General features: G+C 44.9%; 1 protein-coding gene across 1 annotated transcript; it reads right to left on the reverse strand.

Annotated features, from left to right (window-relative positions):
- Positions 1–7249: 7249 nt before the first annotated feature.
- LOC147603176 (autophagy-related protein 2-like) lies at positions 7250–56779 on the reverse strand. The gene is made up of 13 exons (XM_086797391.1): positions 56345–56779; positions 54667–55748; positions 14358–14506; positions 14015–14268; positions 10631–13897; positions 10420–10532; positions 10091–10307; positions 9861–9974; positions 9660–9767; positions 9384–9519; positions 8214–8407; positions 7946–8142; positions 7250–7859 (listed from the first exon to the last, which is right to left on the reverse strand). Exons 1-13 carry the CDS (start codon positions 56510–56512, stop codon positions 7799–7801), a joined length of 6060 nt encoding a protein of 2019 aa, XP_086653517.1. The 5' UTR covers positions 56513–56779; the 3' UTR covers positions 7250–7798.
- Between the last annotated feature and the right edge of the window lie 15310 nt (positions 56780–72089).

Here is a 72089-nt window from a genome sequence, read left to right on the forward strand (position 1 = left end):
CTTTGGCCCTTTAAAACTTGACATTCATCCAATTTGAGGACAAATATAGCCTTTCCATCCGTCTCCTCTAATGTCATATCATAAAACTGAATCATAGCTCGTTGAAGCGCCTCCACCTCGACGTAAACATTGTTAAACTTGTTGTAAGCAAAATCTTTTGAATTTGACATTGGCATGCTACCATCCACCCATCTGTTAGCCACCTAGCAAGTCGGCAATATTGTTGCTTTGCTGACTTCCTTGCCATAACTATACTGTATGGTGTTGGAAGTATAGATCGTGTCATTCCTTTGCCTCGTAGACGTGCTGTGATGCAAGTATACAAAGCCCTGTATCCCTTATCACTGATACCCGCTGTGTCACACACAGTGAGCATGTCAACGGGACTGACAATCTGCTCGAATTCCTTGAGAAAATACTTTTGAATCCTGTCACGCAACGCACCATTTACTGGATTGGTTATCATATTGATTACTTTCTGCTCTGGAATAATGTGCTCAAGGATAGACTCCTCAGTATTGGAACAACCTAATATTGCTTTAGCACATTCCGTGGACATCACATAGTACAGAGTCAATGACATAACTATATGAAAAAAGAATGTAATGCTAGTTTTGAAGCTGTGATTACCTTGTTTGACGCACACGCCGCTTGCAAGCCCCCCCATCTTTGGAAAGAAGACTCAGAGGCTTGCGCTTTCGCTGCCTTGCATTATATCCCACGGGGAGGTGACTGAAGTGATCGACACGTCGGCGAAGGTTCCGAGTTGAGTTTTGAAGATGGAGATAGTTCTCTATAACTCGATCCCTACTTTCCACACCTTCATCAAGCTTCATCTTCTGCTCTGCATCCTCCTTCTCTAGATCCTTGACTCGAGCCAGCATATGTTCCTTTGTGGCCATGAAAGTTGACGCACATTCTTCCTTTTCCGCCTTGCATAATTCTAGAAGCTTCCTGAGGTGATTTTGATTTGAGAGCTCCTGCAAGTACAAAGAATAGAGCCTCTGATAGTACCCTAAGAAACCATTATAACCATCACCCAAGAAGCGTACGACCTGCGTGATATTACGAAAAGGGGGAGGTGCACCAGTCTGTGGATCAAGGGGATAAATGCTTCCATCAGTCCAAAGATCAATGGCTTTTGCACCTTGAAGTCGTAGCACCTCAGCAGGAATACATCCCTTCGTTCGATTACTTCGCATTGTGGCATACTCCTTGTCTAAGTCCACGTGCAAGCGAAACTTTGATTGCTTGTTGTTGGTGATGTCCCGTAGAGCCATTGTACCTAGCAAATGGAGATGGAGGAGATGTAGATGGATACAGAGATGGAAATGTGGATGGTGATGGAGATGATGGAGATGGAGGAGATGAAGATGGAGATGGTGTGGAGGTGGAGGTGGAGGAGATGCAGATGGATACAGAGATGGAAATGGAGGCCTTGAGGAGATAGATATGGAGAGCTTGCTAGTGATGGAGATGGAGAGCTTCAGCTTGCAAGGATGTGTAGATCTGTACCTTCACAGGAGGGGATGGTGAGCTCTTCCATGAGAGCTGGTGGAGAGGATGATGGAGTAGGAGGTCCAGATCTGCAGGCCATGGCTCCTAGAGAGAGAAAAAGAAGCCCTTACCCAAGTAAAACACCCTAAACTCGTTTTAGAGAGAGAGTGTAGAGAGAGAGTGGGATCTGCAGCACTTCCAAAAAGGGAGGGAACAAAGTGACAAAAATTTTCAAACATTCTTTGTGAAAGGTACTTCACTACAAGACAAAAAGGCAGTTAGGTCCATATTCCTTCCCAAGGACAGAAGATCTAATGATTAGATCACCTTTTGGCCTATTTTCTTTTTTGTAGAAAAGGAAAAATGCATTTTCAGGCCTAGGCCACTAGCTTGGTCAAAGCTTGATTAGCATTTTAAGCATTTCACTAAGTGTCCAAATAAAAGGGCCCAAGAAGACCCCAAACAAGTCCTAATGAGGGGGCTTGGGAACTCTTTTCCCTGGTACCCGGGACAAAACCTAACCAAATTCTTAAATGGATCCCATCACTACAGTGGTTGGGCGGTTGGCTAACCCACGGGACTAGGCTGGACTAATGGATCCCTAAAATGAGACTCAATTCTGTTATGGTACGATAGATGAAGTAAATCCCGGATAGAAATTATTCTATGGAAAAGAATCAATGGCTATGCCTCTCAATGAGGAAAAAAAGCATTGGTCTCTGCGATCCAAGTGCAAGTCTTTTCCTTGATCTGACCATGGGACTTACGGGTTCGGTCGGATCAGTTTAGTTAGTTAAGGCTCTTGACTACGTTAGAGTAAAAATATCCTAGAGGAATCGTCCGTGCTTTTCGAGCAGGGGGAAGTTTTTCTAGGTTCCGTTTTGGAAGAACCGAGGGATTAGTCTCTTGTCTGGATATCCGTGGTGGGCGAGGCCTGGAGTGAGGGACCCTGCCCCGGGATAATACTGCGCTCTTTATGGCAAAGTGTCTCTTTAAGGATGTTTTTACTAGGTTTGGCTGTCCAAGTGGAGTTGGTCAGTGATCGGGGCGGTCATTTTATTAATAAAATCATCAAACGTATGATGGGGTTTTACTTTGTGCTACATCGCAAATCGTCCCCGTATTACCCTCAGGCCAATGGGCAGGCGAAATCTTCCAATAAGCAATCCGCATTCTGACTAAAGTGGTAAGTCTTCATCGGAGAGATTGGGATGTGAAGCTGCCAACGGCACTTTGGGCTTACCGCACAGCGTTTAAAGTGGCAACTAGGTTGACACCATTCAAACTTGCTTTTGGCATGGAGGCCTTCACACCGGTCGAATTTGTGGTACCTACTTGCAGTTACAGACAGATTGCTGCCAAAGGATTCATTGGCATATAGAATGGAGGTCATCTAGGAATTAGATGAAGAGAGGATGAAAAGCTTTTATTGGGCGCAAAAAATTCAAAGTCGCAGAAAGTGGCAAGTGGATCGGCATTTGAAGAAGGAATTTTTCCAAAGAGGGCAATTAGTGCTGGTGTTTTCTTTGCGCATGTTCAAAAAACCCACAAAACTGAAGGTGCGGTGGACCGGGCCGTTTTGGGTGTATGCTTCTGCGGTCCCACTTCCTATTTCCTCTCAGATCTTCATGGGGAAGTTCTTTCCTCCGGTCAATGGGTTTCGGATGCGTCATTACTTTTCGGCGGTCCCTATTCAATGCCCTTTTTCGGTTTCTGAGGAGAATACACTTTTGTTCATGATGGTTTCAGTCATTCCACATCAAGGGCGGCTTTTGTCAATTTATTTTTCTTGGTTTTTTCCAGGTGTCATACCTTCGTGCATCGAAAAGTGGTCGTTGTTTTGCATGCACAAACTCCCTCTTTTTTGTGGAAAAGCATTCTATTTTCGCTCTTACTTTTTTGCTTGCCTTTTGCTCTTTTCCTCGCGCTCGTCTTCTGCAGCAACCATGACTGCTTCTCTTGCGCAGTTTTTGCCGGTCATGCCGATCGTGCATCTCAAGCGACCGGTTATTGATGCATGGTTCACCAACAAGCGCATCCGCGTTTACTCCAACTTCCATTGGGAGCGTGGTGCAGGTACACCCGCAGTCATTGCCCTTGCTACGACAATTGGCTGTTGGTGATATGGTGGCGCAACGATGGAGCTCACAGTAGATTATATTCAGTAGAAGCTGCACTTGCCGGCCGACAGAGCTATTGCTCTGCCAGCAAAACGGTGGCAGTCCTCGCGCAGCCGAGATGGAGGCAGAGTTTGGTCCTAAAATCAGTGGAGAGAGTATAAACGTTCAAGATGCACTGATTTGGCAGCCAAAGAGTGCTACAGATGGTTTTTAGAAGCCATTTGGCTGCAGACCAAGACTTATACAATGTCAGTCAAGGTGAAGCAATTGATCAAAACTTTTGAGTTCGAGCCTATTTCTTGGGCACGTGTTCTAAAGGACCAAATTCGATTTGAGGCCGAGCGGGTCTGTTCTTCTCAGGTGCAAAAAGGGCAAGTCGTACATTCAAAGGTGGGTCAAATATTGCAGATCTTGTTCCCTCTACCCGCCAATTTTTTGGTTTCTCTTCGGCCTACATGTCATTTTTCGGCTCCACTATCTACCAGTGCTTCAGTCACAGTTATTGTTTTCGATGGAGTACCGGTGGGCCAGTAGCAGCTCTAGAGGCCGAAAGCGCTCGCATGCAGAAGTGGCCAGTGATACTGATTGGGGCGAAGTCACTGTTTCTGTTACTGTGCGACTGTACCTGTGACTGTGCCGGTGGGTACCCGTGTGCGCCCTTCGGTCGCAATCACAGGGGGTTTCCGCTCTACACCGGTGGTGCCAGCAGATTCAAGAGCGGTCACTGGTGAGCATGGCATCGGTCACTGTGCCGGCTATTAATCTTTCAGTACCGACGACGCCTGCGGCAATTGAACAGCTCAGCGCCGGCGGTTTCAGTTTTCGAGCTGGGTACCGCAGTCTTGACTGATGCGGTAGTGACCACAGTTCTTTCGTTTCCCTAGGAAACCCCGCAGTACGAGGTCCAACCCGCACACTTGGAAAGTGTTGTGCGGTTGCTTCAACATACCGCAGACTTCTGCCGCCACGCTCCTCAAGCTAGCACCCAAGCTACTCGCATCTCGACTCTTGAAGCACAGGTGGCGCGACTACAATCTCAAAATGATCATTTATTGCATGAAGCCAATAGGATTCCTGGTCTTCAGAACAGAATTTCTGCGCTGGAGCGGCGGTTGCAGGAGGCTGAAAGCAGTGAGGAGGCTGAAAGCAGTGAGGAGACTACAAGAGATAATGATGAAGTTTTCTGCAAAGCTGTTAATGATGAGCTGGCCAAGCACTGTGCTAATGAGGCCTTAGCTAATTACTTACAGAGCAGCACCCAGGGGATGTCCTGATCAATATGGAAGATTTAGAATCTTTAGCTTTAACGCTTAGTTTTGAAGTAGCTCGTCAATGGGAAGAACAAATTGTTCTGTGTGGAAAGCCAGCGTTTCCCAACAACAGCCATCTCAAGTTTCCAACGCAAGTACTGTGTCTGTGCCCCTTGCACAGAATGATAGCTCCTATGGAAGAAGGCTCTGCTTCGCAGTCTATTCTTCCGGCTGCTGCTTGGTCGGATGTTGATATTGCCAAGCTGGTCCGGGAACGTGACGATGCAGTCCGTGCTTTGGCAGAGCAAACTGCTAAGAGGCGCAAGGCTTCTTCGATGGTGAATAGGCAGAAAGAGCAAATTCAGCGTTTATGTTTCTGGCTGGAGCAAATGGGGCATTCATTTGCCCTAGCACTACTCCCTCAACTCCCATATTGGACTGAAGCTGATTCTTATCTTAGTCAACATTATGAGCGACGTACCTTTTGCTCAGCTTCAAGCCCCTCCTGCTGAAAGGGTCATTCTCAGAGAACCTACACCTGAAGAGCGAAGGGCAGGCCAGAATGACTATGTGCAACAATGGATTCCTCGCACGCAGTGGCCTGCAACCAGGCCAGTAGTCACAGAAAGATACACGGACCTAGTACGGGAAATTGATGAATTACATAGAGCCAAAGTTCCACAGTCTACGGGAGAGCAAGCTGCAGTTGCTGGGGAGAATGCAACAGAACCAGTAGAAACTTTGGATTCCGATGATGAAGCTTAAGAGGGATGATAATGCGGTTGGATGGTTAAGGCACTTGACTTCTATCAAGGGTAATTTTTTGGGTTCGCACAAGTCCACCCTGCGTGCCAAGTGTTGCGACATTTACCGCACACCGCAACCACATTTTTGTAACCACACCGGATAAACTGTTATGCGCAATAGTCAATAGGGATTCCAAACGATGTCATTAGCAGATGTATCTATTCGGATCACAGATACTATTCCTATATATGGATGTAACTGTATGTACGAATCAATAGAGTTCTTCAATCAATGAAATCTGTTGCAATGTTCTGCGTAATTTTCCATACTTGTCTTCAATCTGTGATGCTGTAATTTAATCGTTTATCTTTCTGTAAGATAAGTATGCTGTGCAAGAAGGTAACCAGTCCTGTAATCGCTTACTGTCTGGCATGAAGTAAATGCGATTACATGGGGCACAATTGCTTGGGCCATTAAGGCCGAGATCGTCATGCTGTCTCAAGTGAAAGGTGGGGGACTAGCCCTTCACGTCTGTCACCTTTGTATTTCCATTGTGCTAGTTCCACCTCCGCCTACTAATCGATGGACCCCATGTTCTTGCCAGAGATGGGAGGTCTGTAGAGCTCGATGCAACGAAGCCATTTAAGGCCACCCTCACCCTGCCAACGGAGTCTATCTGTAGCATCTAGCTCAATACCATTCATACCCTCCGTGGTCAATGGGAGCAGCTTCAGGGCATCTCAGACCACAAGAGCAAGCGTCAAGACGCTTTCCTCAAGATCTGGCGGCACGATCCCTTTCTTATAGATAGTTGTGGCGAGCCCACTTGGCATTATAGACTACCTACATGGTTATTTCCCCCTCCCCACGTATGAGATAGCCTTCTCCTCCTAGTGCACGGCCAACCAGAGGAGAGGTGCATCCTCCCCTTTGTTCACATTAACTTGTGTCTCCTTTTGTAGACGGATTTGTATTTTAGATGCTCCCTTGGTAACTAATAGAAGGATCTTTTTCCCAAAAAAAAAAAGAAAAGATGCCACCATGATAGAACTTGGAACAATACCTATTTTAAATAAATTACAACAATGTCAAGTCGCTTGTGTCTTGCATCATGCAGGTTCTAATGTCAGAGTTTTGACTTGCAGATGGAAGGACGTCAATGTTGCCTGAAGGCGGTTTGCTGAGGGAAGATACCACCTTGCTGCTTGGTTGATGTGAAGGGTTGCTGAAATGGAATGTGTTCTCAGGAAAATGAGATGACAAGCTCTTGTTGCATAGGAGATGAGCATTTCTTTCAGCTCAAATTTTAGTTTTGAAGGAAAGCTTGGGCAGAGTTTGAATATGGCTAGCTGGGCCAAAACTCAGGTGAAATCATCATAAAGCCCTTGGCAACCACATGGCCTGAACGGTGTCAACCTCATTTAATGCCAAATTTGTATGGGGAGACGTGCAAGTCACCAACTCACTATCAAACTCAATTGAAGGGATTTGATAGTTTCTGATACTCCAAGGTTGTTATCCAAGTAGAATGTGACCTAGCTGGAACTAACGTCCACATGTAACTTAAACTATTTTGCAGCCTTCCACTCGTCTTTTTGACAAAGGTTTCAACTTAGCCCGTTTCTTATAAACATATTAAAACAACCATATGTTCACATTATAAATCCAATAAATATTTGATTTGAATCAACTCCTTTGATACATTACATGTGTACAAGTAAAACATTCCTCAAGGAATGGTAATGACAGGGAAGAATTTCCCTGATGAATAAAACATAGCCGAGAACACCTTTGTAGGGTCATGCTTTTCAAGTTGCATAGACCCAAACAAAATGACCCTCTTAATTTCTAGTAAAATACACAACTAAAGAATGGAGCCAGACACATAGCACTGGCTTGATTTAACTAGACGCAACGACAACACCACCCAGTATGAACACGAGCATGTCTTACACTACAAGGAGATTGTACAGTCACGTGCCCTGCCTCATTGGGGGAGATACTGTACACTGTACACCCCTACAAAGGTTGGCTCGGCCCAGTAATGTCCCTATCTTTAAGAGGACAAACTTTCTTGCTTTTGTGTTCCAGGACCACATGAAGTTGCAAGTCTGGCACATATCTTTAGATACATCAACTCTCGCCAGCAAACCAACACGATATCCACCATATCACATTTGGATCTCACTCAGGTGGTGGACCTGAATGCTTCTCTTCAGACTCCCTTCTGTGCTCTGGGTCAAGGCTGCAACCAAAAAAAAAAACAAGCTCACAACCAAGGCTAACCATTATGCTTACACGACAAGAAAACACAACTCTCGAGAAAAGTACCTGTTGCGCACCCCAAGAAGAGCACGGTGTACGGCCCCGGCAGCAGCTGCCGCGGGTGTAACAGCTGCCGCAGGGGCAGCTCGCAGAGCACTTGCAACAGCTGAGCTTGTACCTGCTCCTCTCTGATATACCTTCAGTGGGTTACCTATCAAAGACGATGCTGTCCTCTCCAGTCCTCGAGAAAGACTTTCACATGCCTGTAATGTCTCCTTGTTAGAGCTCTGAAAGATTAAGTGGCAACTTTATCAAGGAAAATGCATCATAATACCTGCTGCAGGCCTTCACGCATGTCTCCTGGTTGACCAACTTTAACTGGCATTTCCACCCTCTCTAGAGAACTTGATAAACCCACAGACCCAAGAGCTGATTCCGTATGGAGTAGGATCTCATGAGCCCCGGCTGCCAATTGCACTCCAAGTCCTACAGCTTCAAGTGAGATGCTTCGCAAGAATGCTATAGCACCTGTATGCCAAACACAGAGCAAACTTTGAGATTGGCCTCTTTAGCCATGCATGAACGCTCAAGCGTGTGATATACCATGTCAATTATTGACTCCCATGTCACCTTGAGATTACATGCCAAGACAAGTGCACCAGACAAAGCAAGCACGTTTGCCAAAACCTTGGCTCTTGCATAGAGGTACAAACCGATTGTTCAGAAGACTGCAAGGGACAGGCGTCTTCATGGAAGTCCACCCCTCTGCAGGAGCTGAGAAAAAAGATGAGACTGGCACCCGGTCTGAATGGCCAGCTCCTAAAACCGGGGGTGGATGATGGTGGACAGGCAGTTTACTAGATGGGATGCCCCACACCTCCTTCCTAAAAGCCTTGTAGTCAGCCTCTCACGACAAGAGAACTGCTGTAGGCTACTTCTAAGATCTAAGAAATGTATCCTGAAACAAGTGTAGAGCAAAAATCCTTGTCAATGAAGCATTTCTCCAGCATTGGTATTTGACTATATAGGAAAAGAAAGATGGATCCAAGTAACCCTATTACACCTCCTTTTAAAGGAAGAAATTGTAAGAGTGATAGAACCAATGCTGCAGTACGCAATCCGCACAATCGCCATCCAACGAGGATCCCATCATAAGATATGTGGGGCGGGGTGATGGTATGGCGGATTGGATTCAGAAAGGACATGCAAAGCATGCCCTTCAGGTTACGGGAGACTGACCAGCATGCTTTTTTGAAATTTCCTACTATCCACAAACACTTCTCTCACATCCTCTAGGGACGTGTTGACATCCATATTGAAAAAGTGTTACATCACCAAGAAATACTCACAGGACATGAGAACTACATATAGCTGGACACTAAAGTTTTCTTTCATTTATGATTTTGTATATACATGTACTTGCATAATTGGATCTTATAGGCCATATTTGCTTCATAAGACGACGATAAGATCTATCTCAGACTCAAATTAAACCCCTTCATACCTTTCCGCATTCCACGAAGCAAGCGGCGGCGATCTCTTTTATAGTGTTCAGCTGGAAGAACAATAAGTTTAGCTGCTCCAGATCCGACAGCAAATAAAGGGCGGATAGGGCCCAATCCTTTGAGGAGTTTATGGATCTGCAAAATGAGAATAAAACTCCTGTCAGAGAGAGACATTTTATGGTACAAGTCGACATTGGCCTGCTTCTGTAACACAATGGCTTAAAAAAGCTGTAGTCCCCTTAACCAAAATGCTCTAGAAGGGAGACTTATAATACCTGGTTACGGGATACATCTTCCAGCCACTCTCCCACCACTACTCCAGAAAGAGCCCCCCATCCATGTACTCCTGCAGCACGGACATGCTTCAACTGAAGCTCTATGCCCTGCATGGATCGAAAGAACGATTCTTCTTAGCATCATAACCTTTCAAAACTGAAAATAAAGCACTTATATTCTCTTAAATATGCTCACACAACCTTCCATGAAACCAGATTGAACAGTTCCGCATAGTTCCCAGCCCGAAGTGCTCCAATGTCTACACGCCGGGGAACGTAGTCGACTCTGATACTAAAGGGTTGCAGCTCACACATCTGAGAGAACAAAGTCCCACTTGAGAATCTTCTCATCTAGAGTTATACTTAGCACATATACATCTAAAGTAACCACCATTCGAATGAAATGAAACAGATGACTGCCAATACTTTACCTGGAAGAAAGGAAGTAAAACTTCTTCGTTCACATCAGCCGCCTTGGTATCAAAGATAGAACCTTCCAAACCAGCTAAATGTGGAGAAAAGATCTCCTCATAACCTAAATGTAACTGCTGAGATGAGGAGGTGGCAGAAGATGGGAAGAAATTCATAAGAAAATCGAGATGTCGCTGGTCAAGGTGCAAGAGTATAGGCAACAAGTGCACAGACAACCTGGATGATATAAAAGATTAAAATCATGTAGCAGAGGGTGCATAAGAGGGTATGCTAGAGTATGCTATTGTAAAATAGTAGTACAAGCCTGTAAGGTTGCACAGAATCATACCGATACTCTTCCAAAGGTACCACAGGATCTGGCCTCACAGATTCAAGCTCTAACTTCAATGCTTTTGCAGATGACTCTCGTGGGCGGGATTTGGACCGGTGGTAACCCAGCACCTTCACAGACAAATCCAAAGCTCAATTAAACCCACTCAATACACGTGGAAAACATTGAAGCATAAGAAGTCTGAAGGATATAGGACCCCATGGCATACCTTTTTCCACGGTGCATCCTTACTGCAGTCATAAACACGGACATCCCGAATGCTTATAGCCAATCTCGATGCATAAAGTCCAGTTTCTGGGAATGTGTCGTGTTGAAGCTCCACTCCATTAAAAATCACTTCCAAACACACCCCTGCTTGTCTTCCACCATGAGTTTGGCTTGCATAAGATAACCCCACAGAGTCTTTTGTTGGAGTAACTAGCCAATCAGAACCACCATACAATCTCCATCGGAGATTCAAATCTTGAAGGACGACTCTACCCACGGATTGTGGATATTTGAGTGACAAACCAAGCCTCTTATTATTCGAGGTATGAAACAGACTGCCTCTTTTTTTATTGGACCCTGATCTGTTACTCACCACTGGGACATGGTTCTCCACAACTTTGAAACTATGGCCTTCATACCAACCTCCACTGCCCTCAACTGTGCTCAGCATGTCAAAACCATCGGTAGAGTGTTGAGAGTACTGCAATAATCCTTCGCTGTCCTTACAGCTAGAGCTTTGAGAAGAATTTGGGGATGACTTCTTTGTGACATAATAATCCTCAATGAACGACGGCACTTCATTGTTTTGTGAAACAGGCGTCCACAAATCTTTGGGTTCCCCCCCATCCCGAGAGAAATGATCCAGAGAGCTGTAAAGGCTCTCATCTGCTGCATCATCACTACTCAAGTCGGACCCCCCAATCATCTCAAGGCTTTCGCTCCTTTTGACCTCCAAGTCCACGCAATCGCATGCGCAACTGTCTGTGTGCAGAGAGCAACCTCTGACAAATGTAAAGGCATCCTCTAGAATGCCTTCTAGAATCACTGAATTTTCACTATTTACCAGATTCGAGTGTGATACATTAAAATCTGTGCTGCCGCTGACCGACTGAACTCCAAAGCACTCCCTGGCACGGCAAGCACCTGCCTCATGCTCACTTTTTTTGTCCATGGGAGGATTCTCAACCTCAGGTGCAAATAATTGCTGTAACTGGGCAATAAGCCTACCTAATGCAGCAGTTGTGTCATGGCATGTGTCAAGTCGTAGCTGATTATTTGCACATTCAACCTCCCACTGAAGCCCCTCTTCACCATTGATGCGAACAACAGCTTCCATGACTGCTTCTCCAGCCACTTTTACGTACCCAGCATGATAAAGAGACTCTGGTGTGTAATCCAAAACCCTGTGCCTCCTCAAGGTGGTATCAACTAGTAGAAGTGCAACATCTCTAAGCCAGATTTCATAATCTTTGTTGGTGGTATTCGATATTGCATTACTTGAAATTCGTACAGCCGCTGCGGCTACGGCACATGCCACAGTAGCAAACTGTTCTATGTCACTTGGTTGAGCTTCTGCCATGCTCCTTGCTCTAAGATTTGCTGGAGATACAGCCTCTTTGCCAGGCTCATAGCATAAAGCCACATCATGCAAATCTAGTGAAAACATGACATAGTTGTCAGCAGACAGAGCGTCGTCTTCTGCTTCAGAAGTACCAACTTGAATCACCACGAGACTTGTTTCAGCTGCTGACGGGCTCGATCTCTTTTCATGGATAGCTTGATCAGTGTGTCCTTTATCTGCATGTTGACTAAAGAAAGTGATCAATCCTGGCAACCAATCCAACCGGCCTCCATGTGCCATAAACGTGCAACCCCGAATAGTAACAGTTATTAGCATGTCTTCTGCATGATCTCCATCAGGCCATGATATAACTGACAATTCTATGCCAGCAGAGTTTGTAGCCAAGGCATTTCCACCTCTTCCATCACCCCGTCCAAGAGCATCATCTCTGCAAGTCAAGAGCTGCAATTCTCCACAGCTTCCATCTACAAGCAAGCCCCCGACATGGCCATTTTCATGGCGCAACCAGAAATAGCTCGCACTCTTCATCATCCCTAGATTCACAACATGCAGTATCTGAAATCTAGTGATGGAAATCATGTAGCTGCTCCAAGGACTGTTACCTTTCCTCTCAGGTGGTGGGCCTGCATTGGGCTCAATTACTCTAGGGTGAGCGATAATCTCTACCTTCCCAACATCCAATAATATTGATGTTTGACTACTGTTCTTGTGCTGTGTATTCGAGATAGAGCTTCCAGAATCCAGTGTCTGGAATGTTGAAGCCTCGATGAGTGAGCTCAAAAGCCCAAGTACAATAGTATGCTGGGAGCCAGAAAGCTCAACTTTTACACAAGGGATAGTCACATGAACATAGGTAGATGAGCACGCTAGGATATCTTCCCTTATTTTGCAATTGTTCTCATCCATCATTTCAGTAGCAGTCGCTGCTGCAAACTCAGAGTTCATCTTCCTGCCACCCATCCCGCCTTTCTGCTGTTCTGTCACTCCATTCCATGTTCGTTCAGCAAGCCAGATCCCTCCAGCTGATTTGGTTCTAAGCAAGATCTCTACAGTAGCCACTTCTCCACTACATAGTGAGATATTGAGTACCTTCTGCGCACTGAAACCTAGAGCCACATGCTTTCTAGTGCCTTCCACATTTACTGAAGGAGAAACAAGGTAAAGAAAGCTGTCTCCCAAACCAAAGGTGAAAGAACCAACACAAGGTGGATCATCCTTTGTTTGCACCATACCCGGCAGGTTCACACTGACCAATGACCTCTTTAAATTTTCTGCAGGGGCAGATAGATCAAGGCACAGCAAGTGGTCTTTTGACAACCTTGACCCTGGGGCAGGGGGCAAGCAGGCCAAGAGTCGTAAACTTGGAACATACATATCAGCATGTACGTTGCTTCTGCTTGACAAAGAAGCTCTGGTAGAACAGCCTATATCCATAGATTGACTTGTCTTGAGATCAGTCCTTGGATGACCAAACATGTCGGCCAGTTTGTGCAGTTTGCATATTACAGAAGCATCAAACCACACAATTAGGGGTTGAAAATGTAAGTCAATGTGTGTAAGGCCCTGTGACTTGCCGCCCTTGTTGTCGCTAGTGAAAGATGGAAAGTCATGCCTGCCATCCACCTGCCCAGCTGCAAGATGACCCTGATGTGACAACCTCAAAAAACATTTCTTTGTTACAGCACTTCTTGTTACCGACTCCATGCCTTCACAGAGGGAAACAGGAAATCTGGGCAAAGACTGCTCTACCAAGGCCTGCAAAGGTTGAGGAGAAGAGCCGATTGTCTCTAGAATAATGTCCCCATTCTGCTCATGTGAGAGATCAACATCTTGCTGTTGGAACTGAACCTCACACGCTTCAAACTGCTTTACTATTAGTTGCCACTCCAAGCACCTTTGAGAGACCTTCAAATACAGACAACCAAGATTCGCATCACTCATGCACAGCAAATCCAACATGTACCAACTGAGAAAATCCCAAGCTTGAACATCACAAGAAGCCCATGCAATGCAGAACCTTACCTGTAGACAGAGATTAATATCAGAAAAGGTCGCCTCAATGTGATCATCCCTCGAGTAATCAGAGTGTACAGTAACAGATTCAGACAGCCAAGACATTAGGGATTTCTGGTCCTTGGTACCAGGGCCGGATGCAGCTCCCATGTCCTTTCTAAGCACAACATTCATCTTCTTCTGTGGTGTGTCTGCTTCTTTGATAATAATGGATACCCCAGCCATCTTGACCTTGAAATCATACTCAACCTGCCTTGTCAACTCTATTACATACCACAAAAACATTTAATCACAACAGACAGCACATTGATTAAGTAAGACAAACCTAGGGCAAGAGATAAAAAGTGTGTACCCTGTGATATTAGAACTGATCCGGATGCAAGGCTGGATGCTGCTGTTATGGCACTGAAGGCTGAGCATGTCCACGTCCACAGCCCACTTCCACTCAGACTTGCCTGGCTGCTTCTTGTTCCATCAAAACAATCAAAAAACTCTTCGGTGCTGCAAAGCCACAAAATAAAGCCAAACAAGATACCATGAGAGACGTGGAAAACCCACCATAATATGTTCACATGAGCCACTAGAAGTTAGTGTAACATTTGCTACACTTGTCAAGTTAATTATATTCTATCCTAGGTAACTTGTAAGTGTGAAGCAAGCTTCCAACACATGATAAATAACTTATACTTTATCCTGAAAAAACTTAACAATGAGAAGCTAACTTTTAACATATACCAATTTACACCAGTGCAAACTCCTCACCCTTGGCTTTTTTTTCATGCTTCCGTCCTTGTTGCCATGGATTTACTAATTTGCCATGGATTTACTAATTTGTGTGTGTGTGTGTGTGTGTGTGTGTGTGTGTGTGTGTGTGTGTGTTTTGTTTTGCAAGATTATTTCTTCTTCTTCTATGACCATTCTAGCTATGGTTCTAGGAAGAATTATGTCGCTAGACTTATGAACGTGTATTCATAAGTGTGAAGGTAATGGCATTGCCTTTGTTTCCTTTGCCTTCCCCAGCTCTATTATGGTCTGATTTGCTCTTGTTGGTTTGCTTGTGTTGTGTGTATGTGCAGGTCAAGTTCTTTACACAATCACCTTCACTTTCACGTATGGACCGTAAACCCTTGCTCCTTGTATTGTTTTTTCTCTTTTTTTTCTTGCATACAAGAGACCGCGAGATGGGAAGGTGGGTAGATAGAAATGCAGATACTCGATGCATGGCTAGACTTGACTATGCCTTGCCACGGCCATGCATCGCCATAGCCAAGCCTAAGCCCTTGGGCTTGGCTATGGCGATGCATGGGCGATGCATGGCCGTGGCGAGGCATAGCCAAGCCCAGGTCACAGCAAAGTAAACCAAGGACTTAGGCTTGGCTATGCCTCGCCACGGCCATGCATCGCGGCTTGGGCTTGGCTATGGCGATGCATGGCCGTGGCGAGGCATAGCCAAGCCTAAGTCCTTGGTTTACTTTGCTGTGACCTGGGCTTGGCTATGCCTCGCCACGGCCATGCTATGGCGATGCATGGCCGTGGCGAGGCATAGCCAAGCCCAGGCCGCAGCAAAGCAAGGGCCCGGCCTTGGCTATGGCAATGCATGGCCGTGGCTATGCCTTGCCATGGCCATGCATCGCCATAGCCAAGCCTAAGCCGCGAATGCTTCAAAGCATCAGGATCTCGTGCCTCAACATCGACATCGACATCGACTCCGACTTGGGTTTCTACAACGGCATATTTGTTTACATTTGTATTCATTGACGTATTAATCCTGGCTTGCGAGCCCATGGATTGTTCCTAAATAAATTCCCGAAAGGAGGCGGGGCATGCTCCCCGCTCAGTGTGTGTATCTTGTGCAAAGTTCCCTAAACCCTTCTCTGTCTCCCTCTCTCTATCTTTTCACAGCCCGCCCCACTGGACTCACAGTGGTATCAGAGCAGGATTTCTCTCGAGGAATCCTTCTTGGGGTGACAGAGCCATGTCGAGAGTAGAGGGCAACCAAGGCCTAATGAAGGAAACACCCATGACGCTAATCCAAGATTTCAGGCTGGCAACCAGGGTCGTCGATCCATTACTCATGAGACCGCGGCCATGTCGTCTCAAAAGAGTACCATGATTTTCAGCACTTCGAGCGTTTGCTCAAAGATAAAGAATTCCTTGCTTGGAGAGACAAGAGGGAACATGACAAAAGAAGGGCTCACATGTTTGAAGAGTTCATCAAGGATAGAGCCACCAAAGCCGAAGGAGTAGAAGCCGCCAAAGGTTATCTTCGTGCCAAAGGAGTTAACATTGCGCAAGGATCTAGAGCCACCAGGTCTGTTTCTCATGGAGGAGACAGGGGAGCTATTCCTGGCCTGCTCTCTCGGATGCAGCCTCTTCGGGACAAGTAAGAGAAAGAACGACAAAGGAGCCTACAACAACCAGCAAAGTGAACTTCAAGATGAGAGAGAAGAGTGTCAAGTTCGATGCTTTCTATGGTAAGAGGGATACACAAAAAGCTTTATCCATTGTTAAGCAATTTGGTGCCGCTTTTGGAGGAGAGGACTTCTTTGAAAAGTCTAAACTTCGTATGGTTCGCATGCACTTGAAGGATGACGCCTTGAATTAGTGGTTAAAGGTGGTACAAAAAGGAACCGAGCCGAAGACATGGACCAACTTCAAGGTTATGTTCAACAAGAAGTTTCTACCCACAAAATTTGAAGCGGAAGAATGGGATGAGGTAAATCAAAAAGTTGGTGAGAATGTGGCAGCTTATCTTAACAACTTTTTAGCTGTTTCATTAAAGTTTACTTCTTATAATCCTATTCCACCACTAATGGAAATGCGTAAGTTTGTGAATGGAGTGTATATTATGGGTGGTCCGAAATCTTTGGAGGAAGCCCAAGACAAAGCTTTGCAAGCCGAGGCTTTGCACATGCCTTCGATGGTGGGCAAGACGAAGAATGACAACCAAGATCCATCTCAACAGAAGAGATTTAAAGTGGGATCTCAATCCAGAACTGAGCCGCAAGAGAAGAAAGATAGGAGTGGGGACAAACCTCCACTCTTTTGAAAGAAATTGTCCCACAAGCAACTTGAAGAATATGTCAAGCAAGGGAAGTGTGAAACCGGCCTGACGGGCGGTGAAACAAACACTCGCACATAAAACACTTCAACGCCATTGAGGACCTAGAAAAGGAAAACAAACAGGGGGAGCTAGAGTGCTCCTGCAAACAGTACACAGACACCGATTGGCCCCAAATCACAGTGGCACCCCTTGCGGTATTTCTTTAATTGATTATAAGAGCTTTGATTACAATAATCCTGGAAACTCAGCCGTCACAGTAGAACCCCTGAAGCCTGCAAAGAACCTGCATCATGGCTTCTTGTCCACTCGGCATCCACAAACAAGTCCAGCCATTGTTCACATCGAAAGACTCTCACATTGAGTCCTGCATACAGAAGCTTTCTCCCATGATCAGGACTGCCACAACCATCCATAGCCTCTCACACTATGAACAGCATCACACCCTGACACATCCAGTGCTTCTCCATCACAACACAGACTCCCAAACTCTCTCAAAAGAGAACTCGTATCACAGCACAGCATACCATACAGTCGACACACCTGTACCAACCTTCTCTACCTTCCAAGGGTACTATCCATCTCCGTCATGGATTCCCTCTCCCCTACCCAATCAGTAGCAAGGCTGTACCAAACATGTGTCCATTCCTGTACCTTCTGCCTCCATGTGACCTATCTCCTGGAGAAACCCAAAAACATGTTTCTTCGAGAAATCTACGACCTGTTTCCACATGAAACCCTTAGGCCTGTTTCCCTTTGAAACTCCTGTCCTGTTTCCATACAGAACCATTCATGACACCATTCAACAACAGTACCAACAACGGCATACATCAAGTTACCTGTTCCCTCATGAAACATCTGGCAACATAGTGATGCCCATAACTGTAGGTCCCTCTGTTCCTTTCTAGCAGGAAGAAAACAATCTGCTCCATGAGCACGCAGCCATGCGAGCTTGCATCACTCCCATGCTAAGAAACATAACCAAGTGACCTGTACTTGCAGCCAGAAACCCAAGTACATAGCTGAATTTGCAGCCAAACAAAAACAGCCCATAAACTTTCCCAAAACAGTCCCCAGCGGGCCTGTATACTCAGCCACACAGCAGCCAACCAATCCTGCACCGGCCAAAGAAAGAGAGAGAGAAGTAGGCTTGTGTCTCTGCCCGTCTTGTCCAGCAGCCGCCTACAGTTTCCCTTGTGCGTGGAGAAAAGCATGCACTGTTCTGTCCAGCGCTGCCTGCAGATCTGTTTCCACGAGCCAAAAAGCACACGCATGGCAACCAGTTGTACCTGTTCGTACACCTGTACCTACAGTCGTACAGCTTCCACGTGGATTGTACCTGCAGCTATCGATTGTGCCTGCCTGCGCCGCCTGAATCTGCAAAACTGCCAGCCGTCTGCACTCTGGTCGTCAGCGCCACCCTGCATCCACAGCCGTCACCTGCTCTGTACGGCCTGCAGTCTTTAGGTCTGTACGGCCAGTGCTGTACGGCCTAGGCGCAGCCAATCACCTGCAGCAACCAGTCGACCAAGCTCTCCTCTCCTCCACGCATGAAACTTGCACGCCCCCCCAAAAAGCAAGAGAGAGACGTGGGCCTCCAAAAGTGGAGTAGTCTCTATAAATTGCCTAGGGGCCTCCCAAGGCTTAAAACCTTTATAACATTAATTTTTGACCACCAAAGGTTATTAAACCTTTTTAAATCAAAATCTCTTTGCCCCCTTCACACTTGGGGTTGTCCACACATGGGCTTACTTTTTGACTCCAACCTGATGCCATTCACACTGTCCACCATGTCCCCGTGCACACCTGCATGCTGTCCAGAGAAAAACACAAGGTCGTGACATACCCCCCTCTTGAAAAATGGCAAGCGTCCTCGATTGCACTCAATGGCACAGTAAAGCATCTTATAAGCAAAAACACCCCATATGGCAAAAACAATGGCCCTCCAATGCATCTGGGTGATAATACAATCATCCTGCACAATAAGCCACACTCTCACGCCAAAGTGACAAACACCTCTTGCTTGTTCCTTGAGAACCTACAGCAAAAGTCTAAAACCAAATGGAAACACGTTAACTGTGTTAGCCAAAAACAAAACCATGCATCATTCTACATATGGCACACATATGTATGACACATATATGCATTCGCAAACAATATGCTCCTCAAAATGCTCTACCTACTCCAAAGTAACAGTCTAAGGGCTGCTCGCAAGCCTTACGCCCATGGGCATCCCGCAGGACCCACGACTGATGGTACAACATGAGCATATGCAAGCACTCAATGCATCCAAACACTACATCCACTAAGTACTTTCCCACATATGTTTCATGGCCATCCCGCAGGAGTCACACCCAGGTGGTGCATCCATGAACATAATAAAGCACTTGATGTATCATACCAACATACATGCATCACACGACACAATGCAGAGTATTTCCCAATGTATTCTCAATGGTACCACGATCCAATGGCACCAGAACACAAAAATACCTCTACCTCAAAAAGTGAATGCATACATGCACAAACAGAGTTCGATCCAGATATCCATGAACCAAACCAACTCTAGGACTGCTCGCAAGACTTATGCCCTCCATAGAGTTATCCATAGTTGCAATTATAGTTCAAGGTGCGGCCGACTATGAACCATACCCAACTTTACCATCTCATGTGAGTAGTACACAATATCATAGAAGTCCCATAAGCAGATGTACTGTCAGCCTCAGTACCTTCGGGTGAATACAAAGATGTCACCAAGCGACTCCTAGATGACAACTGAGCCTGTCTGTAACAAGGGAGCGAAGGTGCTACCCCCCTCTTGAGCATCAGGCAATGCTCCAGACCTATGCTCTGCTGAACCTGAATGAGCCATAACAAGAGTCAACTCCAACTCAAAGGCATCAAGATAAAGCTGCAAATCCTGAGGTAAATCTGCTAAGTCACCCTCCTCCATCCACTTCGCATCCATCAGTGAACCTCCTCCATCCACTTCGCATCCATCAATGAACAGCTCTTGAACTTCACAGGATAGCGACGGGAAACTTTACCCTGTACCGTTCTTTCCTTATGTGCCAGTATATGCTCAAGAATAAGAACCTCGTCAAGTTCCTCCACTTCCATCTGAGCCTCATCTGATACATCCTCAGGCACCCAAAACCTGCTTGCACTCCACCCAAGTGTTAAGCACAAGTCCTCGATGAAGCATAGTAGATCACCACTGCTAAACATAGAAAGAAACTGTCTTCCGAACCCATGAAGCCTCCGTGAAGATACCACCAGTGACAAACTGTCGAAAGCCATAGCCTTCAACGCATCTCCTGCACCATAACACTTCAACTGCTTCTTGTTCCTCCTCGACTACTTCTTGTCCTTGGTGTCTTTTCTCCTCAGCTTCATCTTCAGCTCTTGCTCTTCACCTCATATAGGCAAAGACACACAATCCTGCACTGTCTCCTACACTTCCTTTTCACTTTCCTCATGTTGAAGCTTTGATGTGATAACCACGGGCTCACCTTGAGAAAGTCGACGATGTCCCGGTAAACGGAACCTTGAAACCGGCCTGACGGGCGGTGAAACAAACACTCGCACATAAAACACTTCAACGCCATTGAGGACCTAGAAAAGGAAAACAAACAGGGGGAGCTAGAGTGGTCCTGCAAACAATACACAGACACCGATTGGCCCCAAATCGCAGTGGCCCCCCTTGCGGTATTTCTTTAATTGATTATAAGAGCTTTGATGACATGGACGGGAGCCAGATTGGTGCCACCCGTGTGTTAGCAGGATGGTGTCGTATGGACGGGAGCCAGACCCGTGCCACCCGTGTATGACCTGGACTGTGTTCGACCCATGGGATTGTCACGCCATGGAAGAGCCAGTATTCGTGCCGTGTTTTGCCTATGGGACTGTCACACCATAGGGAGACTCGTGCCTGGAACTGTGTCTTACCTATGGGACTGTCACTCCATAGGAAGACCAGGTTTTTATGTTTTTATGTCGTGCCAGTTTGGTGCCGACAGATATTTTGTACTTGTTTCATGAACGGGAGATATGTCCATGTTACTATTTTGCACATGCACACATATTTCGCATGTTTGAAACTGTTTTCGCATGACATGTATTTGTGTGTTTGCCTGCTTGACATGTTACTTACTGAGCGGGGACGCCTGCCAGTGAGTCGTGAAGTCTGCTCTGTATTCTGACGAGTTTTGGTGCATGTGAACAGGTGGTAAGTATGTCGCACATATTGTTTTAACGTTTCATATTTTAACCTTTTATTTTATAAGGTTAGGTGTTCACATTCACTTAAATGTGGGCACCCCCTTTGGGCACCCACTTAGGGGCCAAGGTGGGGAGCCCCACTTAAGTGAGTGTGGGGGTGGGCATGGTCACCTACCCAAACTCCCCACCCACATGCAAGCGTGGAGTAAACTCCACTTTAATTTTATTAAAAAAGGGGCTCCCTCCTTCAAGCGTCATCATCATTGCTTCCACTTTTTTTTTACGTGAGATCAACCGGGCGATCACCTTCTTGCGTGGAGGAACCGGCGATCATCTCTTCGCTGCTGCCTCCTCCATACAGGCTGCGCATGCTGCTGTACGGCTGCTTCTCCCTCCCCTACCAGGCGGCTGATGTACTGCTGCGCCTAACCCTTCCAGGCGACTCTGAAGTGCTGCAACTGCTCCCACAGGCGGCTGAATTCCAGCAGGCTGCGCTGTCCTCACCTCTGCGCTGAAGTTACCTGCAGACTACCCATCCTCTACCGGCTGTCACCTCCGATAGGTTGAGCTGCTGTACAGGCCAGAGGCGGCTACCATAAATAGCTGTACGGCTGCTCATAACTGCAGCATGCTGCTGCTGTTTTTCCCTTCCTACAGGCGGCTACTTCCCCAGGCGACAGTACCTGCAGGTTGCCCATCCACTACCGGCTGCACCTCTCCAAGCTACGCATGCCCCTACAGGCGGCTATGGCTGTGCGCTTGTGTTCCAGCCAGTAGAACACTACCCTCAGGCGACTTTGCTTGAGCTCCTCCACACTGCAGCCAAGCATCTTCTCCCTTGCAAGTGGATGCTTCTTCTCTCACAGCAGGCGGCTGTGTCTTTTGCGGTGATACTTGTCTTGGTGGTTCACCACGAGGCAATTGTTTCTTCAACAAGGGTGGCTTCATCATACCACGAGTATTGGTTTCCTATCAACCATCTACAAGTAAGTGAATTTCAGATTTAAGTAAAGTATTTTATGTTTAAATCTGATAAGGGATTCATCCCGCTCGGCCAACACCCGTTCGGTGCCGGGTTGTCCAAGCTCTATTGGAGAACCTCGGTCCAAAGGTGCTGAGATCGGGAGAGCCAGGCGTTAGTACGAGAGCGCCTGTTTGTGCGTGGTCTCGGAACACCAGTGAGGCGCTCTCCGCGGAGTCCAGTGAAAGCACAGGACCGTAGAGATTGGACCACACTAGTGGTCGTATTGCCACAAGCTTCTACATCGAAATTCGACTTCGAGCCTATTTGTTTGGTACTGTTTTCATATGTACATGGACATTATCTGGTTCTTGGAACCCATGGAGCATTGTATTCATTAAATACTCCCAATAAATATATCATATATTGAGGGGGGGGTCGGCCCGTTCCGGCCCCAGTGCTGGTGTCCATCTTTCCATTTCATTTCATTTCAATTTCAAGTTGTTTTAAGTTGTCCATTTCAAATTTGTGGTTTTAAAGTTGTGCTATTAAGCGTGTGGGTGTCGAATGGAGTCTTTCCCACTTGACGGGATCGGTTTCAAGGACTGCCACAACCATCCATAGCCTCTCACACTATGAACAGCATCACACCCTGACACATCCAGTGCTTCTGCATCACAACACAGACTCCCAAACTCTCTCAAAAGAGAACTCGTATCACAGCACAACATACCATACAGTCGACACACCTGTACCAACCTTCTCTACCTTCCAAGGGTACTATCCATCTCTGTCATGGATTCCCTCTCCCCTGCCCAATCAGTAGCAAGGCTGTACCAAACATGTGTCCATTCCTGTACCTTCTGCTTGCATGTGACCTATCTCCTGGAGAAACCCAAAAACATGTTTCTTCGAGAAATCTACGACCTGTTTCCACATGAAACCCTTAGGCCTGTTTCCCTTTGAAACTCCTGTCCTGTTTCCATACAGAACCATTCATGACACCATTCAACAACAGTGCCAACAACGGCACACATCAAGTTACCTGTTCCCTCATGAAACATTTGGCAACATAGTGATGCCCATAACTGTAGGTCCCTCTGTTCCTTTCTAGCAGGAAGAAAACAATCTGCTCCATGAGCATGCAGCCATGCGAGCTTGCATCACTCCCATGCTAAGAAACATAACCAAGTGACCTATACTTGCAGCCAGAAACCCAAGTACATAGCTGAATTTGCAGCCAAACAAAAACAGCCCATAAACTTTCCCAAAACAGTCCCCAACGGGCCTGTATACTCAGCCACACAGCAGCCAACCAATCCTGCACTGGCCAAAGAAAGAGAGAGAGAAGCTTGTGTCTCTGCCCGTCTTGTCCAGCAGCCGCCTACAGTTTCCCTTGTGCGTGGAGAAAAGCATGCACTGTTCTGTCCAGCGCTGCCTGCACATCTGTTTCCACGAGCCAAAAAGCACACGCATGGCAACCAGCTGTACTTGTCCGTACACCTGTACCTGCAATCGTACAGCTCCCACGTGGATTGTACCTGCAGCTATCGATTGTGCCTGCCTACGCCGCCTGAATCTGCAAAACTGCCAGCCGTCTGCACTCTGGTCGTCAGCGCCACACTTGCATCCACAGCCGTCACCTGCTCTGTACAGCCTGCAGTCTTTAGGTCTGTACAGCCAGTGCTGTACGGCCTGTCTGATGGGGCAGATCTAGGCGCAGCCAATCACCTGCAGCAACCAGTCGACCAAGCTCTCCTCTCCTCCACGCATGAAACTTGCACGTCCCCCCAAAAAGCAAGAGAGAGACGTGGGCCTCCAAAAGTGGAGTAGTCTCTATAAATTGCCTAGGGGCCTCCCAAGGCTTAAAACCTTTATAACATTAATTTTTGACCACCAAAGGTTATAAAACCTTTTTAAATCAAAATCTCTTTGCCCCCTTCACACTTGGGGTTGTCCACACATGGGCTTACTTTTTGACTCCAACCTCATGCCATTCACACTGTCCACCATGTCCCCGTGCACACCTGCATGCTGTCCAGAGAAAAACACAAGGTCGTGACAAAGTGTTTCCAATGTGGAAAGAAGGGACACATGGCTATAAAATGTCACGACAAGCAAAAGCAAGAAGCCAAACCACCTCAAACCAATGCATTACCAGAGAAACTTCAACATCAGGATGATACGCCTGTCAAAACCCCAAAGGATCTCCTCGTAGAACGTTCTTGATACGAGACTCGAAACCTGCAAACAAACCAAACAAACAAGAAGGGGGTGGAGGCCTGACTCACCTCCCAAACATGACAGCCGTGAGCAAGCCCACAGTCTTGGCTGTCCCCACCGAGCCATGAGCTGAGCTAACTAGGTTGACGTCCCATACCACCACGAAGCTACCCTCGTGGGCCTCGAGATTGCTGCCGGCCTCGGTTGTGTAAAGCAGGTGCGCGTCTGCACTAGATCCAAGCTCCAGACCATAGAACTCTCACAAATCACGCGAGACTCTATATGACTAATGACTAACCTTGGCCACCCTTTTATAGGCTCTTGGCCGGTCATCGAGCGTCGACACTTGGACGCCCGCCCGTCAATACTTGGGTGCCCGCCCGTTAGTCTATCTGTTAGATATCCGTAACGCCGCTACGGGCGTTACCACAGGAGGGGACGGCCTCTGGCTCACCACCCAGCCATAGAGGAAGAATGAGGATTGCCCCTCATCCCCCAGGCTATATAGTGTGTGGCCTGCCGTCCACACTAGCCTGGCCGCCCATGACTCCGCATGGGCGTCCTCTCCCACTGAACCCCGGACATGGCCATCCGGTCTGCCGTCGATCACAGGCATTACAGCCTACGTGACATTACCCCCCCCTTAAGAAGAGTTTCGTCCTCGAAAACAAACTGGGGAAACCTTTTGGAAATTGCACTACAGCGTTCCCAGGTAGCTACCTCCTCATCCCTATCTCTCCATTTAACAAGTACCTCCTGGTACACTTTATGTCCGGTTTGTCTGTCACGATACTGTAGAATCTTTTCAGGTTCATGTGGTATCTTTGGTGGCTCTATCAAGTCCACCAAAATCTCTGGAGAAACTGCGTTCTCTAACCCGTGAACTGATTTCTTCAGTTTACTGACATGGAAGACAGGATGGACTTGAGAACTCTCCGGTAACTCAAGTTCATATGCTACGTCCCCAATCTTCTTAAGGATTTTAAAAGGACCACAATATCTTGGAGAAAGTTTATCACACTTTCCCGTTTTCATGGTTTCTGATTGCGCAGGAACCTTGAGGAATACAAAGTCACCTTCTGCAAAGGTCACCTTTCTTCGTCCTTTATCCGCATAAGTTTTAGCGCGATCCTGAGCGTTACGAATGCTCTCTCATGCGGCTCTGAGCATATCATTCATATCTTCAAGGAAATCCTTGACAGATTGAATCTTCTCCTTTTCTAGGCCTACAGCCATCGGAGATCTCGGCTGGAATCCATACATTAACATGAATGGTGTAAATCCAGTCGCTGAGTGTTTGGAGCTGTTATAGGCAAACTCCAATAAGGGCAAGTACTCTTCCCAATTAGATTTCTTCTTACTAACATAAGAACGCAACATATCCTCTAGAATTTGGTTAACTCTTTCAATTTGACCATTAGACTCCGGATGATCTGCCGTACTCATACTCAGAGTAGTATCCAACTTTTTGAAGATTTCCCTCCAAAAATGACTGTTGAACTTTCTATCTCTATCCGACATTATATCTGCGGGCAGGCCATATAGCTTGTAGAGATGTTCAATAAAGAGTTTTGCCAACTCTGGCGTTTTTACAGTTTTCTTCGTGGCAATAAACTTTGCCATTTTAGTTAACCTGTCCACTACCACCCACACCGAGTCATTCCCTCGACTCGTCTTGGGTAAACCGGTAATGAAATCCATGGAAATGCTTTCCCATTTCCCTTGAGGAATCTCCAGCGGATGGAGTAGTCCTCCAACCTTAAGACGTTCAAATTCCTATCTCTTATGCCATACTATATTTGCGGGCAGACCATATAGTATGTGGAGATGTTTGATAAAGATTCTTGCACCACTATGGGTGTCTGGAGTTACATCCAATCACTTACAACTCTTTGTTGCTATTACCAGACACATCCCTTCAAGTATTGTCTGGGCTCACACAACTATTCGAGTTTATGTGATATTTGAGGATATCCCTCCTTTCCCTCAAGAAAGGTTTTTGTCCTCAAAAACTCTACTCTCAAGCGGACTACGCGCTAGTGTCATAGGTCCAAGAACAAATCTAGACCGTGTTTAATATCATATATGATATTCTTGAGTCCTTCCAAGAAACTTTTAAACATCTTGCAACGAAGATGTGGTATAGTGTCTACGCACATATGGTGGTACTATTGATAAACTGCTTTGCAACAGATCAGTGGTTTCACACTTGTAACAAAGTGCTTCATTGTTGCATATTATTACCCTTCATAAGCAGTTACACACTTATGAATCATTTGGGTGGGTTGTACCATCTATCAAGAAAATTCCAAACTACTAATAACCACATTATCAATCCACAGATAATGACTGAGCTTACTGCGAAGCCATAGGTTGCTAGATAATTGATGGTAATTACACAAGCCCAATGTCTCATTACATCATACATTCAATATAAATGCAAACATCACAGTACTTCGTGATGATGAACTTAGGAATATCATCCTATCCCTGTTTGGTGTTGGTATGAAGTATAACTATGAGAACATTATTTGCTGCCTCCTCATTATAGCGGCAAAGCTACCTACCCATCACAGGTGGCAATCTCTACCAAGCTATAACCAATGACAAGCAAATAAACGAGTACTCTTGTAAGAACTTCATAACCATATCTCACACCAAACTCATAATCACTACGGATTAAATGCCAGGGCTTGCAAAATTGAATGTTATCTGATAGGTAGAGGGGATCATCAAACTACGGATGACCTCGACAACTCACTAGGACTAGTGATGTGTAACTTTTAAGTTACTCCACTCTCCTTGCTTATTCCATACCATCGAACAAATCGGTCCCTCGATTTGAGCAACGTCAACATTTTATGAGTACCTCGATACTCATGGATTGTGGTTCAGTAATTTAAAATGTTGATCTAGAGTATCTTTCACTCGAGGATCTTAATTTTATTAGCAGCTATGTATTAGTAGTGAGTAACTACGTACCCACTATCATCACACTAGTAGCTCCATACTAGTCTGTGAGTAACTCCGTACCCAATGGCGTACCTCCCCCGAGTGGGAGTACCATATACAACCATCTATAACAAGATGCTTAAGTCACTTGCTGCTAAGAAGTGACTACACAAATTGACATACTAGTCTGTGAGTAACTCCGTACCCAATGGCGTACCTCCCCCGAGTGGGAGTACCATATACAACCATCTATAACAAGATGCTTAAGTCACTTGCTGCTACGAAGTGACTACACAAATTGACCCCTCCATTGCACATTGCAGTACAATTTCTGGTATTACAACACGAATTTTTGGACGTCCTTATCATAGAGGTCAACTTAAAAACTAGTGCATAGGTCTTGTGGAGTCTCGGCTGACCTAACCACACCACTGGTGACTTCCTACAAAAAATGTGGCGCCGAAGTCACCACCTATGTACTTTAACTCCGTAAAGTACATGGTCTTCATCTATCATCTATGGAAAGTTGTAAAACATTCCTGCGATGGATTTTTATCACCCTAAAATTATTGTGCACTATTTTAGTGTGAAGAGCTTTTTTCCTGGGTACCATGGTTCACCCCAAGCTCATCTGTTGCTAAATTCTCCGATTTAACAAAAGATATGTCTGCCTCCGAACACTCCAGTTCAGCCCCAGACTTTGAGTTTACTTCTGCACACTCCGGTTAAGTCAAAACTCACCAGATACAGTAGGATTTACCACTAAGCTCTCCGGCTTAGCCTCCTATCCTAACTCAGCCCGAGTTTATGTACACTACATATGTCGGATCCGATACTAACAACCACCAGGCTCGTCTGGAGTGAGATACTACTCACTATTGCCATGTAAAACCTTATTAAATCCTAGAAATGCTCCACTCATTCCCCAGGGTCATACGACTTATAGGGTTTACACGCACATAAACTTTGTAAGCAAAATAGCCTGTCATGCAATATTACAATTGCTTATGTAGGAAAGTAATATATTTCCCAAATTCATATGGTAGCAACTAAAATGTGCTCACAATCGCACACTTATGTTGAATATAGGCAAGACTACGCTTGCAAAATGCTATAGGGCGTCCCCCATGCATGAAACTGTCCAACCAAACTAGTCTTACTGCTAACCTCTAGATTTAGATCACTCCGGAACTAAATCACTCTGTTAGCACTAGTACACCATGCATGAAACTGTCCAACCAAACTAGTCTTACTGCTAACCTCTAGATTTAGATCACTCTGTTAGCACTAGTACACCATCATGGTCTTGCTACCTAGAGCTTCTCCGAATTCTGTAACTGGGTTTTATCCCAACTTATGGCTATATTTGGTAATTTTCAAAGTTCAAATTTTATCTTGCACACTTTATCACTACAGACAAGTGTACATACAGACCTGCCAAAGAGTCAAGTTACATGCACAAGCCTTGGCGTCCCATTCCACCAAGACTACAATCGATTCCGTGAGAATTTAATGTCCCATACCATCAAATTACCACCAAACCAATTGATGTGACATCTAAAAAGGCTCTTTCCCCCCTCGAAAGATCACCACAAACTCTCGAGCAGTGGGATGTCGACGCATGGCAATAAAAAGAAGAGAAAACCATGCTAGTAAGAACAGTTCTCTTCGTCGATCAACTTCTATAAGGGCATTGAGCATTACATCTCAAGACTAAACCCCTTCAGATTTACCTTTGATTTCTACAGATCAATCCTAAATCTGCTATTATATCTAGGCATATGCTAATCCCTCAGATTAGTACTCCTAGATAAACCATTCAATTGAGTACTGCTAGCAGCACTACTAGCCCCCTTATCCCAAGTAATACACACCTTAGGGATTACTTTTACAAGGTAATCTACGTGACTAAATCAAACTAGTCACTACTCTCTAGGCCCAAGTAGTGACACTATTTTGTTACTACCAACAAGGGCCAACTTGCCTCTACGGGCCAAGGCTCTCTTGTTGCTACAAACAGTAAGCAACTTGTTTGGACACAAGGCATAACCACATCAAGACTACGCTTGTACATGGTTCTCATTTGCCAAAGTTTATCACAATCTTCTAGCAACTGTTAAAAGATTGTGAAGGGTTATGAGCACTACGGCTCAATTAGGCTTACCTTGATTTCTCGTGATAAGCACTTCGTGTAATTTGGGCACAACTGACGCCACTGCCGGTCCTCTTAGCCCAAGTAAAACACACCGCAGTTTTAGATTTACACTATAGCCAAACTACGTGACTTTGATGGTCAATACTAAGTCTATGCTCAGCTTAAATTTAGTCTCTCTGAACCAAATGTGTAATCACCACATGTGCTACCCTCAAGGCGCTACAGCCATAGAAGTGTTCACTAGGCACAACGGCCATAGAATGGCTCTCTCTCGAAGGACTCGGCACTACGGCTGTGGGATTTGTCTCTCTCTTAGCTCGCGGCGCTACGGTCGTGTGCGGTGGGTCTCTTTCGTGGAAAACGGGCACTACAACCACACGGCACGACGGCCGTGTTGGGTTTGTTTCGTGGGGTGTACCGTTGTTTTGTGTTTTTTTTTTTTAAATAACGGGCCGGGCCGGCCCTCGCCGCTTGGGCGTGGCCGCCCGCCCGCCCGTGGGGAGCCTGGCCGCTGCCGCCTAGCTGGCCGCCTAAGGGCTGGCCTAGCCGCCGCCGCCGCCCCTGGCTGGCCTGGCCGCCTGGCTGGCCTGGCCGGTTACCTAGGCCGCCTAGGCTGGCCGCCGCCTGGCTGGCCTGGCTGGTTGCCTAGGCCGCCTGGGCTGGCCGCCGCCTGGCTGGCCCATGGCTCAGGCAAAACAGCAGCAGCAGCATTGCCATCCTCATACGATGCTTGCGCTGTTCCAGCACGGTGCTCTTCGCCCCACCCCACACCAAACGTTGATTCCTCCAGCCATTTTTTTCACGCAGACTCTTCGCCCACCTCAAACGGCGTAAGCAGGCGATCTTCGGAGCTTCCTCTTCAACGCAAATCAATGCTGGCTTTTCAGCATTCTCCTGTCCGTATTGGGTCGTGGGGTTGGTCTTCGCCCCCCCCCCCCCCCCCCCCTTCCCCCCCCAAAACAATAGAGACGGGTCGTGGGGCTGGTCTTCGCCCCCCCACCCCCACACACAGTAGAGACGGAGCTTCGCCCCTCACCAAACGATTTTTTTTTTTTTTCACACAAGCTTCAACGCAGCAAAAAAAACGAAAATTGCTTACCTCCAATTCGCTTGCTGTGTGTGACGGGGGGGAGAGAGAGAGAGAGAGAGAGAGAGAGTTCTTCCCTTCAATTCTTCTTGGCCGCCTCCCTCCACCCACTCCATTGTGGAGATAAGGATGAGGAGATGAATGGTCGAAAAACATCGAGTGGGCTCCGGTCCCCCGGTCACGCCCGTACCCTGACGATCCCATCGAACCACGCTGTGATACCAGTGTTAGATATCCGTAACGCCGCTACGGGCGTTACCACAGGAGGGGACGGCCTCTGGCTCACCACCCAGCCATAGAGGAAGAATGAGGATTGCCCCTCATCCCCCAGGCTATATAGTGTGTGGCCTGCCGTCCACACTAGCCTGGCCGCCCATGACTCCGCATGGGCGTCCTCTCCCACTGAACCCCGGACATGGCCATCCAGTCTGCCGTCGGTCACAGGCATTACAGCCTACGTGACACTATCCCTAACTCAGCCTGCCTAGCTCCAAGCTTCCCCAAACCTCGAAGCTAGTCTTGCGTGCGTGTAGCACACGGTAGATACATACTGTGCACATGACATACTCCCCTTCCTCTAAGAGCTCACTCCTGAGCTCACTAAAAAGCCAGAGTAATCTCTCTGAAGAGTAGTCAATGTCTCCCATGTAGCGTCCTCCTCAACACGATCCTTCCACTTGATCTTGTATTCCGTGATAAGCGTATTACGCAATCCTCTTTCACGAAATCCAAGAATCTTTTCAAGTTCGTGCGGAACAAATGTCATGTCCTCGATATCTATGATTTCTTGAGGAGTAACTAACTGGTCTGTTCCACCCAGTACTTCCTTAAGTCTACTAACATGAAATACGGGATGAACTTTCACATGAGAAGGCAAATCCAATTCATATGCAACTGAACCAATCCTTCGTGTAATACAAAATGGTCCACAGTATCTAGGAGATAATTTCGGAGATCGACCTGTCCATAAAGTCTCAGAATCTTTCGGAACTCGCAAATACACCATCATTCCTTCAGAGAACTCTCTAGGTGAACGATGTCTATTAGAATAAAATCTGTCTCGATCTTGAGCACTTCTAATAGATTCCTTCGCACCTTGTAACATTTCTTGCATATCTTGCAAAAAATTACATGCTGCATCATGCTGAAGTCTTGAGAATCCTACTGTAGCAGGTGATCTAGGTTAAAAACCATACATAAGCATAAAAGGACTAAAACCTCTACTCGTATGCTTAGTATTGTTATATGCAAATTCTAACATAGGAAGATAATCCTCTCATGAACTCAGTCTTTTGGATACATATGCTCGAAGCATATTCTCCAAAATTTGATTCACTCTTTCAGTCTGGCCATCACATTGAGGATGATCTGAGGAACTCAAATTCAAAGTTGTTTCCAACTTCTTAAAAACAAGTTTCCAAAAATCACTCGTGAACTTAGAGTCCCTATCACTGACTATGTCCTGCGGCGGTAACCCGTACAGTCTAAACAATTACTCGATAAACTGTCGTGCTAATTGCGTAGCTGTAATAGTCTTCCAGGTCGGTAAAAATCTTTGTCAAGCGATCTACCACAACCCAAATAGAAGCGTGGCCTTGATGTGTTCTTGGCAATCCGGTAATAAAACCCATGGAAATACTTTCCCATTTATTACCTCGGATTTGCAAAGGATGCAACAACCCAAAAGCGTTCAGCTTTATTTGCTTGACAAATTTGACACTTGAGAACATAATCTTCTACATACCCTTTCATCTTTGGCCAATAAAAGGTGTGTTTCACTAATGATAGCATCCTGTGTACCCCAGGATGTCTAGCAGAAGGGGCGTCGTGACACTCCTTAAGAATCTTGGACCGAATGTCCGAGATCTGTGATACACAAATTTTGTCATTACGGAATAGTAAACCATTCCGAATCATCCACTGGCCTCCTGCAGCCTGAATGGTAGACTGCTCAGTCATTGAGTCTTGGTCAATCAATGAGCTCCCGTCCTGGATCTTCTACCAAAATGGACCAAAATAACTATCAGTCCTGCAAAGCTCTCTCAATGATTGAAATAAGTCAGTAGAAATCTCAGTGAACGACAAAGTATTCACCTCTCTAATTCGACTAAGCGCATCTGCAACACTATTCATGGACCCTTTTTGATAACGAATCTCAAAATCAAAATCTTACATTAACTCAACCCAACCAGCTTTCCTTCCTCTCAAATCATCCGCATCACACACATACTTGATTAGTCAATACCACAAACTTGGAGCCATATAAATAATGTCTCCAAACCTTGAGAGCGTGAATCACAGCATAAAGCTCCTTCTCAAGAGTTGGCCAACGAGATTGAGTATCGTCTAGCTTTTTACTTTCAAAAGCAACAGGTCTACCATCTTCAAATAGAGCAGCCCCGATGGCATGGTCACTTGCATCAGTTTCAAGAACATAAGGCCGACTAGGATTGGGTAATGCTAAGATAGGTGCTTCCTTGACTTTATCTTTCAAAAGTCTGAAGGCCATATCCAAATCGTTATTCCAAGTGATAGGCTGATTTGACTTACGTCCACGACCTTTCAACAAGTCGGTCATCGGTAGTGTGAGCTGAGAGTACTCCCGCACAGCTTTCCGAAGAAAAACAACAAAACCGAGAAAAGAACGAAGTTGTTTCACTGTTCGCAGTATAGGCCAGTCCAGAACCTTCTGAACTCAGTGCTCAATCCATCTCTAGTGATCTTGTGTCCCAAGTAAATGATGTCTGTCATAAAAAACTCACATTTACTTAATTTAGCATATAGTCGATTCTGTCTTAAAATAGATAAGACAGTCGTGAGGTGTCTAACATGATCCTCAAGAGTACGACTATATATCAAAATATCATCCAGGAACAACACCACAAATTTTCCCAAATGTTCACGAAAAAGATCGTTCATCATTTGCTGGAAAGTGGCTGGAGCATTGACTAACCCAAAAGGTAATACGAGAAACTCGTAATGGCCATACCTAGTCCGAAAGGCGGTTCTTTCCACATGCCTTTCATGAATACGTATCTGGTGATATCCAGTACGTAAATCTATCTTCGTGAAATATATTTCTCCTGCTAGCCAGTCAATCACGTCATCTGATCTAGAGAGAGGATAACGGTTGTTAATTGTCAGCTTGTTCAATCTCTTGTAATCTATACACATTCTCCAGGTGTTGTCCTTCTTTCTCCCAAGTAACACAGGTGCACCCTAAGGTGATTTACTTGGATGGATCTGGCCCATCCTCAAATAATCTTCGAGTTGTTTAGCCAACTCATCTTCCTCAGCTTGGCTCATCCTGTAAGGTAGAATACTGACAGGATGAGCACCACGGATCAAGTTAATACGATGATCTACTTCCCTTTCAGGTGGTAAACCCGATGGCAGTTCCTTAGGAAATACATCTTGAAACGAATCAAGTATCTTCTGTAATTCTTTGCTTTCAAACACACTTAATTCATTGACATCCATGGAAGGTATGAGAAATGAAGAAAGTGGAATCAATACACAATGGAAAGCGATATACAAAGAAGAATCCATTATATTTACAAAATCAACTGTATTTACAAGAGGTCCCTGAGAGAGGGATGTATACAATCACCTAAGATACTATACTGGGTGTTCCCATGCTGATAAGAAAAAATATGACTCGACCAATCTATCTAGACTTGAAGAGTCTTAAACCACTAAATCCCTAATAACAAGTCTACAATTTCTAGGTGCATAACATAGCATTCCAGAGTATCTTTGTAGTCCTGAATCCTGATAGGTAGCATCTCCACCTTTCGATCCCATACTTCTCTCCCTGCAGGTAGGCGTACCTCATCGGTATGATCGCTAGGTGTCGTATCAAGACTCAATTTCCGCACAAGTTTGTAGTTAACAAAATTGTGTGAGCTGCCAGGGTCTAGAAGAATGTGGATTCTATGGCCATTCACTTCTCCATAAACTCGGAGAAGATCATGCAAGCCAAAAACTTTAGAGTTGAACAAACAATCAGAACATGAACTAGGGCGAGAAAGTACAGTAACTGACGTACCTATCAAAGACAACTGGTTAGCTGCCTTTGGCTTGGGTCCTGCGTTGGTCTTTGCACCCTTTTGCTTCAGGCACTCGTTACGCTGCACTTACGCATGTGTCCTTTCTGTTCGCAGATAAAACAACAGCCCTCCTTAAGCTTCAAAGCCTTAAGGAGTCGTTTCTTCTTCGCTGGTGTTGAACTTGAATTCTTCGAAGATTGGTCCGAAAACTTTCCTTCAGTCGCGTTAGCCATTGGTGCGGAGAACTTCCTTTTGTGCTTGTTCCCCTGCTCGATAACGGGTTTAGACTTGGAAGAGACCATTGTATCATCATAGATACGAGCTGAATAAATGGCCTCGTCCAATGTTTTGCATTGGTTATTTTTAACCTGTAAACGGTATGAGTTGGGTAAACCGGCTACGAAGAACCCCAAAAGAGTAGTGGGATCCATCTTTGTAGCTTTCATCTACAAGTCCCTAAACTTCTGGAGGTAGACCTCATAAGTGAGGTGCTGCGAGGTCATGGTCAAAGCTGTAAACCGGACAATATCATAATCATCCTCTTTCTTGAGGAATTCCTTCTTGAAGACGTCTTCAAATTGTGCCCAAGTTGTTGGCTTAGGATTGAGTTCCTTCCACCAGAGCAAAGCTTTGCCTGAGAGGAAACCTGCTGCTAACTGGATCTTTTTTCCATCATCATATGGATGAAACTGAAAATGGACCTGCCACTTATGAAGCAAAGTGTCCACGATCTCCTTGGTACGCTGCTTTTGCTTGCCTCCGAACGGTTCCGGAGTAATGTTGGGGCCTAAAGCAAAGACCAAGGTATCCATACCCGAAAGAGTAGATAGGGTAGTGGTCAAGAGAGAGATGGAGTGTCACAAACCCCTATATTCTAGGGACATGCGGATGCGTGTCAGGCCTAGAAACATGCGGATGCATGTATGTATTATACCTGGGCATGTGTATGAATCATATGAGTGGATGCATATGAGTCCAAGGACATGGCAGGACATTTGTGGACTTTCGGGCGATGCCCGTGTGGATTCCGGCCATGCACACATGGTGTGTTATGATGGCAGGCGGAATATTTTCAAGTACAAGAATGATGATAGGTGGTTCTCCAAGTTTACATGTGCACAATGCATAAATGATGCATGCCATAACTTTATTTTACTTTGTGTGACATTGTCTTGCTGCCTGGACAATGCTTGTTATTTTGGCTTGTGAAGTCCGAGGGACCGGGGACGCTCGGGCACCTTGTGGACACGTGTGTGCACTCCTGTTTGGGCCTAAAACTGTGGGCTTATGGGTTTTGCAGGTGGTAAGTGCGTCCACACTCAATTTACAGCTTACTTCATTTACTACTAAGGTTTATTGGTTTGCAGGTCCACACTCATTAATAAGTGGCCGGACAACTTATAATGCGTTCGCATTTGGTTGGACCAAAATTAATGAAGTCCGGACAACTTATGGCCATTTCCCATTTGGTTGGACCTAAACTTATAGAAACAGGACAAATGGAGCACTATGGGCTGGACACCTACCTGGACACCTTATGGGGACACATGTCAGCCAACGTGTACCCACCAGGCCCCTGAGGTGGCACCTGAAAAAGGCGCCTCCCTCCAGAGGCCCTTTTGGGCTGTTTTACTCATTATTCAACATATTGGAGAGCTGGTTGGAGCTTTGGGAGTTGCTATAGGCTGGTTGCTTGCTTCCCGGACTCACACAAGCTTGGACAACGATCCCCACACTCTTCTAAAGGGCTGGTTGGTAAATTTCAGACCTGCAATTTCTGGTTATTGCGAGTTTTGGGCTGGTTATAGGTGTCCAAAGTCAACTTGGACAGTACAGGACAGCTCTAGGGACCTCCACAAGGCTGTAGGACCCTTTACAGGTGGATTTCTCACGACAGAAAGTTGCTGTTTTGGACTGGTTATTGCACAAAACAGGCCGGACAGCAATGATATATGTGAGCATGGATGTGTCTCAAGGATTCCTGGTATAGCAGGTGCTTAGGGCAAGCATTGGGGACACTTGCTCGCGGAGAACACAGGTTTTCTGGATCAGTTTCTCGCGTGGAAACAGGGCCTAAAGATCCATTTACATCTTGTGCAGGGCGGAGTACCTGTGAGGATTGTGATACTCTTGTGCAGGGCGGATGTACCTGTGAAGAGGCTTGTGCAGGGCGGATGTACCTGTGAAGAGGCTTGTGTACCTACAGATTCTCTTGTTTGAAATGTATTCATTCATAATGTATTTGGAAGAATCAGGTGCAGCCTGGTGGTGAATCCCCAGGCACCCGTAATCTTGTACTTTGCAGACTCTTTTGGTAATATAACCTAAAGGGGGGGGGGGGGGGGGGTCAGCCTATCATCGGCCCCTTTATGTGGTGTACTGTCATTTTTCAGCTTTGTGTTTGTAATGCTCAAGTGTTAAGTGCTCAGAATCTTGTTCACATTTATACGATTCCAATTCACGCGTCCGCATCCCGTTACATTGGTATCAGAGCTCAGTTTTTCCCCTCATTGGAAAACGGTCTGAGGCTTGGAATCATAACTGGTGACCTGATTTGAGTGTCATGGACAGCCACATTTCTGACAGCGTGGAGAACACACAGGACCGTGAATTTCATGGTACAAGGGATGCAAGAGATGCTGCATGCAATGATGTCTATGGAGATGCAGGTACTCATGACACTATGCATTCTCATTTGGAATCTTTGAGGCGTCAAGTGCGACGCTATAGGGCTGAAACCGAAGAGCTCAGGTCATTGAAAAATGACCCGGATGTACAAAGGGTGTTGGCTGCGAAGGCAAAGGCTTCGGTCCATGAAGTCACTTTTGAAGCAATTGCAAAGGAAATGGATGTTGAGAAACCCCGAGAGCTTGCACTTGCATACCTAATGGTTAAGGGTGATGTATACACCGAAGCAGATGGTAGATTGGCTTTCAAGAAGCCACCCCTCATGGCTGCCCGTGATGGTGCACATGATGCACAACAAGCAGGAAGAGCACAGCAAGTGCCAAATGCTGAAAGGACAAGAGTCCCTAGTGCTAGGCTTGATGTAGGTCATGACAAGAGTCCCTAGTGCTAGGCTTGATGTAGGTCATGAGAAGAGTAAGGATGAGGGATCCTCTACTCATTCCCACTTTGCTCCAAGAAGACATATCCGTTCTCGTGTTGAGCTTTCCACTCATTCGGAGAGTGTGGCTCAAGAGAGAACGAAGAGGGATCGTGAATCTTCATCGCGGCATCATCACCATGGAGATGAACAGGATGTACATAGGGATGCACATAGAAGGAAGAAGCCTCGAGAGTTCAAGTCCGGTGACAAGGATGTAAAGTTGAAAACTTTCAGGGACGGATGGACTCTACCAAAGCACTTGGACTCTACCAAAGCACTTGCATTCATTAGACAGTTTGAGATAGCTTTTTGCAATGAAGACTTTTCGGAAAAGTCTATCCTCAGGCATGTGGGAATGCATCTCAAGGATACGGCAAGTGATTGGTGGCTTGCAAAAATACTTGATGGAAGTGCTGCCCCAACTTGGTCTTCTTTCAAAATTCAGTTTTATGATCAATTCTTACCACCAAACTTTGTAAAGGATGTACGCAAGGAGTGGGATTGGCTATCCCAAGATGAGGGAGAGTCCGTTGCTTCATACATAGCAAAGTTTTGGAAAGTCCTTCTCAAGGTTACTCCCTTCATGAAGATTGGAGAGGACGAGAAGAAGAGAAAGTTTGAATCGGGGCTCCATCACATCATCCAACAAAGCTTGGGAGTGTACCCAAATAAGACCATACAAGAGCTTATACACTCAGCCATGATTGCGGAGAACTTGCACATGAAAGCACCCACAAATAAGCCATTTGCAGGTCAAAACAAGAGCAAATTCAGGGCTAGTTATGACCAGAAAAAGGGTGGAAAGCCACCTAAGAATGCTCCCAAAGATGGCCGAGATGCAAAGGATGACTCCGAAAAGAAGCCGGGGGGTAAACGCCACAATTTTGGGCTCTCAAAACAGCAATTGGAAGAGTACAGGAAGGCTGGAAAATGCTTTAAGTGTGGCAGTAAAGATCATATATATCCTAAATGCCCACAGAATCCTAAGAATGCTGAGCCTAATGTGGAAAAGCCTCTTGTGAATGTTGTACCCGATGTGCAGGGTAATACAGGGCATAAGCCCAAGAGTAGAGTCATATGCAAGGCTTGGGGCAAATTGAAGGATCAGCCCACTTTGTTTCTTTTTGATGATGCTTCCACAGATAACTTTATATCCGTACAGATGGTTGCTGCCATAGGTCTTAATGTGGAAGACATGGGAATGCAAATGAATGCAGATGCCGCCTTTGAGGGCAAACAGGTTGATGTAACTCCGGTCATTGGTAAGCTCCGTGTACATATACAGGACTACCTCAACCATGAGAGCTTTTTAGTGGCTCCTCTTACAGGTTGTGATGTTTCGTTGGGGATGCCCTGGCATCACCGTTTAGAGCCTATTAAGGCTTACAAAGAGAAGAAAATCAGCTTTGTACATAGAGGCCGTGAGCACTCTATAGATGCTAGTACTACTGGAAGTACCATACCTCTTGTAAGCCATGTACAAATTAATAAGGCAATAAAGAAATCAGCTTGTTCTTACTTGGTTTTTGTACGTGATACCATTGAACATTCTAGTGTTGATGTTAGTACATTAGATCAATACAAGCTTAACTTTTTGAATGAGTTCAAAGATTGTTTTGCGAATGCTTTGCCAGCAAGGTTGCCACCCGAGAGGCCGGAAGATCATTGCATAGATCTAATTCCCGGTAGCTCTCCACCTAATAGGCCACCATACAGGGTGAGTGCTAGTCAACAAGAAGAGATTATGGCACAGGTGAATGAACTTTTGGAAAAGCGTTTGATTTGGCCTAGTTCCTCGCCATATTGCTCGTTGGTACTTCTTGTTCAAAAGAAGAATGGTACTTACAGGATGTGTGTTGATTATCGTGTCCTCAATAAGATAACCATCAAGAATCGGTTTCCGATTCCGCGCATTGATGACATCTTGGACAAGCTTGAAGGTTCGGCATGTTTCAGCCGAATAGACCTCAAGAGTGGGTATCATCAAGTGAGAGTGGCACCTCAAGATGTACACAAGACTGCATTTAGGACAGCCTTTCGTCTTTATGAGTTTTTGGTGGTGCCTTTCGGCCTTACAAATGCACCCGCTACCTTCAACAGGATGATGGACAGGGTGCTCAGAAAGCATAGAAAGTTCACGGGTATATTTTTTGATGACATTATTGTATTCTCAAAGAATGAAGCCCAACATCGTGAGCACTTGGCTATTGTGTTTAAAGAGCTTAAGGAAAATCAACTCTACATAAATGCAAAAAAGAGTGAATTCTTCCTCCTTGGAATGAAATGTGCCTGCTTGCTAAACCTATCAATGATGGTCCAAATAGCATCATTTCCCTGTGGCGTCCGTGGGTGGCAAATCCATAATGAAATCCATAGCAATGCTTTCCCATGGTTCATTTGGTATAGGCAAAGGCTGAAGCAATCCAGGTGCTTTATGTCGGTCAAACTTGACCTTTTGACATACCATACATTCACGTACATATGCTTCAATATCCTTGCGAATATCTGGCCAAAAGAAATACCTCTCCAAAGCTTGTGCTGTGGCCAAAATGCCTCTATGAGCTGCATATGGAGGAGCATGGCACTCATCACCTTATGGCGAAGGTTCTTTACCACACACATACGATTTTGCATCATGAGATATCCATCTCTTATGACATAAGATGGGACAGCAATACCCTCTTGCAAATCAGCCCATACATGTGCAAAATCCTCATCCAGATGATAAGTATTACGCATATCCGATAAGTCCTCATGGTATGCAACTGTAATAGCATGAACCTGTGGTCGTCTAGATAACCACATTCTTTTTCCCTGGAGTGTGTAAAATCTGAAAATGAAACATTGAGAGGAAATTTGCCCATCTCATATGCTTCTCTGAGAGCTTACTTTGAGTCAAAAAGTATCTCAAACTTTGATGATCAGTTTTGACCATAAAATCAGCCCCTAAAAGATAATGTTTCCAAATAGTAAGGGCATGAATTACAGCCAACAACTCCTCCTCATAAACCTGTAAGCGAAGCTCTGCATGTTGCAAGCGTCTGCTCTCATAGGCAATGGCATGTCCTTCTTGGTTCAAAACAGCCCCTAAGCTTTCCAACAGGTACTATGGAAGACCCACCTGAGGTGGATGAGCTGGAAGAGATTCTTCAACCTGAACAGATTGTTTTTCACAAGGAACGAAAGCTTGCGGGAGGCAAACTTGTTCGTAGGTACCTTGTGAAGTTCAAGAATTATTCAGCTTTGGATGCGAAATGGATGGATGAGGCCTACTTCGAGGATTACCCAGATCTTTTGAAGGCCTATCTGGAAGCTTTTCAGTTGCGGTCAACTGATTAGAAGCCGGGGGGAATGTCACAAACCCCTATATTCTAGGGACATGCAGATGCGTGTCAGGCCTAGAAACATGCGGATGCATGTATGTATTATACCTGGGCATGTGTATGGATCATAAGTCCAAGGACATGGCAGGACATTTGTGGACTTTCGGGCGGTGCCCGTGTGGATTCCGGCCATGCACACATGGTGTGTTATGATGGCAGGCGGAATATTTTCAAGTACAAGAATGATGATAGGTGGTTCTCCAAGTTTACATGTGCACAATGCATAAATGATGCATGCCATAACTTTATTTTACTTTGTGTGACATTGTCTTGCTGCCTGGACAATGCTTGTTATTTTGGCTTGTGAAGTCCGAGGGACCAAGGACGCCCGGGCACCTTGTGGACACGTGTGTGCACTCCTGTTTGGGCCTAAAACTGTGGGCTTATGGGTTTTGCAGGTGGTAAGTGCGTCCACACTCAATTTACAACTTACTTCATTTACTACTAAGGTTTATTGGTTTGCAGGTCCACACTCATTAATAAGTGGCCGGACAACTTATAATGCGTTCGCATTTGGTTGGACCAAAATTAATGAAGTCCGGACAGCTTATGGCCATTTCCCATTTGGTTGGACCTAAACTTATAGAAACAGGACAAATGGAGCACTATGGACTGGACACCTACCTGGACACCTTATGGGGACACATGTCAGCCAGCATGTGTACCCACCAGGCCCCTGAGGTGGCACCTGAAAAAGGCGCCTCCCTCAAGAGGCCCTTTTGGGCTGTTTTACTCATTATTCAACATATTGGAAAGCTGGTTGGAGCTTTGGGAGTTGCTACAGGCTGGTTGCTTGCTTCCCGGACTCACACAAGCTTGGACAACGATCCCCACACTCTTCTAAAGGGCTGGTTGGTAAATTTCAAACCTGCAATTTCTGGTTATTGCGAGTTTTGGGCTGGTTACAGGTGTCCAAAGTCAACTTGGACAGTACAGGACAGCTCTAGGGACCTCCACAGGGCTGTAGGACCCTTTACAGGTGGATTTCTCGCGACAGAAAGTTGCTGTTTTGGACTGGTTATTGCACAAAACAGGCCGGACAGCAATGGAATATGTCAGCATGGATGTGTCTCAAGGATTCCTGGTACAGCAGGTGCTTAGGGCAAGCATTGGGGACACTTGCTCGCGGAGAACACAGGTTTTCTGGATCAGTTTCTCGCGTGGAAACAGGGCCTAAAGATCCATTTACATCTTGTGCAGGGCGGAGTACCTGTGAGGATTGTGATACTCTTGTGCAAGGCGGATGTACCTGTGAAGAGGCTTGTGCAAGGCGGATGTACCTGTGTGTAGGGCGGAAGTACCTACAGATTCTCTTGTTTGAAATGTATTCATTCATAATGTATTTGGAAGAATCAGGTGCAGGCTGGTGGTGAATCCCAGGCACCCGTAATCTTGTACTTTGCAGACTCTTTTGGTAATATAACCTAAAGGGGGGGGGGTCAGCCTATCATCGGCCCCTTTATGTGGTGTACTCTCATTTTTCAGCTTTGTGGTTGTAATGCTCAAGTGTTAAGTGCTCAGAATCTTGTTCACATTTATACAATTCCAATTCACGCGTCCGCATCCCGTTACATGGAGTTCTGCAAAGCTTGCATCTGGGCAGCGACTTGTGCCTGACGTTCCGAAGAAGAAGCTTCGAGAGCTACTTTGAACTCTTGGAAATCAGATTTTGACACATAATTGTCAAAAAGATCGGCATCGGTATCTTTCGTAGCCGGCAAGCCCTCGCGTTCGACAATAGGCTCCAACTCCGATTCTTGGGTCGACATCGTGAAGAGGGCAAGTGGAGAGAAAATTCTATCTTGCACAAGAATAGTGCGAGAGAACTTGAGAGCTTGAGAGCTTGAAAACTTGAGAGATGTGTGGCAAGAAGCCCACTTAAGGGGTTTATATAACCTTCCCCAAAAGCAACTTGAGCTTTTGTTTTGTGTTTTATATATACATAACCATAATATTATATATATATAACCATAATATTATATATATATATATATATATATATGTGTGTGTGTGTGTGTGTGTATGTATGTATGTATGTATGTATGTATGTAACCATAATATTATATATATATATATATATATATATATGGATATATAACCATAATATTATATATATATCCATAAACCTTTAAACCTTAGAGAGGGCTTTTAAACTTTTTTTTTGTTAAGTTTAATCTTTATAAAAAAAAAGAAAGCACACAAATCGGCGAATGCTTTTTCTGGTTTTTTTTTTTCTCTTCCCTCTTGGATTTATCGCTGTCGCCGGTATGCTACCGTCGCCTGCACTGCTGCCAGGTGTGTTTCTATTGGCGCCTAAGTTTGCTCAAGTGACCTGCGTCGGCCTGTGCCAACCTACGCCTGGACTTGGCCGCCTGGCTGCGTAGGCCTAGGCGCCTGGCTACGTAGGCTAAGGTGCCTGCCAGCAGGGCCACCTAAGTAGGCCTGGCCGGCTGCCAGCCTGGCTGCCTGCGTAGGCGTGGCTGCTTACACACATGCCCGCCTACAGCTTCCGGTAGCCCACGTCCAATACGCCAACGTCCAGGGGCAGTTTTGGAGGCAGAGCTAAGCACTCATGCAGAGGTTGGGGGATTGAGAGCAGCAGGCCAGGAAGGCTTCCGTCGAGCCTTCTCGACCATCGACCACATTTTTACATTGAGGTGCCTGATTGATCAGGCCAAGGCACGGAGGCAACGGCTCTATTGTTGCTTTGTGGCTCTATATTGATGAGGTGGTCGATTACATCACACAGGGAGGAGGCTCTGGGGTTGAGCTATCAAGTATTACTGTCCATGTTATGCTTTATGCTGATGACATCGTCTTGGTATCCGACACGCAGGTTGGGCTTCAAAGACACCTTGTGGCTCTTGATGACTTCTGCGCACAGCAGGGGCTCACAGTGAACCTTGGGAAAACCAAGGTTATGATCTTCCACAGTTCACCCGCAGTCAGGAGCCACACTACTCTCACATTAGCAAGAGGGCGGGTCGAGGTGGTGAGCTCTTATGTTTACCTTGGCATCACATTTACTAGCTCAGCTGGACGCTTCTCCATGGCTCAGGCAGTCCGAGACAGAGTGACCCGGGGGTATGCAGCTCTTGCTGGCCTTGAGCGTCAGTGTCATCAGGCACATTTAGGAACCCTGCACGAAGGGGTGGCTCTTTGATACATTAGTGACACCAGCCTTGATGTATGCAACAGCGGTTTGGGCACCAGGGCTTGCAGCCTCCACATGGGTACAGCTGGAGAGACCACAGATCTTGATGCTCTCGAGGATGATACGCAGCAAACCATCCGTCCCGCACGACATTGTTCGAGCTGAGTTTGTTGCACCACCTATGGCAGTGGAGGCATTGTTCCAGACGATCTCCTTTATATACAAGATGAGGGAGATGCCCATGGAGAGATTATCCTGCCGAGCTTTTGAGGCATCCAGACAGCTAGCCGAGGCTGGACACACTGGATCTTGGTATGCACAGATGCTACAGTGGTTCTCACATCATGGTATAGACATTGAGCAGTTGCCACCTTTTCATTATGATCAGTCTGCTCCACGGGGTTACCTCTCTCTCAATGAGAGGAACAAAGTGATGAGACAGGACATATGGCAGCACTACATACAGGAGACATGGATAGCACCAGAGAGCCCACTACCACTGTCACCATATCCTAGGAATATGCATTTGTGAGACTTAGGATCAAGTTTGGTGCGTATTTCCCTGCGTATGTGCACGTACGCAACACCAAACACTCTCAAGTGCTTGTAGGATGGAGGCTTCCCTGTCCATACTTCCTCTGGCACTTTCCCACCAAGCCTCGTGTTAGGTGACCTGTTTATAAGATGAACGGCTGTCATAACAGCTTCAGCCCAAAAACCATGAGGTAACGCAGCATGTGACAACATAGAACGGACCTTCTCCTGAATGGTCCTGTTCATCCTCTCTGCTGTCCCGTTTTGTGGAGGATCATAAGGAGTAGAGAGCTCCCTCTTGATGCCTTTAGCATCACAAAAGTCCTGAAACTGTTTGGACATATACTCTCCACCATTGTCGAAACGCAAAGCCTTCAGTGTTTTGCCAGTTTGATTCTCAACAAGAGCAACAAACTTCTCAAACACTGAGAATGTATCACTCTTCAAACGAAGAGGATAAACCCACACCTTGCGTGTGGCATCATCAATAAAAGACACAAAGTATTTTGTCCCTCCCAAAGAAAGCTGAGGCATCTCACATACATCTGTATGCACAAGCTCTAACTGAGCATCTTTCTGTCCAAGAGCTTTCTTGTGGGGGCACTGGAGTTGCCTGCCATATATACAATGCTCACAAAACTGAAAACTTGAGAACTTTAGAGAAGGCAAGTAACCAAAACGAGACAATTGCTCCATTCCTTTGACACTCATGTGTCCCAACCGGCTATGTCACATAGAGATTTCCGGCAGCTCGGTTGCATTTACATTAACATGGTGACAAACACCAGCATGCATGAAGTAAAGAGTGTCCACCTTAGAGCCTCTGGCAACAACCAGTGAGCCCTTACTAATCTTCCACTTTCCACGACCAAATGTGGTAACATAATCAGCATCATCAAGCTGTCCAGTAGAAAGCAGGTTCTTCTTGATCTCAGGCACATGCCTGACATCATGGAGCATAAGCTGTGAGCCATCTCAAAACACAAGCCTCACATCACCTCTGCCAAGAATCTTGCATGCATGATTGTCACCCAAATAAACTACTCCTTCATTGCCAGCAGTATACCTGACAAACAAGTCTCTGCAACCTGTGATATGAAAGGAGGCACCTGAATCAATGATCCATGAGTGCATACCATGACCATCTCCTGCAAGAAGTGAATGGGCATCAAGTGAAGACGTAAATAGGACTTCATCCTCACTGTCACCTGCATGTGACACATTGACTTCGTCAATCTTGACTCCACTTTTGCCCTTTGGCTTTGCATCTTTGGCTTCATCTTTGTCTTTGTCTTTTCCTTTGCCCTTTTCCTTTTGATCATTCTTCCATTTGTAGCATTGCTTTTTGATATGTCCCTTCTTGCCACAATAATGGCATTCCAAGTCCTTTTTGGAGCGGGACTTGCTCCTTCCCCGTTATTGGCTTTTACCCCTTTGCTGGGATCTCCCACGTGCATTCATTGCATTGGACTTTCCAACAGAGTTGTTCTTCCTGTTCATCTCCTCTTGAAGAGGAGCACCCTCAACATCTGCATATGACAGCATAGCATTCGAATTGCTAGTGGCTGTCCTGAATGTGTCCCAACTCTCTGGCAAAGTGCATAAGAGAAAGGTGGCTTTGAACTCATCATCCATGCGCTCGGAGGCAAGTTCTAAGGGCGGAACGAGTTTCAGACTGGCTGACAACACCATTAAACTCATTTAGATGGGCTGTCATAGACGGCCCTTCCTTCATTTGAAGACCTATGAGTTTCTTCAACCAATACACTTTGCTTAAGGCACTTTGCTGGGCATACAAGTCCTGCAATCTCTGCCACATTCCCCAAGCTATCTTCTCTTCACGTATGCTGAAAAGTAAAGTGTCTGACACAGACAACATGATGGTGGATCTAGCTAGCTCATCCATATCTTCCCATTCTTCAGCAGTAAGAGAAGCGGGCATTACACCCCTTTCTTTGATGGGCTTGTGCTGCTTCTTCTGGAGCAACACGTTATAGCACTGGGTTTGCCAAATGTCATAATTATGTGAGCCTTCAAGCTTCTTGATGTGAAGCAATGAAGAGCTCTCACCTGTGGTTGCCATAGCAATATGCAACCTTTGTCAATGCCTGACTCCCTGCAAGATGTGCAACCACTGCACCAAAGCACACAAAGTGCTCACAGTTGTTCTCCCAAAGTTTATCTCCCACTGCGGAAGCACGAATGCAACTCTACTCCCACTGAATGTGATAAAATCACCAAAATCTGGTTGCTGCAGATTTAGGACAGCACCTTAGATGTGCTCTGTTCCCCTTCCAAAGTACTGTACAACAGTACTAAGTGCTCACCAATGAAGTACCAAATCTGTACCGGCAAGTACAGCAGCTGAAAATGAGCCTTTTCCTCACTCAAATCAATGTACAGCCATGCCAAAACTTGTACAAAGTTGTACCAAATCTGTACCAGCAAGTACAATAGCAATAAATGCTCTCCTGGCTGTCCAAATGAGTGAAAATCAGACCTTGACAGTCCTCACCACTGCATACGACAGTCCCGTACAGAAATTGAGCAAAAGCCCCTTGACTGCAAGTGGATTTCTGAGGGTTCAAGGCATCAAAGTCTTCCCTGCTGCTTTGTTAAGCTCAACAAGCATAAAATCTTGAAAAGCCCCTTGATTCAAGATCAATTTCTGATCATACATGGCACATTAACGCACATGAAGGCATCCAGAGTCTTCACAATGCTTCCCCCTGGCCACATATACATCCAATACATAAAAGCCCCTTGATTTACAGGCACATTGAGTGCTTGACAGGCATCAACACATTGCCCAAAGCATCAAATGCCAGTGCCTGCATGCAAATCAACCCAATCGGCACAAAAGCCCTTTGATCTGCACTCCAATTTCTTGCAATTTTGCCCCAAATGTGAGATTGCTCACATCATACAGCATGTATGAATGCCCAATGGCACAATTACATCAAAAGCCCCACATTTTGACATCCAATTTCCTGCAAATTGACGCGGAATGTGACCAATGTCACCTAATTGTTGCCAATTTTGCTCAAAATCTGAGCAATTTGGACCTGTACCTGCTCAATTGATGATTGTACCTGCTCAATTGCAAATCCCAAAAACAAATTGAAGCAAATACCTTTGAAAACAGCGGATTTTTGTTGCAGAAAATTATTGCTGCAGGAAAAAGGGGGGTGTTGGGGGGCGTCGTGCTCGTGCTGATGCTGATGCTGCTGTGCAGGTGTTGAGAGGGCAGCTGTATTCGTGCAGGCGGCAGTTCCTCAAGCAGGAGCTCCTCAGCGTGCTGCAGAAGACTGAGCCGACTTAGGTCAGCAACAAGGGTTCAGAAATAAAACGGGGATGACACGCAAGCCGACGACTAGCGAAGTTGGAGTCAAACTGACAGGCGACGGCAAGCGAACTAGTCGTGATGCGTGGTCGAAGCTGGTACGTCGACGGAGGCACTGGACGGAGTGTGGCGAGACGGCCACGGCAGAGATCAAGCAATGACGGCGATCTCTGCATCGCACAAATAAACGGAGAGATCGTGGGCCTTTTTCAACAGTCCCCCACGACGCTTCGAAAAGGTCACCTGCCGTGTATTCGCGTGTCCGCCCAACGCCTGCGTGCACTGGGACACTACGGGCACTGCTTGCACGCCCCACAATGTTGACCCGAGCCCATGGCTCTGCCCTGCACACTGTGGTTGACCTCCACGCCTCCTGCAAGCTCCTCACCAGATCTGCAAATCAAATCTGTGTCTCCTTCCTCCTTGCTTAGACCCAAACTCAAAGCAAGTTCTTCTTCTCCTCTTGCCAAGCTCAAGACTCCATAGTCGAGCTTCTTCTTCGCAACGATGAAGACGACTCCGCACACCCGCACACAGACGGACACAACCGCAGCTCTGATACCAGTTGAAGGGATATTAGAATTAGGTTTCATGTGGGAGACACACACACAGAGAAGAAGAGAGAGAGAGAGAGAGAGAGACATATGTGGGGATAAGTCAACTCATCAAATGTATGAGTGTGTGACTCCCCTATCACACATGTATATTTGCACTAGTACACATAGTGCACTTAGTACATTAAAAGTACTAAGTGTACTATGTACTATAACTTATGGGCTTGTACACACTACAAGGGTGGGCATAATGCCTTTACCCTAACAGGCTCCAAGACTATAGAGCTCTCACAAATCTCGCAAGACTCTATATGACTAATGACTAACCTTGGCCACCCTTTTATAGGCTCTTGGCCGGTCATCGAGCGTCCACACTTGGGCGCCCGCCCGTCCATACTTGGGTGCCCGCCCGTTAGTCTATCCCTAACTCAGCTCACCAATCAGTCTGCCTAGCTCCAAGCTTCCCCAAACCTCGAAGCTAGTCTTGTGTGCGTGTAGCACACGGTAGATACACACTGTGCACATGACATCTGCACTAGATCCAGGCTCCAGACCATAGAGCTCTCACAAATCACGCGAGACTCTATATGACTAATGACTAACCTTGGCCACCCTTTTATAGGCACTTGGCCGGTCATCGGGCGTCCACACTTGGGGCGCCCGCCCGTCCATACTTGGGTGCCCGCCCGTTAGTCTATCCCTAACTCAACTCGCCAATCAACCTGCCTAGCTCCAAGCTTCCCCAAACCTCGAAGCTAGTCTTGCGTGCGTGTAGCACACGGTAGATACATACTGTGCACATTACAACGCCGCCAGAGAGAAGGCAACTTTTCAAGGCTTGGGACAAAGTGGCTAACCAACCAGTCCTCATTCATTTTGATAGTGGTGCTACCCATCACTATATCCATCCCCAAGTGATTGAAGCTTTAAACCTCCCTCCAAATAGGTTTGGCGCTCCTATTTTTGCAGGTGCCGCTTTCGACAAAATGTCAACAGAAGTGACCCCTTATCTTGGGAAAGATTCATTTACATATTAGGGATTACGCGGATCATGAGAACTTTGTTGTTGGTAAAATTGGACATTGTGATGTACTTTTGGGTATGCCCTGGCATAAGAAGATTGATCCAGCCTACGGTTGGAAACAAGATTAAATTTCCTTTTAAAGGCAAGAATGTAACTTTTGATGTAGAAGTTAAGGGAAATTCTATTCCACTCATCAGTCATGTATAGGTTCCTAAAGCAATAAAGCAATCTATTTCTTTGTACTTGGTTTATGTTAGGGATCCTAAGGAATTTGAGAGTGATGAATCACTCCCAACTCTTGATTCTGAAAGAAAAGATTTCCGAAAGAAATATAAAGATTGTTTTGTAGATTCTCTTCCAGGAGAGTTACCTCCGGAGAGATGCCATGGATCCTGTCCCCTGACTACTAGAACCATCTCCTCCCAAACTAAGTACTCTACTCCTAAAACTGTGGCCGTGCCACCCCCAAGTCTGTCCTCTGCTGCCTCTGGCAGCCTATAGCAAACTTGGCCAACAAGTTTGGGAAAAAGCTTGAAAGTAGCTATTTTTAGGAGCAAAGCCACTTATGGCAAAAAGAGGAAAAAGCACATCAAAAATAGAGCTAGTCAACTTTATAAATGCATGGAAGGGCCATCGTGGAGGATAGGCATGCACATCCACCGCAGGGCTGATCGTATGTATCTGGACAAGCCGCCAGCAGCATATGCTCTTTTTCTCTCTCCTGCACTGATCTGTCCGTACAGCAGCTTGTTCTCCTCTCCACAGTGCTGGCCATACACATGACCAGCAAGCGACCTGTTATTTTCAGCAGGACAGCCGACTTCTTTATCTTCCCTTGTGATGGCCGTACCCTGCAGTGGGTGGCTGAGTGCTTACCGGTGGGATTCTTTCTTTGCTATCTGTACGACAGCCATACAGCAGGTACAGTGGTGGAACAACCTTCTTCTCTCTCTTGCGCTGGTTGTACAGAAGACAGCAGCCGGGCAGTTCCTCTTCTCTTTCTTATGCGGGCCATACAACGGCTAGGTTCTTCTCTCTATCATCTGGCTGTACAGCAGGTACATCTACTGGCCGTACAGCACTGGTCGAGGCTGGTCGTACAGCAGGTATCGGGGACACTTCTAAGAGCCCTGCTGGGGCTGATTTGAGGCTCGCCGCTCCGGGCTGTTTTGGCACAGATTTCAGGGCTGGATTCGGCACCATACAGGGCTGTTGTTCAAGGTTGATTTGCACTGGTTTGTGGTGCTGATTGGTACCCCAGATCTTTGAGCAATTGTTTGCTGAGCGTTGTGGAAAATCCGGTGCAAGACTGCACCCGCACCTTGGTTTATCTGTATCAGTTTACTCATTGGAATAAAACAGTTCCTAGGGGGGCCGGCCGTTCCGGTGTTCTCTTTGGTATTGTTTATGGTTATTCCACTGCGTCCTAAAGTTTGTTTCAGTGCTGTGCTGTCTGTCGGTGTCCCCACTGTTCCGGGGTTTGTTATCATAGGTCTGGATTGGTTTCACTCCCTCTCTATCTTTCTATCTCTTGGATACGTGGTGGAATCTGTCACAGCACGCCCCACTAGGCTTACACTATCTCTCTTCTCTATCTTCTATATGTGTTTTGCATCAAGCATGTTCCAAAAGAAGACTCCCAGAGCTTCCGCATGTGACAACCATGTGCAGCGCCGTCGAATCCCACCAAGTTCTGCCCATATAGCGCCACCTGCTGCGCCTGTGTAATGCCTACTGCTTTGCAATGCTATGTGCAGCAGTGTCTAAGAGTGCCATGTATCACCACTGTGTGCAGTGCCGTGAGCCCCTTCGCTTGTTGCACCCTCTTGTACAGCGTCAAGTGCAGTTGCTTGAACAACCCACCTTAAGCCTGTGATGAAGCACCGCCCCTCTCTCACCTACCTGTGCAGCACTGTAGCTACCAGTCGCTGTCCAATGCGTCAATTGAACCTTCAGCTTGTGGTGCCCGCTGCTGCAGAAATGCCTTATGCACTGCCTATCTGTAGCGCCGCTTGTTTCACTTGCTGCAATGCCACGTGCAGCTGCTTGCACAACCGCATTAAGCCTTGTGTGAAGCACCACCTCTGTCACACCTACCTGTGCAGCCCTGTAGCTGCCAGTCTCATCGGTGCCCAGTTCATCGCTTGAACCTTCTCAGCCACCTTCAGCTTGTGGTGCACGCCACTGCAGAAATGCCTTATGTGCCGCCTGTCTGTAGCGCCGCTTGCTACACAATATCACCTTGGCTTGGTTGCTTGCTTAGCCACCCAACACAGCACTGCCTTGACTAGCTTGATCACAACACCGCCTTCGCTGAGTCGAACTATACAGCGCCACCTGGTACAGAGTCAACGCAGCACTACAGGTCACAAGTTCGATGCAGACTCTGATACCAAATGTTGGCAAAGCCAGGGAGAAGGAAGCAGTTGTCAGAGGCAATGGAAAGCTTGAAAGGCACAGTAGTCAGGCACACACACAGAGGAGCTCAAGTTGGCGGTGGAAGCTCTCACGTAAGAGTTGTGAGAGTGAAACCGGCCTCTGATAGAAACCAGAGTGCGGTAGACTAGCAGTCACCCATCCAATTGTAGTCTAGATGTGAAAACAAAACAGATTGGAGCTAGAGTGCCCAAATCTGAATACAAAGCGACACCTGTTGGCCCAAAGCTTGGCGCCCCTTGCGGTATTTCTTTATTCAATTAAAATAGTATGAATGGCTGAGTACAACAAAAATCAGCCAAGAGATTACACCTGTATGTCCAATCTGACGGCCCACAATTTCCTCTTAGCACAGAGGATCTATGCACACAGATCTGTGTTTCAAACAACACATTGTGCCTCCCTCTGATCAGCCAAGATCACTAAGCAGGGCAGCCATGAGCATACATCTGGCATAACTCAAGTGCATGATACAACATCTCAGCTCATACATACATATGCTGTCCAAACTCTGTCTCAACCCTTGTCAATCTGCCATACCCCTCCTCTCACAAGGGGCCAGATAACTCATATCTGCAACAAACATCAAGCAGTAGAAAGAGAGATAGATGAACAGAAGCGGAGCTTACCAAATTCAGCTCGAGAAACAGCACTGGAGGAAGCAACGGTACCAATCTGTACTTGCAGGCACTTGTTTCCACAACCCTGCTTCACACACGTGTTTGTACTTGTCTGTACCCTCCTCCTTGTGTTCACTTCTATGCTGTCTTTGAAAGTACAGATCTGAAAAACAGCACTGTACTTGTATGTACTTGACTGTACTTGCTTGTACTTGATTGTACTTGATGGTATGGGCTGTTTCTGCAGAAAACCAGAAGTAGCCGCCTGCTGAATTTGCTGCTGGTCGCCTGCGCTGTCTGCAACAGTGTTGCCCAGCTCTTGTACTTGCCCCAAAACTGGCCGTACAGTGTACCTGCAGAACGTACAGAGCTGTACTTGCAGTCGTACAGCCTGTACAGCCTGGATTCAGCAGTCGCAGCCGCCTATCTTTGTCCCACAACTCTGCGCCTCTCTGTCCACAGCAGTACCTGCTGTTCGTACAGCACTGTACGACTATTGTACGGCCTGCTCCAGCACACAGCTCACAGAAAACAGCAGCAACAGCCCTAATCAGCAGTCGACCAGAGTTTCCTCAGCTTTTCCACGCATGAGAGCCCACTTTTGCTCCACGACTCCCCAAAAGGGAAGAGAGAGAGAGAGAGAGAGAGAGAGAGAGAGAGAGAGGAGAGAGAGGAGAGAAACACACACTCCAAAAGTGGAGTGGCTCTCCTCCCCAAAATAATCCCTAGGGCCCCAAACTTTAAAAGTCCCTAGGGGCCACTAAGGCCTAGGGGCAAACTTTAATAAACATCAAAGTTTAATGTTCTAGTTCCCCCCCTTCACACCTAGGGATGTCCACAAATCATTAACTCTATCCGGGCACCCCCCATGTGAATCATTCAATATTCTGCCTCTGCAATCACCATGCCCACAGTTGTGCTGTTCCATTTTCACAGGGCCATGACAGAGAGAATATTCATTAACAAAAGGTTTAAAACCTAAAACAAAGGCCCAAAAGGGGTCCAAGCAATGTGTGCCATGTGTCCCTATAAATGTGGCTAAAAGTGGTTATAAGGTTTAAAAACCATCAAACTAAGGCCTAGTGTACCTAGCACTAATAAAGCCTAACTCCTACATACATGTCCACTACAAAATGTGTATATTTCCTACACTCTCATCAAGGTTCCATGGCCATCTGTTACTTGCTAGTGGCCTTTCGACAGAAAAAGGCTTTCGCACAAGTAGACTCCAAAACTCCTAAATGACCTGACTGGTATTCCGTGCAACTGATCATAAGTGCCTAGAGCTCCTGAACATCATTACAGCTTGCAAGTGGGTTACATATGACTGTGCACAGGACTTGCACATGGCCTGATCACAACATGCATAGAGCCCATCAAAAAGGTATCCTAAGTTCTTCTAGATACTCCACTTCCGGCCAATCAGATCAATGAAACATGACAAGTACACAGCCCACTCACAGTCCTAAGAGATTACATCCAACAATGAAACATGACAAGTACACAGCTCACAGAAGCACCGGGTTTACGGTGAGGAAAACATTTGCACAAGACACCCTCATCAGGTCCCAAGGGTCCCCCTTACGACGCAGTTTCCTTGCTTAGAGGATCAGGTGTGGTACTGGCCCAACAAGAAAAGGCTGGAACACTATTACACAGCTACAGCATCTTCTAGATACTCCACTACCAGCCAATCAGATCAATGAAACATGACAAGTACACAGCACACTCACAGTCCTAAGAGATTACATCCAACAAGACTAATGGTAAATTTTGAAAAGACTTGAGATCCTACCTTGCAACAAAGTCCGCCTCTGACATAGCTTCTTCTCTTGTATATGTATCTCGATCATTCCAATGCACCCAATCAGATATCAACCTTGCACCAGGGAGAAGAGAAGACCTGGAGGATTTGCTCTGAGATCGAACTACAGCAGGCTCAGCAACAGTTGCTCCTCTCCTATCCTTACTGTCATCAGCCTCTTTGATGATAGACAAGCCATTGTTGCATAAAGCATTACATTGATTTGTATCACCACCTTGAGCACTTGCCGAATCTCCATAAGCACTAACAACAGCCAACAGCTGCTGAATTTGATGGCCCGTGACCCGCAAATTGATGTGTGAGATACTAATATCAGCATCCAATTTTGGGATGTCTAAGCAACCACTTTTCCATGGTATGCTAAGCTGTATGCATCCCAACAAACTATCATCATCTTGTAATATAGAAATTGGCTGCCCAAAGACCTTGCCACCTTTTGTTGTAGTGCTGGGACATTCACAACCATCATCAAGAACATCCAGAAGCTCCAAAGTCATCTGCTGAAATCTGATAGCCTTTGTAAGAGTTGACGACTCTGCACCATGTCGATCTTCCCTGTTGCAACTGTCTTCACAGCGTGAGGAATAATCGATGCCATATTCCACACACCCAACACGAAGGACTAGCATGCTGTGAGAAACACTGGTGCTCTCCTTTGGGAATTCCTCCATGGCTCGACTCCCTTTGGCGCTAGGCTGCCCCTCAAAAGCAACAATAGCTCGTTGCACACTGACATGCATGCCGAGAAGTAAGCTCTCAACCAAATTAGCAACCACCCTGACTCCCTCCTGAACAGGCAAGTATGTGCAACCCCCCACACTTTCCAAGCCCACAAGCTCTGACTCCGATCCGAACTGCTGTGCTTCAGATGTGTACTCATTAAGGGGAGATGACTTGTTCTGCAGTTGAGCTTTGCTGTTGGCTTTTCGTGGAACGAAAACTAATTCAACTTCATCCAGCTCAATCTCTATTGTTGGCAGCACTTTCCACTTCAATTTTAGGGTGATGCTCCCCAGGGATCCTTCTTTTAATGCCACTGATGAGTCAGCCAACTGCATAAGGACAATCAATTGGTAACATGAAAATGAAATGTTTGAAGCAAGGGGCCATTGCATACTTGGTAAGATGCAGGCCCATCATCACAAGCCACGTGATACACCATGAAAGAGCCCATCAACACACAGCACAATTCATCACAAATAAAAAACTCCGGAGGGCAAGCCCACCATCACTCAGTAAAGAGCCCGTAATCCACAGCACAATTTCAGCCCACACAAAGTAAAAAGAGCCCATCAGCACACAACAGAATTTCAAGACTTCAAGGAAAGCCAATTCTACATGAGCAGGAAACAGCCAACATATATAAACTGGCAACCCAATTGCAAAAGCTCTTAAGAGGACATATAAGATGGGAAAAATAAGCCCATTTCAAAGTCTCCAAGAAAGACCCAACAAGCCGTATTGAAGATGAGCCACATGTAGAGACCCAATAGCAAGGCGATCAAACAAACGCACATGTGAGTGTGCCCAATCGACATACAGCTTTCCAAAATTTCAGTCGTGGCTGGGCAATGATGTGTGATGAATCATGATTGTAGAGAGAGGTGGACGATGGTGTGTGATGATTATAGAGAGAGGAGAGAGAAACCTGGCCGTTGATGTAATCGACGTTGAGGGCAACGTCGTTGAGTTGGACGACGCCGGAGCCGAGCTGCACTTCGAGTTGCTCCAGGTCCAGGTCCCCGCTGATGTACCGCCCGATGCGCTTCTTCAGCAGAAACTTGAACAGGCGCCTGGTGGCCCACTGTGTAAACATCTTCGCCTCTTCTCACACGCAGAAGAAAACCCCACCCACGACAAGATGAAGAAGAGGAATCGGCCAACGCATACTTGCCTGCCTTCTTTTCGTTGCGTTAGCAGCAAAACCACAGGACGAAAGATACAAAAGTCTCCAATCTCACGGCCTGGAGAAGAAGGGTGTGGGAAGCAAAGAAACGAAAGAAAGAAAGAAAGGAAAAAGTTCCTGTGTGAGTTTGATGAGTGCCCCGAATAGTGTGTTCAAGCAAATGCCACGTGTAGTTGCAAAAGGAATCTTAACAAGCTCTTAATGTGTGCGCGAAGTTATTGAAGTTAAATTGGTCTTAAATTATTATCGTATTTATGATGACGTAGGAGGAGGAGGAGAAGCGACACACACAAAACAAAGATCAGTTTTTCTTTTTTAACAATTTGGCGACTACTAGAAGGAGCAAAGTACTCAATGAGGACCCCTCATATCCTCTACAAAGCGAGGGCAAGGTAACTATCGGGTGTCCAGCCGGGTATCGAACCTGGTACCTCCAGGTTATAAGTCACCCCCATCAACCAATAGAACAAGCGCCCGATGTTAAAAATTAGTAAGAAAATTGCATTGAGTACTCTCTTTAAGTTAAGCAGCAGCATCAGTTTTTTCCTCTATGGTGTTGCTTAACTTAAAAAGAGTACTCAATGCAATTAAAAAGAGTACTCAATGCAATTTTCTTACTTCTAACTAATATATTTGATTGAAGTAAAAAATAACTCACTTACTCTTGCACAATGTCGGGAAGAGAGAGAGAGAGAGAGAGAGAGAGAGAGAGAAGCAAAGAAGCAAAAACCAATTGTTAGAGAGAACTTAACAACCCTTGCTATCTACTAAACTTTCACCGTTCAAAGAACTAAAACAGCTCGATATAAACTAAAGCTATTGATTAAACTGCTCATCCAATACATTAGCAATCTATATACCTTTGCACATTTTTGGAAACATGTACATAAATTTATTTAACTATGTGACCAATTTGTTAGTAAAGAGCTTCACAAACTTGAAACTAGAGATTGAAATTATAAAAGGAGTTGAGTTTTGGAGGGTTGGTGAGCCTAGAACATTCTTTAACTTATTTTGGTTGAAGGGGAGAGATCCCAAAGACAATGCAAGTTAGGACTTGTAAAGTTGCTTAAGGAAAAGGCCGGTGTCACCACATCTACCCACATGTTATAGATGCCACAACTTAAGATCATCTTAAGACTAGTTCCTAGAGCTCAAGACACACTTGAGAAAAGAAAATAGGAAATGTGAGGCTAAAAGATTGGAGTATTAAAAAACTCACCATTGTAAAAAGTTGTGATTGGTCTAACTAATTTTGCTAGCATTTTGTGTGTAGTGCATATGGGTGTGGGTGTAAAAGAACTCATGAGAAAAAAAAACAAATGTGCCCATATATACATGGGCCTCCTATGTGTAAACTCCTATGTGTAAAACATATATATGTGTGTGTGTGTGTATATGTATACATGTGCATGCGTGCGTGTGTGTATATGTATACATGTGCATGCATGCGTGTGTGCGTGTGTGTGTGTGCGTATGTATATTTATACAAATATACATATTCATACATGTGTGTGTGTGCGTATGTATATTTATACAAATATACATATTCATACATGTATGTGCGCGCGTGTTTTACACAAGAGGATATATGTTTATGTATATATCCTCCTGTGTCAAGTGTGTAAAACATACATATATATATTTTACACGGAGGATATATATACATACATGCAATGGTCTCAACATGCACGGTTTCGAACCTTTTCCCTTTTCCCTTTTACCGTTTCTCTTTTTTTTAATAACTTTTTGATTTTTGATTTTTTGCTTTTATTGTTTTATTTTGTACTTCGCATTTTTTACTTTTGGTTTTACCGAAGAGGGGTATTTTTCGAATCTTTGACTTGTAGGCCCACCTAAAAGCCTGCACGCATTGAATGTGGCCAACCCATCCCGAACTATCCGAAATTGGTTAATGTCAGGATTCGGATTTTTGTGACTAGTGGGCCAAAAGGCTGTATGTATTAAATGTGACCAATTAGTCAAGATGTCCCAAATTAGAAAGAGGATTAAGCCTAATTAACCTACGTATTTGCACTAATGCAAAAATACACAAACCGCAAAAACACACAAATTTATGTGTGTTGTAAATCCTCCTCTAATTTCAGTTTTTATCCCAATTTCGTCATGTGAGGAGTCCAAGTAAAAACTTTGCTAACGAAGCCAATTCTAAGATCAATTTAACTAAATTTTTTCCATTATAAGCTCATTTGAGTTTTTTTTTCATTTCAAAAATGAAAAAAAATGAAAAAAAAAATTGTAGAAACAATAGAAATTGTAACAATAAACACAAATTTAACATAATTTTATAATGAAAAATGCAAGAAATCAGGAAAACAAAAACCTTTCACAAATTTTAATTCTGTCATTTTTCCATTCTTTTTAAAAAAAACATAATAGAAATTAATCATACATATACACGCATTCAAAATGCACAGTACCTATGCGATGGGGCTATTCCCCGCGATAGTGGCGCCACTTATGGAGGGCCCTTATACCATGGAAAAGACATAGGGAATGATCAAATGTCATGGGGCTTCGCCCAATCACACTCGGGAGCACAAACAACTCGATCGAGAAGTCAATCTACCATGGCCTACTCACAAAATGCAAACATGAATGTTTTACTCACCTTGTTGAATGCTGGTTGCTAGGATTCTCGTGGTTGTTATCACGGAGCACCCAAGAGCTCCACTCCACCATCGTTGCCGCACTCCAATGGAAGGTCGACTCTCCTCTCACTTAATATCTCTCACACACAATGAGCATGTAACAGTTCTAATTGGATTAAGCAAGGGATTAGGCAAGAAGCAAGAGAATGGAGAAGAAGAGCACTCTATTAGTTGCATAAGAGAATGAATTGTGAGAATACAAATTGACCCTTATCTTGGCCCCAAGCATTCACACCTTAGCTAGCCATACTTAAATAATAGGTTCCTAGCTATCCAAAGGCTGGCTAGGCCTGTGCAAACACTTAATATAAGCTTGCAACCATAATAACTAATCCTGTGGTGCAAACACTTAATATAAGCTTGCAACAACCATAATAACTAATCCTGTGGTGCATCTTTTATAAACAAGTGACGATCGCACAAATAAAATATACAATATTAGCATTTCTAATGCCAATGGCCAAATGAAGTGATAGTTGCCAATGGATGGCATCGATGCTAAAGAGGTGTCCAATGAGGGTTAACAACTCTCCTTACACATAGATTTCTAAGAATTTCTCTTGTATAAATGGAATGCTTCACAACGATGCAAAATCCCTCTCTCAATCTCTCACAGTCACTCTAAAGAAGATGAGAAAAGATTAAAATAGTCCTCTCAAGAATGCTTTTCCCTTTCTCCCTCTATGCTTGCTACTATAAACATAGATGAAGATAAGGGACTCTTCACAAATTTAATCACTAAGATGACAAACCCTACCTCTAAATCAAGGATTTTGTGATTGAAACCTCTCTTCCTCTCCACACTTTGCCACCACCAAGTGAAGAAATTACTAGGGAAAACAAGCAAGCTCTATGCTCACTAATGCAAGCATCACATCACATAGATTGTTAAAAGAAATTCAAAATAGAGATTAGAAAATGGTGATTAACACCCTACAAAGCATAAATCTACTCACTAATGTGTACAAAGATAGGTTAGCCCTAGAATAATGGGCATATATACAAGCCGGGGGGGAAAAACCTCCTAAAGAGGGAAAAAGTGCCCCGACGGTCCTAAATGTGTTCACACACATCACTGCCTATATATATGTCAACAAATCCCCCCTGGGAGTGATGTGTTCACACACATCACTGCCTATATATATGTCAACAAATCTCCCCTGGGAGTGATGGTGTGAACGAGAGCTGGCACTCATGTATAGGGAAGTGCCATGCCCGAAGTAGATCAGTCCACAAGGGGGAGCAAGCCCAAAGCTTGCGAAAAGCTTCGAACTTCTCACGAGGAAGCACCTTTATGAAAAGATCGGCGAGGTTGTCATGTGTTGGCACATAGGCCAAGCTGATCTCTCCTGCTGAGAGTCTCTCCTTGACATAGTGATAATGCACCTCAATGTGCTTTGTGCGAGCATGAAAAACTGGATTTCTCATAACTGTCAATGCGCTCTGACTGTCAGTGTAGATAGAGGTGGTAGACTCCTATCCAACACCCAAGCCAGCCCATAAGCCGTCTGAGCCACACACACTCAACCGTAGCTGCTGTGAAAGGTGCCCTATACTCAGCTTCACAACTAGAAGTGGCCACAGTAGGTTACTTCTTGCTCAACCAAGATATGCATGAGCTACCGAGCATGAAACAAAAACCACTTGTGGACACTCTTGTGTCATAGCAACCAGCCCAATATGAGTCCGAAAAAGCATGTAAATCTGGCGGCAACGATCCCCCCTTGGGATAAAACAACCCAAGATGTATGGTGCCACTCAAGTAGCGAAAGATGCGTTTAACTGCCTTCCAATGCTGAGACCCTGGGCTATGCATAAACCTGCTCACCTGTGAGACTGTAAATTGAATGTCCGGCCTCGTAATGCATACATAAATGAGGCAACCAACAGCTGTCTGATAGAGTGTAACATCAAAGTGATCTCCAGCATCATGAAGACTCAACTTCAAACTTGTCTCCATTGGAGTAGCAATAGGCTTGCAGTCTTCAAGGCCAAATCTCCGCAACAATGTCTCAATATACTTTGTCTGACACAAAGCAATACCTCCATTACACTGCTTAAATTGTATCCCCAAATAATGATGTAAATGCCCCAAATTTGATATCTCAAAAGAGGCATTCAAACCAGCCTTAAAATCAGCAATATGACTCTCATTTGGTCCTGTGAGCAGCATGTCATCGACATAGAGAGCAATGATTAGATGTACATCATCCACACGTTTAATATACAAAGTGCTTTCTGTTGGACTATTCTGAAAACCATGTGCAGTCAAATATGCATGTATCTTTTCATAGCAAGCTTGTGGAGCTTGCTTTAAACCATATAAAGCCTTTTTCAACCTGCACACTTTGTTTTCCTGCCCTCTTTGAACAAAACCACGAGGCTGCGATACATACACCTCCTCATGCAAATCTCCATTCAAGAACACAGTCGTTATGTCCAACTGATGTACATTCCAACCATTATGAGCTGCCAATGTACAAATGCTACGAATGGTAGTCATACGACAAGTGGGACCAAAGGTCTCATCAAAATTAATGCCCTTTTCTTGAGCATAACTCTTTGCAACAAGTCTAGCCTTATAGCAATTAACACTGCCATCTGGCTTTCGTTTCAACTTAAAAACCCACTTACATCCAATGACCTTTTTACCAATAGGCAAATCACACAAAGACCATGTACCATTCTTCATTATAGCATCATATTCACTTTGCATTGCAGCCAACCAATTTTCTGATTTTTGTGCCTCATCAAATGAAAGAGGTTCTTCCTCTTCACACATACTAGACACAGCCAAAGCATAACAATTTGATGCATAAGAGGCATGCTGAAAACCTGAATGAGTACGACTAGACATAGGTGCATCAATTTTACTATCACGCAAGGTTTGCACCAGCCATTTAGGCATACCTCTAGCCCATAGGCTGAATATTTGCCTCATTAGGACTTACATTTGAATTCCCACCTGTAAACAGAGACAACAATATATCAAATACATCCCATGAGCTCACACCTGTCTCTTTGGTACATGATAACAAAGGTTGCATAGCATCTTCCACAAAAATAACATCTCGACTAATCAAGATACGCTTTGACTGCGGATGATACAATCTGTAAACCTTGCTCTCAGCACTGTAACCAACAAAAATGCATTTGACAGCCTTATCATCCAATTTTCTACGTTGTTGCACAGGCACTAAAGCATAGGCCAAGCAACCAAAGACATGCAAGTGACCAATAGAAGGCTTCCTGCCATGCCAAGCTTCGTATGGAGTAACAGATTGCAAGGCCTTAGTGGGACACCTGTTGAGTACATATGCAGCACACATGACAGCCTCAAGCCAAAACGCATGTGGCAAAGCTTGGCTCTTGACCATACATCGTGCCATCTCCATAAGTGACTTGTTTTTCCTCTCAGCAACACCATTTTGCTGAGGGGTATGCGGCACTGTACATTGGTGTTTTATCCCACGACTAGCCAGAAATGCATCAAACTCTTTAGACATGTACTCCCCCCCTCGATCAGAATGGAGGGTGCCCACAGTACAATTGGATACATTTTCAACCATAAGCAAAAACTGTTTGAAGCACAAAAACACTTCGGACTTTGCCTTCAGTGGATATACCCATGCATGCCTTGAGTAATCATCAATGAAAGTCACGAAGTATAAGTGTTTACCAAATGACGGAGTTTGCATAGGCCCACATACATCACTATGTACAAGTTGCAATTTGCGAGTGGCCCGCATAGAACCATCCTTTGGAAACGCAAAACGCTGCATTTTGCCCAAAATATAGCCTTCACAAACATGTTTCAATGGTGCCTCAAGAGGGGGCAATGAAGCAACCATATCAAATTTCTGCAAACGCAGCAAACTAGCAAAGTTCAGATGACCAAAATGAGCATGCCATAGTTTTGCATTTGAAACTACCTTGTCATCAAAAATTGCATTTGCTGAATCTTCCACACACTTGTCACATAAGAATTGAGCCTATACAGCGCACGAAACAAGGTGCCAGATGCAATAATCGTATCACTAGAAGTCAAATCATGAACAGTACATCTGTCATCCACAAATTTGACTACAAGTCCAAGTCTAGCAAGTGCGGAGACAGACAATAGATTCTTCTTTATCCTTGGCACATACAAAGCATTTGAAAGTGTGAAAGCCCTGCCATTTGCAGCAGTAAGCATAATTTTACCAATGCCCTTCACTGGGTAAGAAGCATTATTGGCACATGTGACAGTATTCCCATTAGGGACAGCCTCAAGACAAGTAAACATATCACAATGTGAGGTAATGTGCTTTGTAGCACCACTGTCAAAATACCATACATCAGAGTCAACAGAAACTGCCAAACATGCATCATGTACAGATGGGTCATACTGGCAATACATGCTAAACGCCCATTCTGTATCCTGCACAACATTTGTAGAATCTACATTTGTAGAAGCATCCGCTATTGTGGCTGCATTTGACTCTTTCTTCTTTGCCTCTTTAGCCTTTAGCTTAGGGCAATTCTTAATGACATGATCAATTGCCTTACAATAGTTGCACTTGATCTTTTTCTTGCCTTTATCAAGAGCCTTCTCAGACCTATTGTTGCTACCTGTGGGAAGGAGAAGAAGTTGCAGACCTACTAATAGGAGAAGAAACAGTGGAAGGGGCTGCCTTACCACTTCTTCTCTGCTGGGCAGCAAAAACAAATGCCTGATCAACTGCACGCTGCCTAGCCCTGTTTTGCCTGGACTGCGCTTCTTGCAAGAGCTTGTTGACTAAAGTATCATACTTGACAACATCAGGTCTGTCCTTTTAGTAACAAGTCTCCACGTGGAAGCAAAAGTCTGATATGACTCAGGTAAAGCATCAAGAACAGTCTGCACAAGAGAATGATCAGGAATAATCTCACCTGTAGAAATCAACTGTTCCTTGAGATCTTTAATCTCAGCAAGAAAAACATTCATGTCATCATCTTCCTGCATAATCTTCAATTCTAGCTCTTTACGCAGGTAAGAGATTTTTGCCTCGTCACGACCTGCATACAAACCAGCTAGAATATCCCAAGCCTGTTTTGCTGTTTTAGTTGAACGAATATGTGGAGTGATGTTATGTTTGACAGAAAGTGCAATCAAGGCATGAGCCTGCGCATCTTTACCATCCCAACAAACGAGCTTGTTCAGCAGGAGTGGGTAAAACAGCAGCAACAATAGAGCTGTTAGAACCTACAACATCCTCAACAGTAGAGCTGTTAGAACCTGCAACATCCTCAATAGTTGAGCTGTTAGAACCTGCAACATCCTCAACAGATCCTACATCCACAGAACCTGGATGTACATCCATACCCTGCACAATGTTCCACACTCCATTTGCAACCAAAACATGCTGCATCATGTATGCCCAAAGTGGGTAGTTGCTGTCTCCATCCAGTTTGTCATCAGCAAGACAACATACGAAATACATCATTGCTATTATCAGCCATGGCCACTGACTGAAACTGATGCAAAAGCTACCTGTAATGGAGCAAAGACTGAACAGAAAACAACTCGTGCTATGTAGCACGGTCCACAATAGAATACGTATACCTGTTTTGCAGAAAACTGCACTGTCAAAATTTCTCAATCGGAGAACGTGAGTCGGAGGGTGCTAGCGGCGTAGCCCTGGGAGCCGATGCCTGCTCTGATACCAATTGTTGGAATCAGGGTTACACGAAAGCACACAAAACTTAGAGAAGAAGAAGCAAGAATGCACACAACACTAGTGTATTAGATTGTGTCAATGTACAAAGATAGGTTAGCCCTAGAATAATGGGCGTATATACAAACCGAGGGAAAAAACCTCCTAAAAAGGGAAAAAGTGCCCCGGAATCCATAGTATAGTGGAGTAGTATTCTATGTCTCATAGCTCAATGGAGCATAGATTTCATAAATATATAAGAATGCATGATTTTGTATAGACTCTTAAGAAATATATAAGAATGCACGATTTATATAGATTTTTAAGAAATATAGAATGTATGATTTGTATAAACTCTTAAGAAATACATGATTTGTATTTTTGCGCACTCCAAGTGTTCTGAGATTATGTTTTGTGACATAGCGTGGGATGCTTCTTCTGAGTTATTAAGGAGCAATTATGGCTATTTCTGGAATGTTAGAGTTATTGTTGGATTTATCAGAGTGGTGATTACACCTGGGCTACTCACGTTGCATTTGCATATATATATATGGGCATGCTATACTTCACATAGGTGAGGAGCTTGTTCCTCTTGTTTCCTTCTGCTTTCCAGGTAAGAGAACCTGCTATTAGACATGCTTTATGCCAGCTAAGCCTTTCATTGTTCTAACTTGCTATTAAACATGCTTTATGCTATCTAAGCCTTTCGTTGTTCTAACCTGCTATTAGACATGCTTTATGCCATCTAAGCCTTTCGTTGTTCTAACTTGCTATTAGACATGCTTTATGCCATCTAAGCCTTTCATACTTCTTTCTCCTCCTATAGCTTGGTTCTCTTTGGTTTGTATTTTACAACGTTCTATGTCGAGTCAAATATCCTTTTGCCTACAGATGGAGAGGGCTACTACATCTTTTACACCTGAGAAGTAGAGGCTTCTGACAACTTTTGTTACGCTTATCTCTTAGAATCCTCCTCTCTCTCCTCCAGGCTATATTATGTGCTCTCTATCTCCTCTTCTTTAGACTTCATTAGACTGCCCTGGGCTTTCGAGTTGTTCAACTACCTTTAGATGTCTATCCATCTTAGAGTGTCCTCCCAAGGAGGCTATTTTTTGTTAAAAATATGGTGCCATGGAGCACAAGGAAGGTAAGGAGTGAGTGTCAATCTAGCAAAAACAGCCACATGAGTAAGTACCCACATGAACTAACAAAGCTAAGTTGTATTCACCTCATATAAAAGGGGCCATTTTCAAGTAATCAAATCAAGTAAGCTCTCAAGTCTTTCTATGAGTATGAGTCTCAATCTTATAACCTAATTGAACTTGAGTCTAAGATTTATTAATGCTAATCTTTTAACATTATGAGTGTACTTAGGCTACATCCACCTTAGCTTAATGTTTTGCATTATCACATTTGTTCACACAACTTCATAGCCACCTTGCTTGAGATACACGTGTTTTCTAACATGTTATCAAAGCCATCTCTCTCCCCATAGCTCACATCAGTCCTAGTCCACCTCTACCCACTCTTAGTTACTCATTTTTTAGCATCATTAGTACTAATCACTGATTACTAGAACCTTATCCTCTTGCACAGTGTGTGTAGGAAATTGGAGCTCTATGATCTCATCATTCTTCCCACCATTAATCAATCCACCTTTGGGACATCTTCCCCAACTATAGACGACCCTCCACTACAAGCCCCGTAGCTTGATTCATGATGCAAAATTGCTAGAAAATTATAGAAATTCAGTGCATGAAAAAGCTCCCCATTCCCCCTCTGTGGTAAACATCGTAGAAATTCCTTTTAGGGGTACATAGAGCATAGGCCAAGGACCCTATAACTTGAAGCACTTGGCACTTCATCCACATATCAATAAGCAACAAAAAACCTAGTCACCCATGGATAGTTAGATCTACACTGATTTAAAGGGTTTGAGCTAGAAATTGTTGCTTGTGCGACTTCCTCTCATCATGGGCAATGTTGCCATGCTAAAAACCCCATCAATCTCCACTCACACAAGCTCAATTTGAAGATCCACTCTTTGGTCCTATTAATCATAATAATTAAGTCTTAATTAGTATCATTAATAGTTCATTAACTATTATAAGTAGAAATTGAGGTTGTAAATCATAAGTTCGGATAGCACTTACAAACACTTACGCACATTCAAATCACTTTCTTGGTTCTATACAAGAAAATCTTGTGCACCGCCAACCATGATGTGAATTGGTAGGGCATGAAGCATCAAGATGTGAAAGACCATGACGTGAATTGGTAGGACATGAAGCATCAAGATGTGAAAGACTAGATGTGAATGATCAAGATGTGAAAGACCAGACGCGAATGATCAAGACATGAATTATCAAGACGTGGATGATCAAGACGTGAATTGTCGACATGAAAGACTAGACATGAATTGGTAGGACGTGAAGCATCAAGACGTGAATTGTCGACATGAAAGACCAGACATGAATTGGTAGGACGTGAATTATCAAGATGTGAATGATCAAGACGTGAATTGTCGACATGAAAGACCAGACATGAATTGGTAGGACGTGAAGCATCAAGACGTGAAAGACCAGACATGAATGATCAAGACGTGATTGATCAAGACGTGAATTGTCAAGACGTGAAAGACCAGACATGAATGATCAAGACGTGAAAGACTAGACGTGAATGACGTGAATTATCAAGACATGAAAGACCAGACGTGAATGATCAAGACGTGAAAAACCAGATGTGAATTGGGAGGACGTGAAGCATCAAGACGTGAAAGACCAGATGTGAATTATCAAGACATAAAAGACCAGACGTGAATGATCAAGATGTGAATTATCAAGACGTGAAAGACCGGACGTGAATAATCAAGACGTGAATGATCAAGACGTGAAAGACTAGACGTGAATGATCAAGACGTGAAAGAGCAGACGTGAATGATCAAGATGTGAAAGACCAGACGTGAATGATCAAGACGTGAATTGTCAAGACGTGAAGACCAAACGTGAATGTTCAAGACATGAAAGACCAGATGTGAATGATCAAGATGTGAATTATCAAGACGTGAAAGACCAGACGTGAATGATCAAGACGTGAGACTGCAGGGATGTGAATCTGCAGTCGTGGATTTTATTAAGTGCGTGCACATGTTTAGGATGGAGTTTTTTCATTTTATTGGAACACGTTAAGTATTGAATGCATTCAATGGATTTATATGCAACCCAAAAATGACAGGCATTCAATCATTCATTCAATTGATTCTAATGCATATAAATATTTTAGACTTTACACAATCAATTGACATCATCACAGACAGGATAGAAAAAAGGAAAGCAAAGAAAAAAAAAAGCAAAAAGGTTAAGCTCCCACCTCGACGGGCCTGGGTAGGCGGTTGAAGGAGGTTGAAGGAGGTTGAAAGCAAGCTCGTGATGCACGAAAGTCGATCGAAGATGAAGAAGACACGAATTCACACGGTGCAAAGTAATGAAATGAAGATGAAAATTCGACTTATAGCGTAGCCATCGGACAGGGCAGCTACATTTAATGAAGGAGCCACGTGTCATTTTATAATTGGTTGTCGTAGTTCTTACCGTTTCACGGTTTGCACTCTTTCACGTCATGAAACACCAAACAATGGTTCACGGCGTGAACCATTTTTTTGCACTTTCACGTGGAGTTTATAAGATCAAATTTTTATCTTTCGTACTCAAACACTCACACATGCATATGATGATGCATTACTTACCTTGTCCCTTTAATTTTACCATGAAAACCTAGGGTTCACCTTGGTACTTTTGGGCATGCTGATGTAGTCTTTTTAATTCTATGTGGGAGCTTCTTATTGTTCCTTCCACCCAACTAAGGTTGGCGAATTGCGTAATAGTTGCTCTAATGGCATCTGAACATGCGTGGATAGTACAGCTGTGAGGCTTCCTATATTCCTGGGTTCCTTGGATATAGAGGGTTCTTCCCATGTAGGTGTCTTGTATTTTCCATGGGGAAGGAATGAATTGACCCCCCCAACTCATTTTCCTCAAACATTCTAGACACTGTGTTTGTTTGGGAGTCCTTTTCTGTTCCTTCTAGAATCGGGGGGTTGGCATGTTCAATACCCTATTCTGGGGTGGTTCACCTCATGGATAGATGGTATCCCTTACTCGACTGGCCCTTGGCTTAGTTTCATGAAGTCGGTACTCTTTGACTAAGGCCTTGGCATCTTCTAGCTTCCTTATTTCTTCGTCAGCATTAGGATATTCACCGACCCCCTTTGGAGTTGCTAGTTGTTCTCCTTGCTTTCCCTGGTCTAATCCTCCAGGATTGAACCCTTGCCCCCCTTCTTCCTTTGATTGGGTGGATCTGGTATCAATTGTATCTTCTTCCAATCCGTCTTGGATTGCAACCCATGTGTCCCGCTTTCCTAATTTCTTCACTCTTCTCCTACGGCTAGAACTGGAAATAGTTGCATCCGCCTGGTTTCTTCCTTTTTCTCTTGCTTGAGCTTGAGCTCGTGTTAGGACATTGAGTGGTGTAATCTTCCTAGATTGTACACTAATGGTACAGATGGTGGCCTGATTAGCAGTAGAAGCAGAGCCACTAGGGATAATCTTTGATCAAATGATCAATTCCACATTTAGTGCAGGTGAGCACTGGCATGTCATTGGGCATGGTCGCCACACCACTTGTTGTGGTTGGTGTGCATGATTCATATTTTTGTTTGGGCATTTAGCTACTCGATGTGGCCCACCGCAGCCATAGAATTGTAAAGGTCCTCTTCTCAAATTTGAATTTATTTGCTTGCCCTTCCACTGTATCGTGGTTTGAAACACAGGTACTGGTGTGTTATTTTGTAGGACATAGTATTCTGGTGTGACCTCAGCCATGTCCTCGTAATATTCCCCGCTAAATTCTATTTTCCACACCATGTCAACATCTTTTGATGGCTCTTCAATCACTAATTAATTGATCTTCGCCTATGGTGGTTGTGGCGGTAGAGCTGGTGGTGGTAAGGGCGAAGCGTCTTGTATCTGGAACATCCCCCTAGGTAAGTAGAAAGAGTTGGGTTGTCCAGCAGTGACAGTGATCTGCATAGGTGATGTCGGCAAAGCCAATGGGGCTCTATTTGCTGCTGCTAGCTGTGCCACATTTTAAAACCTTGGATATCTACACATTGAAGTGTCATGATTTCCCAATTTCACATAGTGAGCACAATAAAGTAATGACCTTGCCCTTAACTATGGACATTTGGTGGTGGTATGATTTAATCTGCACATGGAGCACCACACCAATTCCCTATGGGGGTAAAGGTGACTATGCCCATGCCTAGATCTCTCTCTTCCCTCCCTGACCTTTAATTTTTCTAATATGGCATTGCTGAGCTCATCTACAGTCATGTTTCCGACTTGCTTGCTTCGAGCTCCAATTTCTTGGTGACTCGAGACACGCGAAGTCGTGGTTGCTGTAGATGTTCTAACATCGTCGGGTTGTGCAATTCTAACATATTATCTTCATATTTGATTGCCAATTTGTAGCATGCATCAAGAGTAGCTGGCCGGGCTAGTACCAGGTAATCATGCATTTTATGATCTCTAACCCCTCTCCGGAAACAAGGCAACAATTGATCATCTGTCAACCTTTCTCGAAGTTTGCACCTTGAATTTAAGTGCTTCAGACGAGAGACATAGTCTCTCATCGACTCATCTTCCTTTTGTTTGATGTTATGTAGTTGTGGATGTGGATTCAAAAAATCTCTACATGTTGGATAGGATCCTCATCCCTAGCAAACTTTTGGACAAGTTTGAAATGATATGGGATTTCATCTGGGAAGGTCGGGGCTCTAGAGTAGAGCCTAATTCCCTGACCATCCCCGGGCCCATCTCTGCTGCCATATTTAATAGGTCTGCACTTGTGGCCACATTAAGGTCCATGGTTGGATCGTTTCTAAGCCTCTGGGGAATTGCTCCCCCCCTTCCTAGACCTCGTCCCCTACCTGTATTGGCTCTCCTAGGTATCTCAGGTTCATAGACCGGTCCAGTTGTGGTACCCTGGTGGAATTCCCCATTAGTCGCCTCTGTGCGCCTTTGTGTAATTAAAAGTTCCATGTCTTGTAGTAAGAATGTAGGGTTATTGATCATTAGCTCAATATCCTTCTTGGTGTAGAGTCGGTCCTCTACTTCTACAGCCAAGTTAGCTAGATTACCCTCTTCTTCTCTGGTTGTAAACCCTTCCTCCATTTTGGACTCCTCGTATGGGTTCCGAGATCGGAATTGTTGAAATTACAGCAATGTGATGAGCTATGGTGGATCAAATACTAGAATCAACATCATTAACAAAGTGACTAGCAAATAATTATGACGTGATTAGTGAGTAATTAACAAATAGCTTAATGTAGGCATGGATAATCAAAAACCAGCAAATTCTCATTAAACCAATGCCTCAATTTATAGAGTTTACATCCAAGCATCTAATCCCATTGATTTCTCCTTGATTCACTCCACCTCTTTTGCTTGATTCTCTCCACCTCTTCACTTTTCCCATAATATTTCCCAGAATATCTCCACACTTCCTAAATCTTCTCATGCTACCCTTTATTCTCTCCTAGTAGATTCTTCTCACCTTTTCTCTCACATTTAGAGATTCTCTCACATTTACAGATTCTCTCACATTTACAGATTCTTCTCACCTTTTCTCTCACATTTACAGATTCTTCTCACCTTTTCTCTCACATTTACAGATTCTCTTTTACAGCCTCTAACCAAGGGCTTGTTCCCGCACACACCTTATTCACTTGTATATTTCAACACCTCCCCTCAAATGAATACTCCTAGAACACATGGACCCTATACCAAGTTTCCCTCTTACTTGATAGTCCGTGCGACCAGTGTCTAGCACACTTCCCCTCAAGTTAACTTAGCACACCTGGACCCTGTACCAAGTTTCTCTCTTACTTAATAGTCCGCGACCAATGCCTCAAGTCCCTAAACTCATAGTCCTTAACACTCTCTCTCTCTATGTGTCCAAGGCTTACTACTACAAGTGCCCGCGACCTTGACTAAAGTGCTCACACATACATCTACCACGTGGCCTACATCATCGGTGGCTCAGAGGCGGTTTTACTTTGTTAGGACAGGTTACATTGGGTTG

The sequence above is a fragment of the Cibotium barometz genome, chromosome 65 (assembly GCF_041138505.1).
Source record: "Cibotium barometz isolate CiBa-2024 chromosome 65, ASM4113850v1, whole genome shotgun sequence".
In the NCBI taxonomy this organism is placed as follows: domain Eukaryota; kingdom Viridiplantae; phylum Streptophyta; class Polypodiopsida; order Cyatheales; family Cibotiaceae; genus Cibotium; species Cibotium barometz.

Coding starts and splice junctions, on each gene's coding strand:
- LOC147603176 (XM_086797391.1), bottom strand. CDS start 56,512: ATGTTTACACAGTGGGCCACCAGGCGCCTGTTCAAGTTTCTGCTGAAG. Junction 9,975..10,090: donor TTTTACTTCCTTTCTTCCAG/GTAAAGTATTGG, acceptor TTGTTCTCTCAG/ATGTGTGAGCTGCAACCCTT. Junction 8,408..9,383: donor GCTTCGTGGAATGCGGAAAG/GTATGAAGGGGT, acceptor TTTGGCATACAG/GTGCTATAGCATTCTTGCGA.